This window comes from Lutjanus erythropterus, chromosome 1, assembly GCF_056507025.1.
Source record: "Lutjanus erythropterus isolate fLutEry1 chromosome 1, fLutEry1.hap2, whole genome shotgun sequence".
In the NCBI taxonomy this organism is placed as follows: Eukaryota; Metazoa; Chordata; class Actinopteri; order Lutjaniformes; family Lutjanidae; genus Lutjanus; species Lutjanus erythropterus.
Window position 1 is genome coordinate 49,666,094 of NC_139317.1, and position 72,089 is coordinate 49,738,182.

Sequence of the window (72,089 nt, forward strand, 5' to 3'; positions counted from 1 at the left end):
TGTTCAGAGTTTCAAATTAAATCGTCTGTAAAACGCGCTATTCTTTAACAAATTTTTGTCCTTAGCTTTTAAACTGAGGGAGGACGTTAACATTGAAAAATTACTGAGCTGTATGCTCGTAATATCACCGAACGAATCCATATAATGTAAAAATGTAACAGCAGCACAAACTGTCTGCATCGCGCTGTCATGATGGTAACCTCCGTTTGGTGATGCAGAGTCATTTTTCCCGTTTGCTCCAGATCATATTAACACTTTAAATTGACATCGTATATAATCCACACACTAAAATAATGATGAAGCAACTACAGACACTTTGAATACGTTTTACTGTTATCTGTTTTGTCTCTGTGATTTTGCAGCTCAGATCACTGATTAGAAAATTCATCATCATTTATCACAGCCAATCTTAAATCAGTTACACTCATTTTACGTTGGTTTGGTCATAAACTTCAGTGATGTCCATGTCTCTGTCATCATAGGACAGTGTCAGACAGACTTAATCATAAATAATAAATAATAAATAATAATAATAAACGGCAGCATTAAGACCGCATTTAGTCCATCAGTTATTTTCTGACATCATTCTTCTTCTCCTGCTTTATTTGCAGCAACAATGTTGCTTTTGCCGTAATGTATTTTGTATATTTTCCACAGCTCATAATTATAACAACTTGATGATTTTGACTTAAGTAAGGCTCGCGATCGCTTCATTTCATGTGGAAGAAGAGTCAAATGACACAACAAACGCCCCTTTTATATGAACGCGCACAGAGTCTGAAGACGAAAGCCTGGATTAACAAAGTGAGTTGATAACCACCATCATGATACCCGTTATCTCTGATTGCAGTTTTAGGCTTTGTCATGCAGAGAAAGCCTGGCTGTGTTGAGCTTCCTTCGTAGCACAGCCCCCTGCTGTCTACAATGATTTCAGTGTTAGTACGTTGAGCAATGGCTTCCAAAAATGATTGTTCGGGTGTGAGGGAAAGTTAACTTTGTTTAGCTTTCCTAAAGAGGCGAGCACCAGGCAGAAGTGGATAGAGTTGCTTTTTCCCGGCCAGCAATGGAAAAATACCTCCGTGTTTGTCTGTCTATGGCACTTCACAGGGGACTGTTTTGTCAACATGGGCCAATACGAAGCTGGGTTAGTCGGTAGCCGAGCTCGGCAGCGCTTGTCAGCCCTTCGGAAATCCTCGGGAGTGTGACCAATCACAGCAGAGTGGGCTCAGCGGGAGGCGTACATGGAGGAGGGCCGGGGGGTGGAGTAAAGTACACAGACCGTTTTCGCGGGATGCAGAAAATACAAGGAAGAGATGCAGCGAGAGACACAGCGTCCTGAAGATCTACAAAGCTTTCTGTGCGGGCGATCGTGTGTAGCTGCTCTATAGGAGTCCAAAATCAAATACAAAGGCCCGAAATTGAGTATAGTAGGTCCCCTTTAAACACTGGAAAACTCTGAAAGCCTTACCGTTTAAAGAATGGGTAAATATGATGATAAAGACTGCTTCATATGAATGTATGTTTTATAAGTTGAATAATAGAGATGGTACCACAGCGCCAGAATGACGACAGCTGATTTCCTTCCCTCTGATATTTATTTTATTTATTTATTTATTTTTTTGTTTTTCTTTCTAGGAACTTCCACACCTTGTAATATCATTGATACTTTCATTTATGTTTATGTATAAGAGCCCTGTTCTTTAATGTTAAAGAGCACTGTACGATTGTCATTTACCAAGTAAAAACTCAAATAAAAACCTGAATTATAAAAAAAAAAGAAAGAAATGAAAATATGAATGAATTAATAAAGAATGGGCCTGGTTTTTCTTCACTGAAACTTACCACATGATACACAGGAAGGCCAAGGAGAACAGCAGTACACCTTGTGTTTGATGTCATGAAGTTCCTAAGAGGATAAAAATAGTGTAAATTCTGTGACAAATTTATTCATCAAGCCCAATGCCAAACCGTTCCAACCAACTGGCCACTACAGCATCAGAAAATAAGTCCAGATGTCTTGTGCTGATTTATCTGGTGCAATCAGAGACAGAGCATGGACATGCAAAAACGTGGACTATGCAGTGGAGCAATTGTGGAATTAAAGTTCATTTAAACCATCAAATTAAACATTCCAAAAATTTAACCTGTGAAATGCATAATCACCTGCTGGTCGTGCACTTGAATATATCACCCATAGCACCTGAAATCTTGTTTTTGTCTAGTTTTGGAAGCCCTTTGTCTGAATAAGATCATCAGTTGAGGGGTGTGGCAATCAAACTCGGTGTTCAAGGGCAGGTTCTTGTGACCATTAGAACGCTGCATACATACATCTACATTTCAGAAAAGAAGAAGTACATTAAGTTCTAGGTTTGTGAATCACTAAGATAAATTATTGTTTTATTTAAAAAAGAATAATAAAATCAGAACAGGATTAGAACAGCATTTTCTTATTATGGCTAAATGTTTGTAAAGCAGTATTAGTAATGATTGCAACATAAAAGTCACTACATAAACTCAATATCTCATTGCAAACAAATCTATAAAGTCAAAATAAATAAATTCACAGTAAAACCAATGATTTCAAGATTAATTAAATTAGATAAAACTATGCATAATGTGACATACATTACTGACAAAGGAAAAACAGGTGAGAGAGATCAACCATATTACCTCAGACTGCATATGAAGAGTGGGCCAGAGGTCCCTGAGCTGTTTCACAGAAAGTTGATTCTGCATGTTTGAGTCACTGGAGTGTGAAGATGTGGAGTTGTCTTGGTTTCTTGGGCTTCTTGTTTCAGCTCAAGGCATCAACCCAAAGTATCCGTATTTGATGACCAAGGAATGAGACTTAACAGGGGCACTGCCAAAAATCTTGGGCCCCCTCAAAGATTACATAGATAATACTATTAAAATAATATTGATAGCCCTCAAAGGGCCCCCTGTTAGGCCCGGGCCCTTAGAATCGTCCTAACTCCGCCCCCCCCCCGGCGGTGCCCCTGAGACTTAACAATCAAATGTCTTCCTCCAGAATTACTTACTGCTCCTTGAAAACTGGGACTCGTCTGACTCCTGATCATCATCAAAATCGTGGTACTGGCGTCACAGTTCGGTACACAGCATGTGAATGATGAATACAACAAATACATCTGTTTTTCTGACCGATTCAGTCACACTATTGTCATTCTGTCAAGTGAAGTAACACTCCAATCCAGCGGGTGGCATTAAATCACCAAAATGCTGTTTGCCAACTGCCATTTAAAACAAAGAACAGCCAAAGAAGACGGTGCAGCAAAACAAGAACACTGGATGCTTTTCATTCTGTAAATTCATCTCCTCCACTTGCTCCCTCTCCTCACATCTTTGCTCCACCTAGCGAGGTCATGACAGAGATGTGAGGACAGAGAAGACAGAGCTGTAAGATGAAAAATCCTTGGTTCCTTTTTTGGCATTAGTCTGAAGCGGCGTCAGTTTCTGATGACGAGCTGATGACGAGCTGATAACAGCTGTATCAGCGGTCAAACTGACTGGTACGAATGTTCACAGAAACAAATCTAAGAAAGATTTCGATACCTAACAGCATTCAGTTAGATCTGTAAATTGAAATGGCTGATTATTGGTAGTATTCTTTCTGATGCTGATTTCAATCATCATTTAATATTCCTTTTTCCATCTTCTAATTAATATAGGCAACTGATCAGTGTTATTTGTTTACTTAGGCTATTTATTGGCTTGCATTATGGTCATCTGCACAATAATACACACACCACACTTTCTACTTGCTTGTGTCATTATTCACAACATGCAGGTGCAAGTGCTGCAGAAACTTCTGTCAGTCCCTTTGTGGGTCTTGATGACGCAGGATGAAAATTGCCAAAACTGCCCAATTAAGGGATACACCAGTGTATCCTCGGTCTGAGCACCTCCCAGTAAATTGCACTACTCTCTGCTCAAAGTAAATGAAAAGAAACTAAACTTTGGATTTTTGATGTCATTGTTGTTGTTGCTTTGTCTGCATTTTACTGTGACACGCCTAGTTTTCATACTGAACATTATTCAGCTCTTGCAGTGAGTAAGGTGAACGAAAATTCAGAGTTGCTTAATGATCATTCATCTGACCCTTAACTCAGAAGCGGTTGTTATCTTTGGCAGCCATGGCTGCTAAAATGTTGGTTGCTGTAAGATAGTTATTTTCTAATAAATAATCAATCCATCAGTTGTACCATTCTTTAAAGTGATAGTTCACCCAAAAATGAAATTTCATTCAATATCTATTGACCAATTTGCTGATGTGAGGATGAGTGAAGATCTCCAGTTCACAAAACACTCCTGGGGTTTCAGTGGAAAACAGCCGAATCCATGAAGTGACCGGTGACCAGTTTTGAAATTAAATAAATAAATAAAATAAAACACAACAAAACACAAAAAATGTCTCCATACTGCTTGTGTGGTGTAATCCAAGTGTCCATAAGCTGCAACATTAAAATCTGACCCAAAAGGATGCCATTTACGCCATGTTTTTACCCTAAATGTCAACTGTAGCTTCTCAGACCAGAGCCACATGTACACCTGAAACATAAGTCGGGCCTTTCTCAATCTGGAAAGGATTTTGTACACTACACCACCAGGTTTCTGTTGCTCTCGCTCTGTAGTCCATGGCTGCAGCAACAAAATGATGTTCCTCCTCTATGTCGAAGGCCTTGTACATTTTCTTCTTTGTTGAAAGTTTGTGAAGTCAACTGTATGCATAACAAGTCACTATTTCTGAGCAGATCTCTCTCTGTTGTCTGAGTCACTTCCAGGTAGCATGTAAACACAGATGTGAAGGTATTGCAAGATCTCATATATCTCGTGTCGTGCAGCTTAGGCGAGAGCTTATGTACCCACTTCAGGCGTGTGCATGTAGCTCTGTTGTGAGAGGTTACAGCTGAGATTTAGGCTAAAAACATGATGTAAAGGGTGTCTTTTTGGGTCAAATTTTAATGTCCCATCTTACAGACACTTGGATTACACCACACAAGCAGTATGAAGACATCTTGTGGTTTTTGTTCTTTTTTTTTTTACATTTTAAAATTTTCACTTCAGTTGTACTGGATTTGGCTGCAAGGCTGTTTTCTGCTGAAACCCGGGAGTGTTTTGTGAACTGGAGGTCCTCACCCATCATCACATCAGCACAGGGGTGAGTAGATTGATTGAGTGAATTTTCATGTTTGGCTGAACTATCACTTTTTAATAGAGTATGTGCTTATAGAACTGTCCAGAGCAAAGGTGAACTATTATAGCCAAAACAATCTTGAGAAGTGAATGGAAGCACTGAGCTCAACAAAGCATATAACAAGTTGAAGGGAGGAAGAAGAGAGATCAGAAAAATTCTTAGTATGAAAACTTGTATCAGTGGCGTACCATGATGATTAGAACTGGGACTTCAGTTTAGCCAAAACTTTGCTAGACACACAAAAAAAAAGGATTTTGGTGGAATAAAAGGCAGGCAGCAGTTACCTTGATAGCTGTATTAAAATTTGTATTAAACAGTAGATGACTACCATTTACTCTGTTACTATTGTTTGGTTAAGTTATAATGAAGTTTGTGTTTGATATTAAGAGCTGTAATAATCAATAAGGGTCATTGATCTCCAGTTCTATTATTTCTGTCTACCAACACAGCTCTGTCTGCTGTGCTGTGCTGTTGGAAGAAGTTTTAATAAAGAAGATTCAAGTGTCTGAAAATTGTTTTCTAACAGACTCGGAGACGAGGGCAATTTCAGTCCCTGAAATGCAGATCCTCCACAACACCATGGAAGTCTGCCTTAAAAAAGTCAGCACTATCAAGTCAGCCACCTAGCGACAGCATTGGTCTCCACTGCTTAGTCATCAGCAAGAAGGCACTGACCTTCAAGAAGGCCTAAGGGGATGATTTTGGTCCCACTCACTGTAAATCAAAATGTCATTGGTCAATTCACTTGTCACTGTTCTAAACAAACACACAGGCTGCAGCCTTCTGTCACCTACATCATGTTACCTTCATCCATCACATCAGGAAAAACAAAATAATCTTGGTAGAAAAAAATGAAGTGAGCAAATTTAGTTTTCCATCCACATGTTGATGGACTAGTAAAATGTGTCAAATATATCCCTACCTGGGAAGCTGGGCGAAATAGGCTATTTCCAAGTAAGTAGAAAAAAAAATATCTTCTCCAAACAAATCCAAATTTCCAGAGCTGTCTTATTTACACACAGGGTCATTTTGGTGAGCAAGGTAGTTGCAGCATTATTCAAGTAGTGTCCAAAATCCTCTATGAAGACGGTCTACTTTATGCAGCTTGTGTGCCCAGCATTTTTTATCATGCTTTAAAAAACTGCTGCTTACACAACAATTTCTTGTTTGGTAAAAGTGCATTCATCCATATTAGTCAATTATCACAAAGAATCATCACCAACACGTTTTAACCTTCTTTAATCATTTGGTCTGATTTTCTAGATGGAAAATTCAGATCTCACTCTCAACATCATCAACCCAGGTTCCAGCAACAGCAGGCAGCTGTTCAGTCTGTGGTAAATTCACTGTACAGTACCTACCCAGCACCAAACAGCAGAAAATCTGGTCCAGACCTGAACAGAAATAAAGTGAATATTGATCTTTGTCAGGTGGACACAAATCTGACTTCAAATGAATGCTTAAGTTTCTCTGTAAATGGGCAACTGTTTGTTCATGTTCACCACTTACAGCTTCACTTACAACTTTATAAAGTGGTGATAGGCCAATGTTCTGTTAAAGCTGTAAAGCCTGTTTTCCTTTCCCCTAAAGTGGTCAAAAAATCAATAATCCAATAACATAACAACATCTAACGAGATCACTTGTGACAGAGCTTTGTCAGAAGTTTCCCCCTGCTTGCAGTCATTGCACTCATTCAGCATAAATATCTCTGTTAATATGCAATTAAAAGTTCACACTTTTTTTTTTTTATTTAGGCTTTATATTTAATAGTTCCTGCAACTGCCAATTCACCTGTCTTTGATTTCAGAGCCAACAGTAGACATCATCCATCTAACTGGAGACAGCAATGGGCATGTGCAGTTTGGTCAAGACGCACACAGTCTACCAAAAGATCAAGCATATCCCCAATCACTTCAACTTCCTGTCAAGCAGAGTCCATTGTGAGACCAGACAGAGATCTCACAGGCACAGAGATCTGGTCACACCATTCTGCACCTTCAGCACTGGATGTTCCATGAACATTCTAGTTTGACTTTTTTTTTGGGGGGGGGGCTTTTAGCCTTTATTGGACAGGACACCTGTTGCCATTCACAGTAGTTATTTTTAAGGACTTGTCCCACAATGATACCATTCAGAAATAACACTGAAATTACTTTCTGATGACCCTCTGCTTCAGATTGGTATTTGCAAAGTGTTATATCATGACAGAATTTAAGTACAAGCAATTGGTGACTCTAAGTTTTCTGTAGGTGTGAGTGTGCGTCTGTCTCTATGTTGGCTGTGGTGTACCCCACCTCTCGCCCAATGTCAGCTGGGATAGGCTCCAGCCCCCATGACCCTTCCAGAATAAACGGTTACAGAAAATGAATGAATAATCATATCATATGAGTTGTCAGACATTTGAGAAAATACTCATCAGATCATATGTTTATATTTGTTGTATGTGGATGTAGCATGGATGAAGTCTCATTTTGTTGCCCAACCCTGTTTTGATGAATGATAAAAAAAAAAACAACAAAAAAAAAAAAAACCTGACATTGATATATTATGACATTGCACTGAAAATAATTAAAATGCAATTTTTGTCATGACAAAGAGACAGAAAAGGCAGGGGAAGACAAATTTCCTCTTGGGACAAGAAACCGAAGTAGGAACTATGAAGTCCTACGTTTGAATTAGAAAATCCTTAATATTAAACTTCTTTACTTCTTTTCTTCTTTCTTCATAGAGATACCGTTTTCTCTTTTTATTTAAGTAAATTTGCGTATTTTAAAATACTGAGCAGGGTCTTTAGACTGACAGTATTTGTTGTTTGATCTTCTAGCTGCCTTGTGTTATATTCATAAATTGTAGCGTTCCCATTTCCGGGGCCCTCTGAATGTAGCATACCGGGTTGACGACAACAGGCAGTAATTAAATCAGGGGACTGACCGACCGACCACGAACTCGAGGTGGAAAACTCCGCACAATAAAGTGAAGTAAGTTTAAAATTAGTTAAATGATAAATAAGTCTTTGTGCTGGTGATTGGTGTATTGTTAGCTAGCTAACATTAATGTAGAGTCATGTCAGCTAGTAACAGTTTGCTATTTGAAGAGAAATTATTTTGACAGTTCAAGGGCAACTGTGGCATTTTAGGCTGGATGGTAGCTAACGTTAGCTAATTTAACCATAACACTAACCCTGCTTAGTAGTTCTCATTATAAATTGTGCTGAGGCTCAACGCTACGTTCCTCTTTTCACACATTATTTCACCCTGTTTGTCAGTGAATCTCAAAGTCTAAAGTTGAGGCGCAGGGAGGGTAAGTGTCCGTGATACCCAGTTAACACCCAGAAATTATGGACAAGGGCATGCCTGATATTAGTGTATGTGGATCCGAAGTGAAGAAAGTGAGGGGACGGAGGTACCGGTGTTACAATTCTCAATTCGAGTAAGGGAGTAATAATGTTGATTTAATGACTCACTGGATGAAAATGCGTTTTGCAAGAGACTCGGGCTGGTATCAGAACATCCTTGTTTCCTTCTCTTCCTCGTCATGCTACCACTGCTTGCGCTGGTGCCGCACCTGCTTTTAATTTCTGATTAGTTTATTGCATGATTGGCTTAAAAAAGTTAAAAGTTAAAGTACTTATCTCATCATATAAATATAGCGCAATGCTGCACAAATATTTTTATTCCTTTGTGAAGGCATAAAAAACAATAACATAACATTTTTCACTTTTATTTCATTTATTATTGTGCAGGAACAAATTGAAAATGAAGTAATAAAATCAGTTCAAATTAAACAGCCCTGACTCACTTAACTCTGCTTTACAGTTAATTCCTGTTCTGTATCACATAAAAGACAAGCTCACATGACAAAACAGCCAACAAAATATACATTCAAATTACTATACTATACTATACTATACTATACTTTTCTGTATCAATTCAAAGATTTCATGACGTCATCACAAAGTAACGATGGGTTTGTCCTTTGCCAGAACTCGTTACATTCGTGCCAAATTCGTGTCAGTGGGACTAAAGCATCAAGTTATTTCTCTGTGGTTTTTGATTTTTTTTTTTGTTTTGTTTAATCCCAGAGGAATTATACAAGTGCTCACCCTATATTATGTTTTTGCCACACAATGTTTTGTGTCACCATGTTTTTGACTATAACACTCACTGTGCATACTTATGTTCCAGGAGTTTGCTGCTGCGTGTAAAATGCAGAGTGGCAAGTGTGTTATCACCATTAAGGTAAGCTGCTTCCATGTGATGTAGCTTAAGTATGAGTATAAAAATACTGGTTCTTTCTGTCATTTTTTTTTCTTTTTTTTGAAGTCATTTTTAGGAGAAGTCACTTTGGCCTATGATGAATTCAAATTTATTGGGGCTTTCTGGCCAAATTGTAGGGTACAAAAGTGCACAAACAGTAGGTGATAATTAGACTATTATTAGAATGAGAAGATAAAACAGGCTTAGCTGATAATAAGACAGATGAGCTACTGTAAACCATTAATCAAACCAATAAATAAATGCAGTATATCAGACAACCTAAAAGCTCATTTAATATCTCTTTATTATAAAATATAATTTCTTTTAAATTGTGTTCTGTACTTTCAGCAGTGAGTGACAGGTCAACACACGCAAAGGACAACCATTTATTGCATACTGCAGTTAGAACCTGACTATAATTAGCTGGCAATTAACCTGATCAGCTACAAAGTAATTGATACACAAATTATTAAACCATTAACCAACCAGTATCTAACAGTCAATGTCAAAGAACTGTATGCTTAGAATTGTATAGATTGCAATGTCCATGGCCAATTCCATTCTATTTAAAGTCTGACCTTTGCAAATTCTGCTTTTCTGTCTTTGTAAGACCGACAGTATATAGAAATGTTTTTGTAACTATGGAAAATTAAATTGTACATTCACACATACATTCATAATAAAACACTGGCTATGAAATAACTTTTACATTTTCTCCAAAAGTGCTCTGGGTCACTCTTAGCCTTAGTCTTATTAAGTTAATGTACCAGAGGAAGCACAATCTCTTGTGAAGTCATGGGTAGGCAGATGTAAACAAAACAGAGGCTGACTTGGTGCAACAGTTTGCTGTAGTACTGCTTAGCAGTGAGGAAAAAACAAAAGAAGAGACCTAAACAAGTCTGGATGATGTGTGGGGAGACATGAGGGGTATACTACGAAGTAAGCTCAACACAGCCAGGCTTTCTTTGCATGATCTGGATCAACAAAGCCTAAAACCGCAATCAGAGATAATGGGTATCACGATGGTGGTTATGAACTCACTTTGTTAATCCAGGCTTTCATCTTCAGACTCAGTGCCCGCTCACATAAAAGGGGCGTTTGTTGCATCATTTGACTCTTCTTCCACCTGAAATGAAGCAATCGCAAGCCACTTAAGTCAAAATGATCAAGTTGTTATAATTATGAGCTGTGGAAAATATACAAAATACATTACGGCAAAAAGCAACATTGTTGCTGCAAATAAAGCAGGAGAAGAAGTATGCTGTCAGAAAATTACCGATCGACTAAATGCGGTCTTAATGCTGCTGTTTATTCTAACATGAAAACTGCACATTAAACAATAAAACTCCATACAGCAGATTTAAACATGATGAAATCTGTCTGACACTGTCCTATGATGACAGAGACGTGGAGATCACTTAAGTTTTTGACAAAACCAACGTAAAATGAGTGTAACTGATTTAAGATTGTCTGTGATAAATGATGATGAATTTTCTAATCAGTAATCTGAGCTGCCATATCACCAAGACAAAACAGATAATAGTAAAAAGTATTCAAAGTGTCTGTAGTTGTTTCATCATTATTTTAGTATGTGGATTATATGCCATGTCAATTTAAAGTGTTAATATGATCTGGAGCAAACGGGAAAAATGACTCTGCATCACCAAACGGAGGTTACCATCATTTGTGCTGCTTCGTTCGGTGATATTACGAACATACAGCTCAACAACTTTTCATTTTTATTGTCTTTCCTCAGTTTAAAAGCTATATTGCTTTGTTAGGACAATTATAAGTGAAAGAGCAGTGCTTTTTACAGATGATTTAATCTGAAACTCTGAACATAACCTACTCCTGACCAGGTTATGAGTTTAGTATAAGTTACCATGGTGATCTAGCCAGGTTAAAAGAGAGCCACTTTCGTGACACTGAAAATCCTGGCTTTAGACTCAACATAGCTCGCTAACCCATTAATCTCGCTTCGTAGTACACCCCTCACGAATGTGGCTCTCTTTTAACCTGGCTAGATCACCATGGTAACTTATGCTAAACTCATAACCTGGTCGGGAACAGGTTATGTTCAGAGTTTATGATTAAATCGTCTGTAAAAAGTGCCTTTCTTTAACTAACTATTGTCCTAACAAGGTTGTTTATGAGCGATATAGCTTTTAAACTGAGGGAGGAGGTTAACAATGAAAAACTGCTTAGCTGTATGTTTGTAATATCACCGAACGAATTCATCTAATGTAAAAATGTAACAGCAGCACAAACGGTATACATCGTGCTGTCATGATGGTAACCTCCGTTTGGTGATGCAGAGTCATTTTTCCCGTTTGCTCCAGATCATATTAACACTTTAAATTGACATCGTATATAATCCACACAGTAAAATAATGATGAAGCAACTACAGATACTTTGAATACTTTTTACTGTTATCTGTTTTGTCTCTGTGATATTGCAGCTCAGATCACTGATTAGAAAATTCATCATCATTTATCACAGACAATCTTAAATCAGTTGCACTCATTTTACGTTGGTTTGGTCATAAACTTCAGTGATGTCCACGTCTCTGTCATCATAGGACAGTGTCAGACAGACTTCATCATGTTTAAATCTGCTGTATGGAGTTTTATTGTTTAATGTGCAGTTTTCATGTTAGAATAAACAGCAGCATTAAAACCACATTTAGTCCATCAGTAATTTTCTAACAGCAAACTTCTTCTCCTGCTTTATTTGCAGCAACAGTGTTGCTTTTTGCCGTAATGTATTTGTATGTTTTCCACAGCTCATAATTATAACAACTTCATGATTTTGACTTAAGTGGCTCGCGATCGCTTCATTTCATGCGGAAGAAGAGTCAAATGACGCAACAAACGCCCCTTTTATGTGAGCGCGCACAGAGTCTGAAGACGAAAGCCTGGATTAACAAAGTGAGTTGATAACCACCATTGTGATACCTGTTATCTCTGATTGAGGTTTTAGGCTTTGTCGATCCAGATCATGCAAAGAAAGCCTGGCTGTGTTGAGCTTACTTCGTAGTATACCCCCCTGGTCAGCACAGATTGTTTATTCTTAAGTCAGAACAGGAAATGAGTTTTTAACTGCCACTGTGTGAACAGTAATTTGCTGCCAGCTACACAGCAAAATCTATATACTCAGATTAACACTGTTGGAATTGATTTCAACACTTTTGAAATGTCTATATGGGTCCACACCACAGATAGTTAATTTTATTGTTTTGGAGAGTTGGTACCTTAACACTAATTTAGTGTAATAATTGACTCTTTTTGAGTTAAAATTCAACACTTTTTAACACTAACCATTGTTAGTTTTTCTAACTCTCGTATGCAGTGTTGATATTAATTCTCTCAAGGGTTACCACTAACACTGTAAGATGTTGGTTAATATAGCTTTTCTTAATTACTAAAAATGAACTTGAAAAGAACAATTTTCTGTTTTTATTAGGGAGGTCATTCACAGTCCAGGTTTGCAAGACATTCAGTACATGAAGACAGTACATAAATCACATTTACATAAGTACATAATAGTAAAGACATAACTCAAATAATGGCATTAAACTTAGTCAAAATAAGCTTGTCTATTTTTCTCCCTTACATTTTAGTGTCAGCAACTATATACATTTGAACAAACAATGTCACACACATTCATTTATCTATGAAAGTCTGCTCCTCATAGTTCATTGAAAATGGCAATTTCCTTTAAAGTAGGTCAGGTCTCTGTGAATTAATGTATCCAATCCATTTTGACCACAATGTCCTACATTTTTCTCTTTGCATTTTTATAGTAAAGGTTAGTCTCTCCATTGTGTAGATTTCCTGAATAATTTTTAACCAGTCCTCTAATGTTGGAGCATCTGGTTGTAACCACTTCCTCGTCACAGCTTTTTTGCCTCCAATAAGTAATATTCTCATTAAATATTTGTCTGTTTTAGTTTGAAGATTCAGTGTTACAGTGCCCATATACATTGTCAAAGCATCAAATGGAATAGTGATCTGAATTACTGTTTCCAAACATTTATGAATTTCCCTCCAATAGAATGTAATTTTGGGGCAATCCCAAAATAAATGATAATGGTTACCTACATCTGTTCCACATAGCCCCCAACAATTCATTCCAACACCTTGATATCTCTTCTGGGCAGGAGTAATGAAAATCTCATGATATTTTTCCATCCAAATTGCCTCCAACAGTGTGATGATGTAGTTATCCACTGTGATTTGCATATATCCCCCCACTCATCTTCAGATAAGACCATTCCTCCCTCTCTTTCTCATTGATTTTTTACATGTTGGGTGGTTGTCTTTGAGGAGTCCTGAAAGCTTTTATATAGAGCTGCACAATATATCGTTTGAGCATCGTCATTGCAATGTATGTGTGCGCAATAGTCACATTGCGATGTAGGAGACAAATGAACTAAACGTGTTCTCATCTAATTTCAAGGGTACCTGACACACACTGCGTGCAGCGATCCACCAATCACAATCTTTCTTAATCAGTTTGCCAAAACAGACCACGCCCCCGTATATGGAGTGAGTCACAAGATCAGTGCAGGTTAATTGTCCACAAGATGGCAGCAGTGCAGCATAACATAAAGTGCTATTCAAGTCATCTGGTGAAAATTCCTGTATTTTTTCATATCGCAATATATATCGCAGGGTTAAAAAAAAAATTGCAATGTCAGTTTTTTCCAATATCGTGCAGCCCTACTTTTATATAATCTGGATATTATTTTGCATCCATTTCCTGATTTGTAAATTGACACAAAAATATTCAATATATCATTGTCTACTTTCTCCAAGCCCTCAGCTATAATTCCATTCACTCTGTCTCACTTTTAGATATCTGAAAAAATCCTGATCCTCCAATCCATAATCTTTTTTAAGTGTCTAAAGCTTTTCAGTGTTTTGTTATGGATACATCAGCAATATTGTTAGCCCTTTACCCATCCATATTTTAAATCTGGTATCCGTCTCGTTTGGGATGAAGTCAGTATCATATGCGCACCATCTTAATTTCTCCCCACCCTTCAGGTTATATTTTTTAACTACCCTCTGCCAGGTGTTAAGAGCCACTTGTATCCAAGGATTGTTTTTATCTGTAAAGGTGTCCATCAATCTACTGTCGACAATCATAGCTTGTGTTGATGATCCAATAGATTTCCCAACTTCTATTTCCTTCCACCTTGCTCTGAACTATGAATTACAAAGACACACCAAGGGCCTTAAGTGAGCTGCATAATAGTAGTCTTTTAAGTCTGGTAATGCTAGACCTCCATTCTCTTTAGATAATTGCATTACTTTGTATTTTACTCTTGGTTTCTTACCCATCCAGATGTACCAGGAAATTAATTTGTCCCATTCAATGAATTGCTGTTTAGTTATATTTATTGGCAGGGATTGGAAAAGGTATAACAGGCGAGGCAAAATAACCATCTTGACTCCTGGAGGATAAACTGAGGAATGGTAGGTGATTCCGCCTAAAAATATCACATTTAATTTTAGACTTTATAGGGATGTAATTGGCTTCAAATAATTTTGTGATATCCTGAGTAAGATTAACCCCTAAATACTTCATTGACTTCTTATCGCACTTCAAATCATACTTTTCTAGGAGGTGATTTGGTGGATCATAGTTGAGATTCAAAATTTGGGTTTTTTGGATATTTAGTTTATATCCTGACAACTGACCAAATCTCTTCAAAGATGACATCAAAGTTGGTAGTGATACTAGAGGCCGGGTTAAAAAGATCAATACGTCATCCGCAAATAACGATAATTATGTTCCCCTCCCGCTATATGCATACCCCTGATTTCTTCATTTTGTCTAATATACTGGCTGAGAGGCTCTAATAAAGAGAGCAAAGAGGAGAGGGGAACAGGGGCAGCCCTGCCTGCAGGAACGTTCCGGTGTAAATGATTTTGAGATGCTGCCATTGATTTTAACTCTTGCTGTGGGATTATTGTATATTGCTTGGAGAGTTCAAATAAAGGTTTTGTGGAAGCCAAACTTCTCCAAAACTTTATACAGGAAGGTCCATCTGACTGAATCGAATGCCTTCTCTGCGTCTAATCCTATAAGCATTGCTTCCATCTTATTTTGATGAATATGCCACATAATGTGCAGTGTTCTCCTTAGGCTATCATTAGTTTGTCTCTGATGGATAAATCCTGTCTGGTCCAGGTGGATAAGGGATGATAGGATTTTTTCTCTTCTTCTAGCTAATATTGAGATGTAAATTTTATAGTCCACGTTTAATACTGAAATGGGTTGATATTGTTTACAATCTAATTTATCTTTACCATCTTTTGGTATTGTTGAGATTACCGCTTCCCTCGATGAAGGGGGGATCTCTCCCTTTTTGAGTGCCCAATTGCAAGTCTGTCACAAGCTTGGAGTTATCTGTTCGCTAAAAGTTTTATACCATTCAGTCGTAAAGCCATCCGAGCCTGGGCTTTTATGCGGTTTAAGTCTTGTTATTGCTGCCTTAACTTCTTTATCAGTAATTTCAGTAACCGGTGCTTTATTTTGTTCCTGTGTAACTAGAGGTAGATTCAGAAGTTTAAGGAAAATATTTATTTAATTTTTCCATCTAGTCTTGGTTGTGAATATAATTCTTTATAGTACTCCTCAAACCTACTTTGAATCTCCTCCATTTTATACTGTATTTTCTTTGTTTTGGGACATTTGTTTATAGACATTATTTATTAATAGTATTGTCTGCCTGCTGTTTCCTTAATTTGTATGCCAGTAGTTTCATAGCTTTACTTCCTGCCTCATAATAAGCCTGTTTCAGAAATATCCTTTTTTTTTTTTTATTTTGTCAGAATATATCTCATCTATCTCATTTTGCAGTTTCTTAATTGCTACTGCCTTATCTGATTCTGCTCTACTCTTATGGTTTTTTTTGTAATTCCTTAAGTTTACTGTACAAATTGTTGAGCCTCTCTTGTTTGAGTTTCTTTAGTGATGAGGAACGGGAAATTATTTTCCCCCTTAATACTGCTTTATATGTATCCCACACAATAGGTGGGGACACCTCTCCATTACTGTTTTCTTTGAAATAGGTTTCTATTTCCTTTTCCATTTCTTCTTTTACCTGGGGGTTATTTAATATGTTTGAATTTAATTTCCACAGTGTGGATTTTGGATTATTACTGATGTTAATTATAGAGATGCACCAATTGCAATTTTCTTAGCCGATTCCGATCTCCGGTTTTTATAAGGGTCTGACCTGCCGATTCCGATTTTGACCGATTCCGATTTTCAGTCTTTCTAAGAACTGGAATTGACAGCATTCACAAACATTTTTGCAACTTTTCTTGTAAAAATTAAATTAGATGTTCATAATTAGACTTGCACCGATTAATCGGCAATGCTCGGAATCGGGCCGGTTTTCACGTGACTGGCCTTGACCAGTGACCGGCCGGTCAGCGTCACAAATCCGGTTCTGTGCCCGTCATTGTCACACACATGTTCTGCACGATGGTCACGTCATGCGCGCAGCAGACAAACTGACCGTGACGTCAACACAGCGCTGATAACAGCTACACACACTCAGACACACGTCTGCTTGAAGATGGTGTCCAAGAACAAGATAAAGAGAAGACAGACAGTCTACAACGAGACAGAGCAGCTGACAATGTCGCAAAACAGCCGTAAACTCTCTCGCACTTCAGGCTAATGCTAGCAAGCTAGCAGCAGACTGCTGTTCACAGAGGGACAGTTAAAATCTCACCTCCTGTTCTGGCTGAAGAATAAACAACCTGTGTTGATGCGTCTCCTCAAACATTTTCTCATCCAGACACGTTTAACTTCTGTGTTTGTTTTTCTCACGGCAAAGTTTTACTTCAAACTGTTGCACCGCGTTAGCCTCCGGTTTGTTTACATCTGCTTCCACAAAAGATCACGTGAAATCGCGTCCCACGAAATCCCGCGATATTGATATTGATATTGATATCGCGAGATCACGTTCACCCAATTCATAATCTTAATATAAAATTATAACAAGGCCTGGTTGTAATCCGGATGATTTTGGAGAAAGTATTAAATGAATATTTAATAGTCAGTGTCTTATTATGAACATATTTACAAGAAAAGTTGCAAAAATGTTTGTGAATGCTGTCAATTACAGTTCTTAGAAAGACTGAAAATCGGAACCGGCCAAAATCGGAATCGGTAGGTCAGACCCCTCAAAAATCGGAAATCAGAATCGGCTAAGAAAGTTGAAATCGGTGCAAGTCTATTCATAATATGACACTGACTATTAAATATTCATTAACCCTCATATTGTCTTCCCATTTACTACACACCTTTTATCTTCCTGGGTCAAAATTGACCCGGTCTGGTTTGACTGCTTATAAAGCATGTAGTATAAAATGATCATCAAATTCTGTGTTGCACCTTTTTAGTTAACTTGTTTCCAACACATCAACATATATTTTACACTTTTGTTTTGTAATATATGGTATAATGGATGTAATTTATATAAAATTATGCTCAATTTTTGAGTAAAAAAAAGCAGAAATATTGAACTATTTTGAATATAGTTATGATCTGAGGTACATAAGTTGATGTATTATCACAGACTGGTACATGTCAAAGTTTAGTCAGGATACTGTTTTGAAACAATGTAAAAAAAAATGTAATGGCAGCAAATAGTCACACCTGTTGTCTTCCCAGTTCAAAATTGACCCGGTGTGGTTTGACTGTTTATAAAGCATAAAGTATAAAATAATCAAACAATTCTGTGTTCCATATTTTTAGCCAACTTCAGTCTAACTCATTACCACAAATTTTAGACTTATTTGTTTTACACTTATTCTTTTTATTATACTTTACTATACTTTTAATTTATGGCCAATATACCTCATTTACCTGAAATTATACCATGTTTTCAAGAAAAAAAAAAAAAAAAAGAAGTTATTTTGGATAATTACTCACTGGTATATGTCAAACATTAGCCAGGATATTCCCAGGTCAAAACCGACTGATACAAATAACAAAAAAATGTGATTTACAAAGTATAACATTTATTTCCAAAACTATTTTGAAATTCATATAAACACAGAACAGTGTGTGTGTGTCAGTTGTGTGTGTCAGTCAGTGTGTGTCAGTCTGTGTGTGTGTGTGTGTGTGTTTATTGTACTGGAAACCACAATAGTATGACCCATTATACCACAAATTGTGGCCGGGTCAAATTTGAGCCGGGAAGACCACAGATGCTATAAATTTTAATAAAACACACGATGAATATAGTCATAATTAATTTTACTTGCAAAGACCATAGTATGGAACCATCCATGTCATTGTCAAGCAATTATAAGGAAGAATGCCATAGTTGTGAAACCAGGAACTTGAAAACGGGTCAAAAATGACCCGAAGACAGCAGGAGGGTTAAATGCTATTTACATTTTCTCCAAAGTCCTCCAGGTTACAGCCAGGCCTTATTATAGTTTTACATTAAGATTATGAATCAGCTGAATGGGATGACTCACGAAAACCCACGATATCATGGATTCTTGCGGGATTTCGCGGGACGAGATTTCACGTGATCTCCTGTGGAAGCAGATGTAAACAAACCGGAGATGGATGTGATGCAACAGTTTGCTGCCGTAAAACTTTGCCGTGAGAAAAACAGAAGCAGAAGTTAAAGGAGTCTGGATGAGAAAATGTTTGAGGAGACACATCAACACAGGTTGTTTATTCTTCAGCCAGAACAGGAGGTGAGATTTTAACTGTCCCTCTGTGAACAGCAGTCTGCTGCTGGCTAACATTAGCCTGAAGAGCTACATAGTTTACGGCTGTTTTGCGACATTGTCAGCTGCTCTGTCTCATTGTAGACTTTCTGTCTTCTCTTTATCTTGTTCTTGGAATCTGTCGCTGACACCAGCTTCAAGCAGACATGTATCAGAGTGTGTAGCTGTTATCAGTGCTGCATTGACATCATGGTCAGTTTGTCTGCTGCGCGCATGATGTGACCATCGTGCAGAACACGTGTGTGACAATGACGGGCACAGAATCGGATATGTGACGCTGACCGGCCGGTCACACGGTCGATCGGTTCATCTCTAGTTAATTATAAATCTATCGGTGAATGATCTGACATATCAATAGTTCCAATATCACATGATTGTATTTTTGGCCCAAACCTACTGCTACATAGCCTTTCTCTACAATGTTGAACACAAATTGAAGAATTGCCATTACTTCTTAAGCGAATATTAAGAAATGGTAAAATAAAGCAGTGACCTAAACGTATAAACAGCATCACAGGAGAGAAACTAAACGTTAATCCACAGTCATTCATTTAGAGGTTAGAAAGTACTGAGAGCCTAAGGTGATAGTTTACCCACAAATTAAATTTCTCTCGATATCTACTCATCCCTGTGCTGATGTGAGGATGGGTGAAGATCTCCAGTTCACAAAACACTGGAGCTTCAGTGGAAAACAGCGTTGCGGCCAATTGTAGTGAATGGTGACCAGTTTTAAGATGTAAAAAAGAACACAAAAAACCCACAAAATGTCTCCATACTCTTTGTGTGGTGTAACCCAAGTGTCCGTGAGCTGAGACATTAAAATTTGACCCAAAAAGACGCCATATTTTTAGACTAAATACCAACTGTAACCTCTCAGACCGGAGTTGCTTGCACACGCCTGAAGTGGGTACACAAGCTCTTGCCCAAGCGGTGCAACATGAGATATACAAGGTCTTGCGATACTTTCACACCTGTGTTTACATGCTACCTGGAAGCAACTCAGACAGAGCGAGATCTTCTCAGAAATAGTGACTTGTTATGCGTACAGTTGACTTTGCAAACTTTCAACCAAGAAGAAAATGTTCGAGGACTGATATAGAAGAGGAACATCATTTCTTTGCTGCAGCTACACCACTTGGGCGAGAGCTTGTTGTTGAACTCGGGCTCATTCTAGTCCATTAAAATCATCATATGTGTGAGCGAGTTCTGCATGTTGGTTAATGAAGCAATAGGAGAAGATATCCGGTTTCGATCAGTATTTATTCCAGCAATCAAAGTGCAGTTTACAGAGCTCTGGGTCGAGATCTTCTATTCCCTGACAGCAACAGAGTATTTGTCAGTTCACGAAGTCTGACTGCCTATTCTATCCTGACCCAGTTGTTTTATACTATACAGAGTCAAACTAGAGAATGTAGGTAGATCTCTCTTCCAATTGGCTGTCGGCCCGCTGGTGGAGTGTGTTGATTGGTTACTTCCTCTCAGCAACCGGGTGCACGCGCCTCGCTCAGCTGTGTTGGCGCCCTGTTTCGAGGAAGTCAAGTTGGAAACATATGCAGAAACAGCTCCTATCTGATATCCTTTCACCTACGTCTGACCCCGAAATGATAGACATATTTTTCTCGTGTGGTTTTAACACAGTTCCTATTTTTATCTGTTAAAGCAGTACATTTTGTGCTTACATCCTGTCGTTCTACTTGGTGTACGTGACTTTCTGCAAATTGCATGCAACTACTACACTTTGTCCTACTTAGCATGATTATTCTTAATGCAACATTGTCGATATTGAATAGCACACTCATAACTGTCTAAAAACTGTAATCAATGTATCAATGTATAAAACCTGTAAAAAAAGAAATATTAAAGGAACATATATTCACATTGTGTACCTGCTTCAGGCGTGTGCACACAGATCCGGTCTGAGAGGCTACAGATGACATTTAGGCTAAAAACATGGTGTAAATGGCATGAGTGAAATTTCATTTTTGGGTGAACTATCACTTTAACACACACACACTTCTTCAGACCACTGTCTCTGCTCTCCTGCACAGACAGGAGCTCAGTCTGACAACACACGCTAGCTTGAGGGCAAAGATGGGGTTCAGAGATGCTGAGGTCGAGATATATTCCAAGCACAGTGTCTTGGACGAGGGTAATGCAGTGTGGCACGGTGTGTTTTAGCCTTTAGTGATAATGGCCATAGAATGGTCAGTAAATTTCATAGAATATTGTCTCCATCTAGATATGGTGTAATTACGAGTGAGTATTAAAGGACAACTTTGGAAATTTTAAACCATGGCCTTAATGGAGACAGCTCGTTTTGAAATTGTTTCCAGTGTTGAGGGAGGCAGATGCAGCTGGCAGCTGCAAAATAAGTACGACAGTATACATTGGACAGATGCGTCCTGTTGCATTGAAAGTGCTTTTTTCACCACAGACCCGCTCAGATCGCCTGTTTTATCTCTGTCAACAGCATGCGAAGCGTCTGTCTTACCCTTCACTTGCTCTGGGCTGTGTGTGACAAAATCTCACGGGATCTTTGCTTGTTACTGGAAAAAAACAGAGGAGCCATGACTTGTAAAAGTCAGTTGGTTGTCCCATAGTACAGGTGAGAGTTTACTAGGCCGATTGAAGTGTCATGGCTAAATATTTACCTGATTTGGAGAATGTAGATGAGATCTTTGATTTCAGTGGCTGCCAGTATTTATTTGAGCCCGAGTATACGGATGAGGAGTTTGAGTTCCTACAAACAAAGAGTGGATGAGGATAGAGAGAAAGGGGCAACGGGCAGACGAGGATGAAGCAGCTGCTGCATGTCTGTGAATCTGTGAAGACTGATTGTGCTCCTTGAATGCTGTGACTCTATGTCCACAGAGGAAGAATGTCTGTGTTGTAACGAGTGGGACCTGTTGCCCAGTATTTATGGTCTTGATGTGTCCAGGGATGATAGAGAAACTACCCAACGCTGTGTAACCACTGTGGTGGGAAAATTATTCACCAAACTGGTCACTGTTGTTCCTCTTAGTTATTTCTCATGTTCTGTCAGGCACTAACTGGTTACTGGTCCTTGAACACACAGCTGTTTTCCCTTTGGAAGAACAACTTCTGATAACACAATCACATCCCCACTCTCCCGATAAGCACTTCAGGTCCATCCTGACCCAACCTCCTTCATCTCCTAACCCTGTAAGACAGATTTACATTCTTGACTTGATTATCAGTTCCTTTTACACTTTGAGTGTGACTGTGTACTGATCCTTTGCAAAGCTCTATTAAAACACCACAAAGACAATCTTGGTCATGGGGTCTGTCTTAATTTTCAGATTTTCCACCACACCACCTTACAGGATTTCCGCCCTCTGACCAGCAGAGCAGTGCTGGATACCTTCTTTCATGTGCCCAAAATAAATTGGAGGAGGCAACCAAAACCACAGGGACCAAATGGTCAACTATCCATTGAGTAAGTATAAATAATATGTCTTCATGCATGTAATATCTGTACCTAGAATTGTTTGACAGATGCACCTTTTCTGTTGCATGCATTAGTTTGCCCTCAGACATTTCTAAATCATCTTAACCATTTCCTTTCATCCAGCCAGGACAGACTTGCAGCCTATCATGTGGTGCTGGAGTGGGCTGTCAGAGAATGTCTTGTTTGTGGTAACAGAAGAGTGCTGCCAAGCTGGATCATCACTGCTATCAGAAGCAAGTACCTGTCCCCCACTGGCACTTACAGCAGGTTCAAGGAGGCACATGTTCAGAACACATCTACCGATGAATGACTTTTCAATAATTGTACTCTTGACTGCACTGCTGAGCAGTCTACAAACCGTTCCAGTCTTTAGAGACACTAGCAGAGCCTGCATAAATCTTGCACACTGTAAGTATTTACAGTACAAAATCATCCACTCCAAATATGCAGGGGTGGACAGCAAGAAAGTACATTTACTTGAGTACTGTACTTTACTTGAGTATTTGTTTTTCTGGAAACAAATATTGTACTCTTGTATGATTGTACCACATTTCTAGAAAGGTTGTCATTACTTTGAAGTCAGCTGTTGTTGTTTCTTATTTTCTAAAATGCGACTGGCCCCATGCTGTGTTCCTCACAGAAGGAAACCAAGTACAGTACCCACTCTTAACTGGGATTGATGCAAAAGCAGAAATGCGTCATCCAGGCACTCTGTAACAAGCCCTAGCAAGCACTCCCTCTTTCATTCCAACAAAACTCAGTAATGATGACGGCAGGAGAAAGACTAAATTAAATCTCAAGATGTTGTTAGAATTAGAAAAAGAGAAATAAGAGACAGGAATCGTCATTTAGAAGATGTACAGCAGGATGTACAGCATTGGTAATACCACCCCAATTAGTCCTGCCAGGGTATTAACAACTTTTGCCCAGAAATCTAGAATCCCTGGACATTTTCATACAACATGAATAAAGGAGCCAACAGTTCTGTGAGAACAGAAAGAACAGTATGGGTCAGGGGCTAGTCCTATTTGATGCCTAATTCTCGGTTTAAAGGGGAACTATTATGCTTTTCCTCTTTTTTGACCTATAAATGTTGTCACAATGTCGGATACTCGTGTTAAACGATTCCAAAGCGTCAAATAATGAGGTTCATGCATTTGGAAGTGAGCCCTGCAAGCTGTTTTGGATGGCTCTGCATGCTGTGTTTTACTGTCTTTTTTAACGGTGTAGTAACATTGATGTTAATGCGTGCCAGACTTACTTATATGGTCATACCCAGGCATATGCTCTAGGCCTGCCCGCTCCCCCGCTCTGCTTCAGAAGTTACATCGCTGTGCGCTGCTCTGCTGTCTACAACGATTTCACAGTGTTAGCACGTTGAGCAATGGCTCCCAGAAAATGTTTGTTCGGGTGTGAGGGAAAGTTACCTTTGTTTAGCTTTCCTAAAGAGGCAAGCACCAGGCAGAAGTGGATAGAGTTGCTTTTTCCCGGCCAGCAAAAGAAAAATACCTCCGTGTTTGTCTGTCTACGGTACGTCACAGGGGACTGTTTTGTCAACATGGGCCAGTACGAAGCTGGATTAGCCAGTAGCCGGGTTCGGCAGCGCTCGCCAGCCCTTCGGAAGTCCTCGGGAGTGCGACCAATCACAATGGAGTGGGCTCGGCGGGAGGCGTACATAGAGCAGGGCCGGGGGGGTGGAGTAAATTACACAGACCGTTTTCGCGGGACGTAGAAAATACAAGGAAGAGATGCAGCGAGAGGCACAGCGTCCTGAAGATCTACAAAGCTTTCTGTGCGGGCGATCGTGTGTAGCTGCTCTATAGGAGTCCAGAAATCAAATACAAAGGCCCGAAAATGAATATAATAGGTCCCCTTTAAGGTATGCTCTACGACAAAATTTCAAATGTATATATACTGATGGTTTGGGTTTTAGGAGGCATCAGCAACGTTATTCCAAATTACAACCCATTTCAGTTCTTGTTCCACCTCAGCTATGTCTCTCCCCCAAGCCAAGCAAGTTTAATTTGTCATATATATAAGCCACTATTCATCTGGAGCACACTGTATCCAACTTAAAATAGGATGTTCTTGTAAGGCTGATTCCCACTGAACTTTATAGGCTTAACAAACTGACCCTAAAAGAGAATGTTTGTCAATATTGTATGGAACTTAAGGATTGTGCTTGCCCCATTAATATCTTGTTGTAATACCTTTATCTTCCCAGGCTTTGTTAGTAAAAGGTTTCCCCTGTTGCAGATTCAACTTATTACTAAAAAATGACGAAGCGAGACTCTTGATTCAAATTAGACGTTCTTTAGTGAATAAAAAAAAAAGGAAACATACATTTAGCGTGCGCTACACGAGAGGCACAGCATGGCTGCCTAGCAACAACAACAATGATGTCATCACGTCGCGTCCACACTTTTTCCTAGAGCATCCTGGGTACTGAAGTCCATTACATCTAAGTCTAAATCAAATGAACTGAAAAAATGCAGTCCCTTATTAAACTACATTCTAACTGTTTATGAATATTAACAGTAACTTATATTTTAATTTATTAATCCTTACAAATAATATATTCCCTCAAAATAAATTCTCAACATCCTCCCCCCCGATAAACTATAGTTTATCTAAATTTCCAAAGGATACAACAGCTGGATAGGTCTCCGCAGAACAGTCCCTGAACTTGTGCGAACTGCACATGACCTCACGAGGCCATCACGACCTGGAAACAGTTCCTCAATTCTTCCTAGCCTCCAGCTCTGCCTTGGTGTGTTATCCTCTCCGATGAGCGCAACATCCCCCACCTTCAGCAGAGAAGGCTGTGGGGTGTCACAGCGTTGTGCTGACTTCAAATCCAGCAGATATTCTCTCCGCCATCTGTTCCAGAAGTTGGTCATAAGTCTCTGTCTGTATCGCCACCTACGTGTCATCTCCTCCTTGCTTCCTGTTGGATGGTTAATGTCAGCTGGAAATGGCTTAGGGGGCAGGGAGGTCAGTCTCTGACCCACCAGGAAGTGTGCAGGTGACAGTGGCTGTGGCTCATCCACATCATTGTGCACGTAAGTAAGTGGCCTTGAGTTTATTATGGCCTCAGCTTCAGTTAGAATGGTACACATTTCTTCAAAGTTGAGTTTAGCTCTGCCAAGCACCTTTCTGAGAATAATTTTGACTGACCTTACAAGCCTTTCCCAGAATCCGCCCCACCAGGATGCTCTTTCAGCGATGAACCGCCAGGTGATGCCCTTCTCTGAGAAGAACTCCTGTAGCTGAGGGTCTTTGATGCCTTTCCAGAGCTCCTTCAAATCCTGATCAGCTCTCTTGAAAGTCTTGGCGTTATCTGAGTAGATCACCTTGCATAATCCTCTTCTTGAGATGAATCTTAGCTATCTGAGCTAGCAGAAAATTCTCAGTGGATAGATCTGAGACCAGCTCTAAGTGCACTGCTCTGGTTACAGCACAAGTGAACAGTGCTATGTATGTACACATCTTGACACAACTCTCTTGACTACCTGCCGTGCCCTCAAAATCCAATATTTCTCTCTAGTTCGCACTAAAGTGTCTCGTACCCCTGCATGCATTATGTTCTCATGTTGATACTGCACCAACATTTCTGTATATCTGTGGTCGTTGGGCAGAATCCATGGGTGCTTTTCTCTGTAAGAAAGGTCAGAATGCTGGAGCCTTCCTCCCACACTGAGCAACTCATCTTCATCCAGAAATGGTTTTAGCTCTCTTATTCTGGAGTCAGTGTCGGGGCATTTTCCTGCCTTCAGCAGATCAATTTCTGAGCTGAAACGTTGGATCTGAATCACCTTTATCCAATGCTTCCCTGCTTCATTCAGCTCTTCTGCTGTCAGTTCACCCCTTAATTTTGTGCTTGAGCGGGTGTTGGTAATAAACCTCTTCACCCAGGCCGTCACTCTGAGCACTGTTTTTAGTTTACTGTACTTCTCTAGACATAACACAGGTTTTAAGAAATCTGTGTCTTGATTAACAACCTGTACAGCAATCTGGTATTTTGATCTGAGTTCAGAGTTTGCCTCATCTTCTTGAACATCGTCCTGATTGCTTTCCAACTGATCAGGTGACATCAGAACACAAGGTCCATTCCACCACAATACGCTCTGCTTTAGCTCCTGCACTGTTAGGCCTCTGGTGGGAAGGTCAGCTGGGTTCATTTTCCCTTTGCAGTGGGACCATGACTGTGGGTCAGTTAAAGGCTGGATGTCCGTCACTCTGTTTGCGACAAACTGTTTCCACTTGTGAGCAGAACTGTGAATCCAGTGTAGCACTATCATTGAGTCTGTCCATAGTCTGAGCTGTGTCTTGTCTAGTTGCAGTGCTTTCATGAGGGTGCTCCCCAGCCTGGCCGCTATTACAGCTCCTATCAGCTCCAGACGTGGCAGTGTCATCCTTTTGAGTGGAGCCACTCTGGACTTGGATGCAACCAAGCTTATGGTCATTTCTCCATCCTTTGTTTCTCCCTGCAGATAAGCAACTGCACTGTAAGCCCTTTCACTTGAGTCACAGAATACATGTAGTTTTAAATCATGACCATTCTGATGCATGTGTGTTTTGTACCACCGTGGGATTGACAGCTGGTGCAATTGAGGGAGCTCTGAACACCACTGTTGCCACTTTTTTGTCAAATCGGGTGGCAATTCCTCGTCCCACTTGAGCCCTCTCTCCCACATCTCCTGGAACAAGCACTTTATTCTGATGGTGAAGGGGGTCAAGAATCCCAGAGGGTCAAAAATGCGAGCAGACGACTGCAGAACACTTCGTTTTGTATTCTGTCTTTTTTTCAGAATATCAAGCAGCCTGCTGAGGTCGAACACAAAATCATCAGTGACTGGTCTCCACACCAAGCCCAAAACCTTCAGCACTGACCCGCATGTTTCTGGTTGTGCAGTGCAATCCATCAAGCTTTCCTGCCATTTTTCTTTGAGCTCAGGAGAGTTTGTCATCCATTTACATAACTCCATGCCTGCGGCAGACATAATGTTCTTAGCTGTAGTTGTCACTGCATGGGCCTCTGTCACCTCACTTGCACTTGAAATAAAGTCATCCACATACAAGGAGGAGCTAATGATTTCCACCACTTGTGGGTGTTCTAACTCATATTGTCTCAAATGCTTCCTTATGGTAGCTGCCAGTAGGAATGGGCTTGATGAAGCTCCAAACACCACTCTTGTCATTCTGAGTATGCGCAGCTTCTCATCCTTGTCCTCTGTGGGTGGGCCTGTGAACCACAGAAATCTTACAGCATCCCGGTCTCTTTGTGAGAGTGAGATCTGCAGAAATGCTTTCTTGATGTCTGCCATGTATGCAATTTCATGTAGTCTGAACTTGATCAAAACACTCAACAGATCTGGATTCAGGTTAGGACCTGTTAAGAGACAATCATTTAGGTAGGGACTTCCATCTTCGTGGGATGAAGCATCAAACACAACCCGCAGTTTTGTTGTCACTTTGTCCTCCCTCAGTACAGCGTGATGAGGTAAGTAATATGTCTCACTGCTTGGTGGTGATGTATGCTCCATTGGCACATCCTCAGCCATTCCTTGTTTTAAGTAGTCCTCCACTACTTCATTGTATCTGCTGTAGAGCGTGACATCCTTCCTTAGTTTCCCTTTCAAGCTCTCCAGCCTCCTTTTTGCAATGCGATAATTGTCTCGAAGTGGAGGATGGTTCTGTCGCCATGGCATCTCCACTTGGTAACGCCCATCCTTGAATATGGAGGTTTCCTCAAACAGCTGCAATGCTTCTGCATCCTCTGGGCTCTCAGACTTCTCACTTGTGATGCCCAGAGACTCAAGCTCCCAGAATGCATGCAGCTGTTTGTCAAGCTGCACATTCTCACTGAGCTGAAGGTGCATACATGTTGTCTCTGTCATGCTGGACACTGCTACTGGGCCCTGTACTGCCCATCCGAAGGTGCTTTCTAGTGCCACCAGGCTCTCTGTCAGTCTTTCTACTCGGCCGGATACTATCTGCCAGTAGTAGTCTGAGCCAATTAGCACAGAAAGTTCAGGTTTGTCATCTCCAGTGAAGTCTGCGAGTTGGAGACCCCTCCTTTTCATCTCCCTCTGAATATGTTCACCAGGGACTTTCATCAATGCTGTACACACTTTAGGGGTCACAACTGCTTCTATTTCAATGCTCTGCTGTTTATCCCAGACATTCTCCAAGCTGAGCTTCACTATATTGCGCTTCACCGTCGTTGGAGCAGAGGAGCCAAATGTGTGAAAGGTGATTGTTCCTTGTTTGACGACAGGTAGCTGCAGTGCCTTCACCACATTCTCATGCACAAAACTCCCCTGGCTGCCTCCATCTAGCAAGCAGCGGACCATCTTCCTGCTTGTGGGCCCTACAACCCATGCCTTGACGGTTTGCAGCAACACAGTGTTCTCATTATCAGGCTTGCCCTTTTCTGCTTGGGGAATTACAGAAGAAATAACAGTGTCCATGTTGGCAGAAACAGCAGGTGGGGGTGCCTCATTTTTCTCACAAATGGCTGCATGATGTCTGCCTCCACATGTGGCACATGACATGCCCTTTAACCTGCAGAACCTTGCGATGTGTTTGGGTGCCAAACACACATAGCACCTGCCAAGCTTCTTTAGCCTTTCTTTACATGCTGACACCTGGTGGTCTGGACAGTTTTCAGATTTGTGTTCAGTACTATCACAGAACAGGCAGTTTTGTGTCTTCTGGCTGGCAGTGTGTAGTGCAGCTGTGGATGTCATGCTTGGTTTCTTTAGTTTCATGTCACTGGCTGAGTATGATTGGCTGCATGTTTTGTTAGTAGAATGGTTCCCTCTCTGGTTATATGATCTCATCATCTGCAACGCTCTCTCTTGGCTCTGAACCTCCTTCTGCAGGAACTTGAGCACATTAGGCACCTTCCACTCATTATCATCCCCCCTCTGACGGCTGTACTCAAGAGCCATTTCCTCTGGCATCATCTGGAGCAGTATTGGGCATAACATACCTCCATAGGTGTCTGATACCACTCCCAGCGACTCTAGGCTTCTGATCTGAATTTCACAGTCATCATATAACTGCCTCAATGCACTGACATCAGATGCTTTCTTCACAGGAGTGAGATTCAGTAGCTTTGACATGTGTGCGTTTACAATGAGATCCTTCCTTCCAAATCTGCTTTGGAGTATATCAACTGCAGCATCATAGTTACTGTCTGTCAGTGTGAATCCTGCTACTGCCCTTGCAGCTGTTCCAGTGAGGTAGGTTTTCAGGTAGGTAAACTTCTCTCTTTTGCAAAGGGCATCATTGCTATGAATAGCAGTCTCAAACTGGTTCCAAAACTCCTGCCATAAACTTACATCTCCATTGAATTTCTTGATCATCAGTTTCAGCAGTCTCACAGTCGGGTTGCTGTGCTGTGAGCCGGCGGCGTTTGTGCTAGCATCACTTAGCCGAGCGGGCCGGGGGTTGTCATTGCTCACAGTCTCATGTGCTCTGATCACTCGGTGAGCCCGCGTCTTCATGCCGATGATGCGGTCTCTGTATTCCTCCCCGAGTTCGACCTCTGCCTCCACGTCTTCCAGCGAAGTGTTTTCCTCCACTACGCGGTCAAACTCATGCAAGCTGTCCTCCTTTGCTGACAACACGGCTCTTCCAGGTCTTCCTTTGATAATTCAACATCAATCTGATTCAGCAGTCTCGTGGTGGAACTCCGTATTGTCCAACGCTTTCTTTTTAACCTTTCAGTACGGTGTTCCCCACTGTCCAGTTGCTCCTCGTGGTCTCTATCTTCGTCAGCCATAGTCTCCTGCTTCCCGGGTTTCACCAAAAAATGTTGCAGATTCAACTTATTACTAAAAAATGACGAAGCGAGACTCTTGATTCAAATTAGACGTTCTTTAGTGAATAAAAAAAAAGGAAACATACATTTAGCGTGTCGCGTCCACACTTTTTCCTAGAGCATCCTGGGTACTGAAGTCCATTACATCTAAGTCTAAATCAAATGAACTGAAAAAATGCAGTCCCTTATTAAACTACATTCTAACTGCTTATGAATATTAACAGTAACTTATATTTTAACTTATTTATCCTTACAAATAATATGTTCCCTCAAAATAAATTCTCAACATCCCCCTAGATAAAAGGTCACCATTATTCCATAGTGGGGATGATTTACACCAAACACTTTTAGCTTTGAGGAATTTTTCTGCCGCTTTAAACACTTGTAGCATATGAGTTAAAATCGGATGTATTCTCTTCTTGGGCTGGCAGTAGTGATCTTGGGGCACTGCAGACCCGATGGTCTGCAAGATGCAGTGTCTGGACAGGAATGTTAGCATCAATTTGTAGCACAATTAGCCACAACTTCAGCATCTTTTTTTTTTTTTTTTTTTTTTTTTTTAATCGATATAGTGAAACTCTCAACTGCACTCAGGGACAACCAACTCCACTCTGACCGGCTCTCAGTCATGGTTCCTTTGTTTTCTTCTGGCAACACACTAAGATCCCATGAGATTTTGTCACACACAGCCTGGAGCAAGTGAAGGTTAAGAGATGTGCTTTGCATGCTGTTAACCGAGTTTACACTGGTGATCTGAGCTGGTCTGTGGTGGAAAAAAAGCACTTTCAATGCATGAACTTTTACAGGAGGCATTTACCCCCATATATACTGTTGTAACTTGTTTCGTGACTGCTGGCTGCATCTGCATCCCTCAATACTGGACCAATTTCAAAATGAGTTGTCCCCATCAATCATACACACACATACACATGGGTAAATTAGACCCAGGCTGAAAAATACTGAAGTTATCCTTTAAGAACTGAATACTTTGTAAGCCTAATTGTACTTCCTGTGTCCATGAATGCCATTTTGTGAGCCTGGCAGATGTGGGCATCCAGTGGAAATGAAATCAACTGTATCACCATGTAAGACTGTGAAAGCACTGTAATTGTGTGATCACTCTGCTGATGGAAAGTTGTAACAGACCAAAGTCTCCCTGTTATGATCACTTTAATTTCTGGCATCATAGTGTTATTGTTATTGTTGTTAAGGAAGATTTATCAGCCTTGTCTAGTTTTATTTTATCTTGTAAAGTACTTGGTAACATTAAAAAAGTGGTACATAAAAAAAAAAGTTGATCATTATTATTGTTACATGAGCATGTCTCTCATGAGATCGACCACAAATGTTATCCCTGCACAGTCCAATCCATAGCGTTTTACTAACTCACTGTCACTCATCAGTTCTTTGTCATGTTCTCCTCTGCTTAAGAAACAGTTAAGCCTCCTCCCTACTCTGACTGGAATCAAACCAGGGCCGCTGCAGTAAGGATGCAGTGTTTGCATATGTAACATGTGTAATTACAGTTGAGCTAATGAGGAATCCGAACATAGATTGACTTGAGATTCTTTTCAAATCTATTCTGGACATGCAAAATTTAAAATATATCTCCTAACAGTGAGATAAGCTGGTATAAAGCACTTCATTTTCCACTCAGGGGTTAGAAGCTAGTTTCCACATTACAGACATTAAAAATCATGTCTTATGTATTGAATAACATTACAGCTTGATTTTTTTGGCTTTAATAACAGGGCAGACTGAAGAATGTGATAGGAAAGGTGGCAGAGAGAGAACAGATGACATGCAGGGCAGACTGAAGAATGTCATAGGACAGGTGGCAAAGAGAGAACAGATGACATGCAGCACATGTCCAAGGGCTGGAATGAAACCCTCTGCAGCAAGGAGTCCGCCTTTGCAAATAAGGCATGTGTTCTACCAGGTGAGCAACCAGATCTTGATCTTGAAGAGGGGTCTATGTATCATCCCTCCCAAACTGTATTTAACTTTGATAATTAGGATAAACAAATATACAATATATCATTATATATCGATATGTCAAACAAACAACCAACCAACCAAACAAAAAATAATAACAATGAAAAATCCACTTGCTTTTTTGGTCCATGTCCTCAAATCAGCAATTGAAATAGAAGTTAAACCAAAACCAGAAATGACTTTATTGTCACTTTAATTGTGTTATCTCTATTTTCTGATATGTTCAGGCATTGCTTATTCTGTTTCATTTCATTATAGCTAAAGGCACTGCTAAGATTAAACATATATCATTTGTTGAATTATGAATAAAACTATAGGCTAGATATTTATTTACATATTTTTTTTAAATTAATGAGTCTAAAAACTTTTCACCACTCCACTTGTGCCACAGACCCCTGTTTGAGAACCACTGCCCCAGAATATCTATACGAATGAAAAAAAAAAATCAATTCCTCTAAAACTTTGTAGGTGGCAGGAAATGGTAGCTGTATCTGTCTGACCCTTGAATAAAGAATTCTTATTTTTTTTTCTTTTCATGGTTGGTATTCTGCAAAAAAGCCAGAGTTTGCAGTGTTTTTATACATTTCTGCCCAGCCTTTCTTTTATAGCACCACATCATAAGGTGTGTGATGTATGTAATTCCTTGAGCTCATTAAACATATACTCCCTCTTGTGGCATAAAGGGACAACAACTTCTGTCTTAAGATGTGCTGTGCCTCAGGTTATTTATGTATTTACTGGGTAAAAATTACAGATTTATTTTTTAACTTATTTTTAATTTATTCTAGTTAACTCAGCTACACTGTAAGAAAACAATCTGTAGAGTAATGAATGATGTCCTGGCAAAAAATTATCAGTACATATTCTGTTAGGTTTGTGGACATTTCTTTCAACCCTAAAATGGAAAATTCTGTAGATTTACAGTATATCCCCTGGGCCGTTCATGGACACTTCTGTTAATCCTTAAGTAGACATTTCTGTAAAATAAAAGCACATCTAGAGCAGCATTTGCTGAAAATTTCTTCACCGCTTTAAAGTTCTAATCAAATATCAAATCTGTACAATTTTTATGGGCAGTTTCTTTGAAAGTGAAACGTAAATGGTGACTTACAACCACTTACATTTTCTGGTAAATACAATTGTATTTTCTTCCACGGTTTAGACCAACATCATGTTCTAATAATCTAAAATGAAAGACACCAGATTCGACCACCACAACAGAGTTCAAGGTCACTTGCTAGACTCTTCCATTCTGGTGGAACGATTGTCAGAGTCTCTCAGTCAGACTTGAACTTTGCTTCATGGGACTTATTCGTGTTGTTCTCTCATGACTAGATCCTTGCTTGTGTGTTGTATCAGCTCTCAGATGTACGTGACTTTAGATAAAAATGTCTGCTAAATTAAATTGTAAATTGTAAGTTGTGATGAAATAAATCTTTACACAGCGAATACAGCATCATGGTCCAATAAATCCACCACAATATAAAAATATTTTATGTCTACATCTGCTAGTGGGCCATCACAACGACATGAGGAAAGATAATATATTAGTTCAGTCCAAGAGAATCTTGATATTGCCAACAAACTGCCAACTATTTTGATAATCTGTTAATTGCTTTGAGTAATTTTTTAAGAGAAAAAAAGTCAAAATTCTCTGATGCACTTTCTCAAATGTGAGAGTTGTTGTTGTGGTTTCTTTAACCCTTTATTACAGTTTACTAAATATCTTTGGGTTGTGGACAAAATAAAACATATGAGAGCATAACTGTGCACTTCGGGAGACACTAAACAAAAACCTTTTTTTTCACCATTTTCTGGCATTTCACAGACAAAACAACTACTTGATTAATTGAGAAGATATAATCAGCATTAATCAACAGTGGAAATAAGCGTTAGTTGCAACCCTAGTTTTAAACTTTGAAACAAGTGGAACTGTCTAAATGGAAAGAAAAACAACCGTGCAAGCATGAGACTATTTACACCATCACTACAGAACATTTCAGTGTTAGTGCCATTTTCTTGAACAGGACATGTAATGTTCTTTGAGTTGGGTCATCTTATTCATTCAAGTGCTAAGTAATGGTTGTGGGACAAACTTAAATTGGCATGTTTCTGCAGCAATCCTTTCTTGTATCTTGCATTCATACATGACAACAATATTTCATGTAAAACTACAAAGAAAATGGCATAATCAGAGTTTGAGGGAAGAAGAAGGTGAAGAGGCAGAGCTCTATGCATGCTTGTGTGTGTGCTCCTGATACCTCTCTCGGTGTGAGCAAGGTACTGAGTACAGCCTTCTGTCTAACAGTCATGGAGGAATGTATTGTTGTTTCATCCCCTTATCACAGCTCTGTTGCATGTTTGGAAGATGGATGTATGGATGTATGGATGTATGGATGTATGTATGTATGTATAATATATATATTTGTAGTGGAGCCCCAGTATAAAGTGTTTGCAGGCCAAGATGATGTCTAAATTGAATCCATATTTTAATACTGGAGGACACTATCATAGTATAACAGTCAGTATAACAAGAAATAGAAGAATACAAGGGTGAGTACAGGAAGGGTTTCAATGATACCAGGTGAAAAGAATTTGACTCCAAAATCAACCATGACGGAGGGCCCTCAATATCCCCATATTTGACCCAATAGTTCAAATTTCTTATGTTTGTTGCCTAATAATAGTACAGAAAGTTTGGTAACACCATTCCGCCCTGAGCTTTGGGCCTCTGTAAAACTTGTCGACGTAACCTTGGAGACTTCTTATTCCAAACAAAACCGAGAATAAGACTGTCCACTTTATGGAAAAATGAAAGAGGAAGAAATATCGGAATACATTGGAATAAGTATAAAAAGTGCGGGAAAACATTCATTTTAATTGCATTGATTCTGGCAGCTACAGAAAGATTTAGTAGGGAGCACCGCTCAAAATCCTGTTTAATTTGTGTGAGCAGCAAGAACTTATATATATGCAACATTCTATATACTGTCTATTTGTCTGAGCCAGGAAAATATAACTCATAGCACATAAATTAAGCACATATGAAGACAAAGAGTTGTTGTCCGTTTATGACACGTTTATGAAATATACCCTTAAGTGTGCCCTTTCTATATTTTAAACCAAAATTGAAAAAAGGTCATTTTTACATCTAAATTACTTGAAAGATTACATTCTAATTAAATCTGAATCTGAATCTGAAATAATTTATATGAAAATTCTTACTACTAGTCCAACACGCATAAACCATTATAAACCAGCATAAGCGAGTATTTTGTTTCGATATAATGTAAATATCTTTAATACATGTGTTTGTAATCTCCAAACATTAACTCTGTGTTTACCTTCATAGTTCAAAAAATAGTATTTTGTCTCTTATAATGTGTCCTGAAAACTGAAGAAACTCAGCAACTCATGTCTTCATATATGCTATGCCTGAGTTCAATTCTCCTGGCTCTTATTTTGATAGAGCTTATTTAACTTCCGGGTCAACTGTCTGCCTTTCTGCTGTTTTCAAGTCAACAAGTAAGAAATAAAATTACACTGAAACTGATCCCTTTTTTTAGTATCATTATTTAGATTTTTACTCTTGTTTTTATGTCTGCTGGCAAAAAAAAAAAGAAAATTAGCTCTCTTTACCCATTTTTGTTTTCTGGTTCAAAGCACTAACTTGAGGGTATACTCCCTCTTGTGGCAAAAACAGGCAATAACTCAGGGTTTCATCTGTACAATGTGTGAGTATACCTATGAATTGCTGGCTAAAAATTACACATTTATTTTTCAGAGAGGAAACTGGTGCCCAGTGACTGTTTAGCTATCTCTGTTACATCTGAACATAAAACAATAAGTCCCTGAGTAAATGGGACAACACAACCTTCAAATACTATTTCTGTATTTGCTTTTAACTAATATCTTGCCTTTAACTTATAATATTTGTGCCTTTAGTGATGCTTTGCCTAACTGACACAAGCGATATATATATTATATATATTGATATCTTGTTTATTTAATGTAATTTCACTGTAGTTGAAGGCAAACACAGAATTAATGTTTGAAGGTTGCAATGTCCTGTTTGCTAAAACATACATGTATTGTTTTACATTGTGATATGACTGACGGGAAGACTTGACACAGAAGTTAAAGTAACTTTATGAAAAAAAAATATATTTATATATATATATATATATATATATATATATATATATATATATATATATATATATATATATATATAAATATAATAAATATTCATTGGATATTGGTTAAAGGCAAATACAAAATTAATATTTGAAGGTTGTAATGTCCTAAAGCAGTAGTTCCCCCAAAAATGAAAATTCACTGAGTGAAGATCTCCAGTTCACAAAACACTCCCGGGGTTTCTGTGGAAAACAGTGTTGCAGCCAAATCCAGTACAATTGAAGTGACCAATTTTAAAATGTTAAAAGAGTACACACAAAACCCCCCACAAAATGTCTCATACTGCTCATGTGGTGTAATCCAAGTGTCCGTAAGTCGCGACATTAAAATTTGACCCAAAAAGACGCCATTTACACCATGTTTTTAGCCTAAATGTCAAGTGTAGCCTCTCAGACTGTAGCTGCTTGCACAGAGATAACTGAACAGTCATTGGATACCAGATTCCTCCTTGAAAAATAAATATGTAATTTTTAACCAGTAATTCATAGGTATACTCACACAATGTACAGATGAAACCCCAAATTGTTGCCTATTTCTGCCACAAGAGGTAGTATACCCTCAAGTTAGTGCTTTTAAGCCAACAAAGAAAAATTGGTAAAGGGAGCTAATTTTCTATTTTTACTGGCAGAAATAAAAACAAAAACAAATCCAAATAATTATTGTAAATCATACTGGTGTTATCTTATTTCTTACTTGTTGACTTGAAAACCGTTGAAAGGCAAACATCTGACCTGGAAGTTAAATTAGTTCTATCAAAATAAGAGCCAGGAGAATCGAGCTTATGAAGAGAAGAATGTTGCTCCTCAATACTACAGGAGGGAATATATGCTTCAAAGTGTGCCCTTTTTGGGTTTTAGCTTTAAACCTATGGAGCTATATTGGGGCCAAATGTTTTGAACTTGAAAAATAAAATTTGAAACTGTTTTGATCTTGAATTTTGAAAAATACATCAGTGTATTCAAAATAAGTGTTCAAAAAGTTTTTTTCAGGTTAAATATAATTATGATTCAATCTGGTAATTATTTTGAATAAATTATTTTTATTTTTCACTTTCATATATTTAGATATTTGAGATCCTATTTCTTTCAGTTACAAATTTTATCTTTTCAGATTCGAATCTTATTTTTTATAGTTTCAAATCTTTTTTTCACTTTCGGATCTTTCTGTTTCAGTTTCAGATCTTTTCTTTTCAGTTTCAGAATTTGGTATGTACTCCTTACAGCAGTGGTTCCCAACCTTGGGTCAGGACCTCAAAATGGGTTTGACAGATACTTAAATAAATAATTGCTAAATTAAAATTAAGGAGGAACTGATGCTCTGTGTTACCTGTTCTCACAGTGACATGACGTCTCTGTGGGTCAGACTTGTGGCTCTGTGCTTTTTCACTCACAAAAACAAGCCCTCCCTCCTCCCTCTCCTGTGTCTCCTCTTCATTTGCTCATAACAGACGGTGCTGAAAACAGTGACAGAATTGACATTGTACCGCGTTGCATCACCAAACTTTCATAAGACTCAAGTGTAGAATAAGTTTGGGTTTTATAAGAAAGATGAGAAATGCTGCTGCAAATCATTTATGCAAAACATGAAAGTAACCGTATATTAAAAAATAAAGCCAGTAGGACATAGTATTCATTGGATTTTAGTCAAAAGCAAATACAGAATTAATGTTTTAAGGTTGTAATATCCCGTTAACTCAAAAACGTATTGCTTTACTCCCTGAAAAATCAATAATTAATTTTCTACCAGTAATGCATAGGTATACTCAGACATTACACACATGAAACCCTGAGTTGTTGCCAAACCATGCCACAAGAGGGAGTATGCCTTTAAGTGAGTGCTTTTTTTTTTTTTTTTTTTTTTGTGGTTTAAACCAAAAAAGAAAAATGGGTAAAGAGAGCAGTTTTTATTTTTTGCTGGCAGAAATAAAAACAAGACAGGTTTGTAAGTTTACATTCATGAATATGGAATTTACACAGTAGTAATATTAGATTAATAAAAAAAAAAAGCATCTTTTTCTCTATACTCAACACTTCCTAATATAATATTCCTCTCCTCAAGAGCAAAACCTCATCTTGTCTACTATATAGTCATACCAGAAAGATGTGAGTTTTGGACAAGACCAGAAAAGATGGCCTAGAGTACCATCACCTGACTTACACTTATCACAAGTAGAAGAGACAGAATGAATGACTTTAAACTGAATGAGTTGAAGTCTAACATTGATAGAACATGCTTTAATCCTGCCCAGCCCTTTTGCCCATAACTTGTTTGAAATGTCTACAACAGTGTCCTTAATCCATGCCTCTTTAATGTGGAGAGAGGAGGTTGCCGATGAGAAAAGACCTACAAATTGTGAAATTAAATGTTTGGAGGTAGGGGTTTTAGTTGTAAGCTCATAAAAAATGTGTTATTTGGGGATCATATCAAAGTGAGGGAGTGACTGTCTGACAAAATTTCTAATTTGCAAATAGCGAAAGAAGTGACCAGGAGGCAGATTAAATTTCACCTGAAGTTACGCAAAAGAAGCAAGATAGTTGTTAATATAGAGATCCTTAATAGTGGACAGTCCCTTATCTGACCAGTGTGAAAAAACAACATCCATCTGGCCTGGCTTAAAAGGGGTTCTGACATATAGAAGCATAGATGGACAAATCTGGGAGGCTCAGCACACCTTTGATTTGTTTTAGGATCTTAAATGAGTTACGCAAAATAAAGTAATCCTTTAGCCATTTGATAATTGGATTTGGCTTCGAAAATAAAAAGGCCATTAAAGAGGCTCCAGTGAGTAAGACTGCATTACAAGACTCAATCTCAGGCCATCTGAGACAGGTACTGCTCTCCTGTCTAGCAGCAGAATGATGAGAAAACCCATGATCTGGCATTGCAGGCCCAGTAATAATGTTGGAAGACAAGAAAGCCCTGGCCACCTTCGTTAGCCCAAATGAAGGGCATATTTTAAAGAACGAAGATGTAAGAAAAATCGGGACATGTTGAAAGAGAGAAATAAATTTGGGGAGTACTAGCATCTTAATAATATTAACGCATCCGATTAAAGAAAGAGAGAGAAATTTCCTTACTTAAACAAAACTTTACTTAAAAAAAATATGCAAACTTGCTGCCTCACAAAAAGTAATTTATGTTGACTTAGATAAATTACATTGGATTTACTTAATTATTATGACTGTGCAGTACTTAAATTAACCTAAATAAGTGGATTATAGTAACTTGTTTATTTAGAGTTTGCAGTTCTCAAATTATTCTAAATAATTGGATTATAGTAACTTGCTTATTTTGAGTTTGCAGTACTCAAATTATCCTAAATAATTGGATTATAGTAACTTGCTTATTTTGAGTTTGCAGTACTCAAATTGGATTATAGTAACTTGTTTATTTTTAGTATGGAGTACTCAAATTAACTTGAATGAATTAGATTACAGTAACTTATTTATTGTGAGCTTCCAGTACTCAAGTGATAGCTTAATTCGCTTTAGTGTTGCTCATCCATCATATTCAGGTCAACTTAATGTAATCTAACTTTGTGAGAGCCACACTTGGCCACTGTACTCAGGTTCAACTCAAGGAGCGAGGGAAGGATTAGTGTAAAAAGTAAACACATGGGCCTGGTTTTGGTGTTGACGAGGCTAGTTCAGCTAGTTGGCTGAGGTCATAAAAATAAAGCGTTTAGCTTCTCAAAACAGTATGCGTTCAAGAGTGAAACATTGGCATCACAAAACCATTGTCCATGAAAAAGTCTGACCTCACAATCGCTTGGCACTATTTTCTCTGAGAGAGAGGGAGAGAGAGAGAGAGAGAGAGAGAGAGAGAGAGGTGATCCAAGCTGAAGTTGGACCCACAACTGTCTCTCATGGCTACAGCTGTGGGTCCAACTTCAGCTTGGACCACTTCTCTGTCCTTCCTCTCTCTCTGCCCGTTCCAACTCCGTCTGATGAAGTTCGGCATCTGTTTATTCAGGTTCATAAAGGTATCCCTGGCTCTGTGCTAAAAGTTTCTTGACCTAAAAGAATTACAACAGCACATGTTAATTTCATTAAAAAAAAACACACACAATGAAGGGAGAACACTTAATGGATTAACTCAGTGGAATTAAAATTTATTTTAAAATGCTCAACAATGCATTTAACAGAAGACATTGGCTCTTGACAGGCTGAAGAGTGTTTTGTTAATGCTCAGTATAAACGTGAACAATCAATAGTTTGATTACAAACCTACTTAACATTCTTTTATGAATTTTTATTCATCAAACTATTCAATCCAGGTGTGCCTTGCTGCAACAGCCAACAGATGTCAACATACGAGGCAGTATAATCGAAAACGACAACTTCTCAGCCGAACAAGTCAGTTTTGAGTCTCCACTACATTTTTTGAATAAACATTAGCTCAAACAATCGAACTACCTGGGAACATGTTCCAGTTTTAGACAAGAAAAATATCAAAGAAATAGCCTCTCAACAAAAATGCACAACATATAAAAAAATTATGTTCCTGAAATAATTGCAAGAGAGAATATTCTTATTAAGAACTAAACCCTTTCAGAGAATCTTTCTGAACTAATCATTTTTAGTTCTGTAGCTTAGGGTTATCTTGGGTGCCTATACTTTTTGAAGACCAAAGTAACAACCTGAAACATGACGAATGCACATTAACAACAAATATTTCCTGTTCTTCCTCTCTTCAAAATAAGAGTCCTGGATGTGTTGGCATTACTTGTACAAAATCACATACATTTATTTAAAAAAAGGTTACAATTCTTTCTTGGTATGAGACACAGGAAACTATTGATATTACTAAAACAATAATATTGGTGCATTTTAAATTATTGGGATTATTATCTTGCAGGAGCTGTAAGTGAAGCGAGATGCCTGTGCAGTGTGGACATACTAATATTGCTGATATTTCCGTGTCTCCTATTGAGAATGAAATATAATCTTTTTGTTAAGTTGCTCACACCAAATGGGTTTGGGTAAATTTAAGTCAATTTTCTTTTATACAGGTAATGCTGGGACATCTGGGACTCTATTTTGAAGAGGGGAAAAAGTTTTTGCACTGTATCAACTTGCCTACCCCAGTAGTTTGTTTTTCAAACTAAGCAGTTTTGGAGGGAGTGTTTTGCTTCCCAATCCAAGCATGACTGCTTGAATGAATCTTGAGTGTGTTCGCCATGCATTTTGGGTAATCTAAGTGAAGAGCATACATAAGTCCAAACATGAGGCAGACTGCCTGGGGAAAGTCTCTAACATTGTCCATGACAGTACTTCCCTCAAGTATGATGGCAGTGGAAATGGGCTGGAGGTGCACTGCATTTAGACCCTGCTGCTGAGCATCTTCGTTGACCACGGTCAGCACCCCAACTGTCACTGAGGCAAGTGCTTCTTCCTTCGCTGTATCCTGCAAAAGAAGCACACACAACTACCTTTTGAATCTGGTCTTCTTTTGGGAAATTCTGTAGACTGGAAGTGTGAGATTGGGGAATTCACATCCTTAATTTAATTACATTATGTACTAATTTAGGGATTCTGATCATTTATGAGTGAGATTAGAATCCACCTGATTCTGATCAACTGAAAATAAGTGTATTTTAAATAGGGCTGTCAAACGATTAAAAATTTTAATCGAGTTAATTACAGTTTAAAAATTAATTAATCGTAATTAATCACAATTCAAATTATCCCCAAAATATGTCATATTTTTCTGTAAATTATTGTTAGAATGGAAAGAAATGACACAAGGCGGATATATACTGTACAGCAACATACTGTATTTGTTCATTACAACCATAAATCCACACTGAATGGCATTAATATTGTTCAAGAACATTATTTATTTCTTAGACAGTATTCTTTTTTTCTCTTCAAAATCAACAAGACTTTTTCTTTCTTTCTTTCAGTAACAGGACAGTATTTTCCCCCTCTTCAAACTAGCACAACAGGGCCACTCTTTTTTTTTTCTAATTAAAAATTCAAAACCAGAACATCAGGCTAAATCTACCTGCTTTGAGCTTCACCATATAAATCAAATGTTTCTTCTGCTGTGTCTCTCTCTCTGTGTGTGTGTGTGTGTGTGTGTGTGTGTGTGTGTGTGTGTGTGTGTGTGTGTGTGTGTGTGTGTGTGTGTGTGTGTGTGTGTGTACATTTGAATGTGGCCCTCTTCTCTACTCATCCTCTAGCCCAGGGGTGTCAAACTCAATCACAGAAGGGGCCAAAGTTTAAAACACAGTCTAAGTCGCGGGCCAAACAAGATTAACATTTATTAAACTGTCTAAAACTGATTATGTTTAATTCAGAAATATGAATTTGAACAGCCAGACTGCAACAACTTTTTCCTCAATAAAATAAATAAGATTTAAAATATTTTTTTTTTCTTCAACAATAACAAAGGAAAACGAGAATATTTCAGCTCAGAATATTTCAACTCACATATCCAGGTGGGGGTTACATTTGAAAATGCTTGCTTTTTGTCTGCACACAAGATATCGCACACTTTAATCATGCAACCCCTCAATGGCACTGCATTTGGCATAAAAGTCTGCTCATATAATAATATTACAAACCCATCAGTCCATCAGGTACAGATGAACATATTGACCTGCTCAATTTAACATTAAGGCCAAAACGCACTGAGAACTTCAACAGAAAAGTCAACTGTAGCTTCTATGGTGCACTGCAGGCTTCAGATTTAAAATGTAACACCACAGAACCAGCAGTATTTTAGGAAAAGGTTAAACTGCACACTGACAAGACAGAGTCTGTCCTCTTCATCATGACTTACAATAATGCAGCAATTAAGTATTTAAAAGTACACAAATCAGACTTGGAGTAAAAAAAAAAAAAATCGCGCACCACATAAGTGTACATTAATATTATGATTCATGATCATAAAAAGTTTTTTTTTATCTCTCTCCCTCTCCCTCTCTCTGCTGTGGGTCAGTCTTATTTTTATTTTTACCTGGTTTCAGGTGGAGCTGCAGCTCATCTCCCTCCTCATATACTTGTGTTTCTTTGCACTGAGTCAGTTGCCTAAACAGACAAACCTGTTTACATTGTCGTACTATCTGCTTATTTATTGTTCCATCTGTATTCTTTTTAAACTGAAATTCCCCATCCAGAGGGCCAACCTGCTCTTCCTCCATGTTTACATTCACCGCACGCATGCATCCGCTCTGCTCACTGCGCGTCACTGCACTTCTGAGTGGTATTATGGGATGTATGAGGCGGGTCATTCTGCGCATGCGTCAAATTCGTGAAAATTTTTAACGGCACTAATTCTAAAAATTAATTATCGCCCGCTAACGCGATAATTTTGACAGCAGTAATTTTAAATATTTGACAACACTATCAAACGTATCAAATATGATTTGTCAGTAACTTGAGATCAATATGTTTCTTTCTTCTTTCAATATGTTACTTACAAAGCAAGTCTTGTAGACCTCACTGGAGTCATCACCAAGCACAATAGGAGGGCCTCTGAGGACAACAGAGCGAAGTGCCGTCACATCTGGCGACTAAAAATACAGAGAGAGAATAGATACAAGTTAAGAACTTCATAGCATTTTGAGGGATGGGGTGGGGGGTATGTGTTGATATACTTTTCTATATTTTCTCTAATAGTTCATAGCCTCATAATAGAGACAGGGCTTTAAGTTTTATTAGTATAATTGGTAACATTTAAATACCTAATTTTACACATCCCAATTTCCCTGTAAACATTTTCTTTGTTTTTATACAAACTCAACATTTCAATTAAATTTAAAATAAAATGCCCTTGTGCATGCATTTCATTGAGCACTCACTTGAAATGTGCAAACTACCATACTGTTGGATTTCTTGTTACGAAGAATGACAGACTGAGAGACACATAAAAACCTGTTGAAATTGAACAAAAACATGTTGAGATGAGTAGTCCACAACAACTGGTATCGGTGTTGTGAAAGGATTTTAAAAAACATGATTTAATTGTTGAAGTGATTTAGTTAGTGTATTTATGGGTACACATCACTGGTACGGTCACCAAGGGTACATCTGTCTCGCTTGCTCTCCACAGCAGCATGCAGCAACACAGCAGAGAGGAAGGCAGTGTGAATGGTATGTGAAACAGGCCTCAGGTGCATTGCCACCACCCGTTATTACTGGAGTGTAAATTACAAAATCCTTACCAGGCAGTTGATGTGCTGGATCAAGTCTGTCAGTTTTTGTCCTGTAGTTCCTTTTTTGGACTTGAAAAGCTCGATGAAGCGTGGGGTGTGTTGGTCTAGGGCTTCATAAAGGTCTCCTTCAAGGTTCCTACTGGCGACGCGATTAAACTCAGCAAAGACCTGAAAAAATGGAGAGTGGAAGGAGGGAGAGGGATAGCAACATTAAACTGACTGTCATTCAATTAATACTGTAGAAAATTAAAGAGCTTAACATATGAAACTATGGTGAATAATACATTACTACTTATATTATTAAACAAATAACATTAGTACACATACTGACATTGAAAACATTTTACTGATTTGTATATAGTACAAGAGTAATTTTTTGAGGATGATGTGTTTTAATATTCCACCTCACAGCATTGATATGTTCTGACTGACATTTAATCTGCTGGAAACTTAATGGGGGAAGGCAGGCCAAAACGAACAAGTAGCTTACCTGTCTCTCAGTGAAAAGTGCTGGCCAACGTTCAACCGTGCTCTGCACAGCAGGCTCCTGTGTCACTATCTCCCTTCTGCACAGTGGGAATGTTTGGTCCATCATTTGCGAGACTAGAGTGGCATTGGGTTTTTTTTTCTTCATTTCCTCGATGACAATCTTCCTGGCATTTTCAAGGCTTCTTTCATCATGTCCGTCAGGTAAATTAAGCAAATAATTGGCTTCACCTCTTTTTGGTCGCTTGACATTCTTGCTGGATGATTCTCCATCTGGATTAAGTTTACTTCTTTTACCCCCATTTATCATTACATCATCACATCCTGCTTTTCGTAGCTTTGTACGATAGTTTGCCATCTTGAATTTTATGCTATTTTTCCAGCCATACCACCCTGGCTGGGGACCAGGTTCAGTGAGACTGGGGTGCTTACTTATCAGTGATTTTGCGACACTGCTGAAGTCGTCATCGTTCGGGTACGCCTTGAAACTGTACATTGTTTTGGCGAGCTTCTCAAGTATGTCATGTTTCATGTCTTGTGATGGAGTAATTGGGAGACGGTCTTTCATGAATGAAAGGTCTGCCTGTCTCAGCCTGTACTCTACATCCACTGAGAAATTGGGTATGTCGAAGAACTCTGGCCACTGTTTTCTAAGCGAAGGTGACAATTCAGCAGGGGACAAGATCTCAGTGTCTACTGTGCTGCAGTCTGATTCTTCGGTGGGTGAAAACAGGGCGGTCAACTCGAGAGTCACAAGAGGAATTACTTTCAGCGTAGCTCTTGCAGGCAAATCTGTTACTTCAGTCAAATTGCATAGCGCATTACTGAAATCTGGATCTTCATATTGGAGTTTGAAGTCATACTGCAGTGACAGCTTATCCCGCAGCTGTGTTTTTAGTTCTTCAATGGAATCCGGTCTATCATTTAGGGTCAGCTTCCTTATATCATCTTCATCAATGACAACTCGGAGCATCAATCTTTGGTCCATCTCGATGTCACCTCCTCCCAAATGTACCGTTTGAGTGTAACAAGCTGTTTGCCATGAACTCTGTAAAGTGACAGAGGAAACACATCATTCAAATCTGACAACTGGGTGACTGAGAAGATGGGCAAATGGCTGCTGCAGAGGTCATACAATCTAAGATGCTCATCATACCATGAGGTCATCAGTCTGCAGACAAATGCTACATCTGTGTTTATAACAACAATCTTTGAGATTTGTCTGAACTCTGGGAGCCCTGCGCAAGATCCAACAGAAATGACCATGTCAGAACTGTACTTGATGCCATCAATGATGACAGAGGAAGCTACAAAGACTGTGTTCAGCTGGTTGTTTCTTTGATTGAGCCAGTTCTGCACATTTTCTGGAAATGAGGAAACCATCACAGACTTCACTTTGTGAATTTCAATAGATGGCTTAAAAAAAGTTGTGGCAGCTAGATGGAAGGCCATCATTTTCTGATGTCTGTTTGCTAAAGTCAGGGGAATGTTTTTAAAGTTGTGAGAGTGATGCACAACTTTCTTGAAGAACTTGTGTTTCCCCTCAAAACGCATTGTCCACACATCAGATAGAGGACCAAAGGTTTGAATGAGCTGAGGGTAATGCTCAACGTAGTGGTCCTTTGGTCGTAGCTTTTCACCCGGGAAAACCTTCTGAAACAAGTGTCTATTGTCAGAGATTTTGCTATCAAGAAAGCACAAAGACTCTTCTGTAAAGCTTGTGGACATTGCCAATTCCACCACATCTTTTAAGGTTATTAAAACCTCCCAGGTTTCATCACCGTCTGGAATGTGTTGACCAATTTATAATGGTAGAAGTCGGAGAAGAGTCCAATTTTCGTGACCATTTCCTCCAATTGTTGACTTTGAGGAGAAGGTCTTTGGAATGAGTTGGGGTTGATTTGCTCTGTCTGCAAATGTGTATGGGAACTGTTTAATAGCATCATTCAGGGCCTCAAGGGAGATAGTTCCCTTCGATATCAGTGCCTTTAAGCACAGAGCCAACTCTACTGGAACCATACCCTCCAGAAGATCATGTAGAATGTCTGGAAGGTAACCATCAACGACATGAAAATGTTGCAAGCTTTCAGTAAGTGGACAGCTTCCTTTCACACCGTATTGTTGAGCCTTGGATCCTGTGACACCTCTTGCACATGTTTGTCATGGTTTTCTTTTGTTCTTTGTTGAAATAAGCCTGTCCGTACTTCTTTGTCCTGCATTTCCTCCCGCTTGGCCATACAGAATCGACAAACTTGGGTAACTCTGAAGCTTTCAAAGAACCCTCCCAAAGAGTGGGCAGCCAGATTGTCTGCTGCAACAAATAACACTGTGCCCTTAACAGTGGCTCCCAACTGTTCAACATATATGCCTTGTTGCTCAAGAAAAACAAGGTCCTGAATAAGAGGGTGAAGAATTTTGGCATAACCCTGGTCTTTGATGTCATTGGCCTTGCAAAGCAGAGCAAGCTGAATGGAATGAAGAGACGAGCGATATTTAGGGTGTAAATTGCCAAGTGTCCAGTAGATGGCAGTTTGTTTGTGCTTTTTTCTGGAGGTTCTCAAGGGGTTAGCCACCTCAAAATCATCAATATACAGTCGGAGAGTGATCCTGAATTCTTCCTCATTCAAGAAAGCACTGTCTTTGAAGCGGGCACCATCTCTGTAAGATTGGTATTTCTCTGACAAAGTTGCCTCATGTGACATGGTCTTTTCCAGAATTTCTCTATTGCTCAGTAATGTTTGCAGCATTTTTAGTATGGGGACATACACAACATTCTGCTTGTTTTCTAGGACAAATTCAACTGGCATAACCAAAGAGAATTCCCTTGAAATGTATGATTTTCGCCTGTTAGCAGTTGACAACGATCCCTCATCAGAAGTGAATTTGAGGAATACATTATTCTCAATGACCACTTGAGCTATCTTATTCACTAAAGCATCATCAACATTTGCACAATGCGTATGTAGAATTTTTCGAATAGAAGAATGTAGCAATGGCTGTGATAACAAATAAATTTGGTTGATCTGATCTATGACCTCTTGCAGGGCAGTTTCAGAGATGTTAAGAATTGATGACATTTTCAGGAAAAGAGCAGCTACATTGCGTTCCAACTGATTCTCTAAGTCCTCCACATCTTCATTTTGCTCAGCAACTTCACAGTCAATATCATCAACTTCAGGGTCACTCTCCTCTAGCTGAACACTCGTATTTTTTGGAAGTTCTTCAACTACATTTTTTGAAACAATTTCCTGTTTTAATGGTGTCTTGTTGTGCATCTGATGCTCTTTGCTTTTGTGTGCAGTAAAGGTAGAATAAACACTACTCTGAAAGTTACAGTCCTGATATGGGCAGGCAACCATTTGCCTCAGCTTAAGATGTCTTCGCAAATGGGTAAAGAAGTCTGCTTCTGTGCAAGGCTCCACAAAGTCGCACAACTGACAGTGAAATGCAGTTTCTCCACTTTTGCCTGCATCCTTTTGAGTGTGCCATGTTGAAAGGTGTACTTTGAGTGCATTAAAAGATTTAAATGTGCAGAGGCATTCCTTATGAAGGCATGGGAGTGGGGATGTCCGAGTGTGAAATCCATGTTTTAAGCGGTAATGCTTAAGCAAGTAGCCTCTCTTTTCAGCAAAAAATGTGCAGTACTTACAAGTCCACTGCATTAGGGAGCACTGCTCTGGTTGACCTGAAAAGACATGATAATTTCAGCATTAAGCACTTATTTTAAAAAAAAAGTTTCATTTTTTTCCTAAATAGTCACAAATTAAAATGTACAATTAATTGTTTTAAACACAAATTAAAAATCTGCAATGAATCATTTTAACATTGACAAACTAAAATGTGCAATAAATTATTTTTAAATGAAATGAAAGATTTTTTAAATAGTGAAATTGAAATATACAATGAATTTTTTAGTCACAAACCAAAAATGTGCTTTGAATTATTTTTTTAAACAGTCATAAATAAAGATGTACAATTAATTATTTTTTAACAGTCAAGTCGAAGTGTGCGATGAACAGTCACAAACTGCCATGTACAATGATTTATTTTAAACAGTCCAAAATTGGAATAAATTAACTTGATCCGTTTAACAATGGAATTGGTTTTATCATAATCCCACTGTAGTAACATTAATGTATTTCTGTTACCCAAACCCATGGAACTAATACAAATATTGAATGATTATTGTATTGTATGAAGCATTAGGTAAATACCTTTAATTGCTGAGAGCGGAGTAAGTGTGGACAGTTGACCATCTGCTTCAGCCTGAATGGAGGACAGTGAAAAAACACACAATTAAGGCAACAATTTCAAAATATAGACACATAAATCAACACACCAGGTTGTTATAATATCACTCTTGTTAACTGTATTCCTATATTGAGCTTTAAATTCAGTGGCAAAGGAGAAATCCTTTAGAAAATACAGAGATAAGGACCCCGACTCTCGTTACATTGTCAAAATAAATTAAATCTGTGTGGATCCTTAGGTGTAGTTCACATCAGTGGCGCCGGGATCGCTCGCGCTCTGCAGCGATCGTTTCGGCGTATGGTCTGTTTTGGGCGCGAGCCGCGAGCGATCGCGTCAATCTTGGCAGGAAGTCACACATGAAACAACGAGAGAATCCAGTCAATTTTCTAAATTAAATCAATTTTCAAAATAAAACACAGAGATTGACAAATACCATAGCCCTCTCCGTGTGCGTTTGTTGCCTATTTGTGTTTATTTATCTAAACAGAACGCGACAGAGATGAAAACACACACACATCGACACACATATATACACAAAGGGTACCCACACACACACCGACACACCTTAGGTGTATATAGATGACCTATATACGTTCAGGGTACACATAGCCTACACCGACAGACACACACACACACACACCGACACAGGCTACACATACACAGCTGAGGGGCAGAGGCCTTGTCAACCGGCGCAGAGAAATGAGCATCTGGTGTGAACTGGAAGGCTGCGGCTAGCGCGCGATTTTTGAGGGCGAGCCGCTTTGCACGCTTCGGCGTCCGGTGTGAACCGGCTGAAACTAACTTCCCTGTGCAGGTCGGAACACCGTGGTCCCGGTACCGAAGCTCCGCCACACCCACAACAACGCCAAATGGCCGACCTTCTCTCCCACACTACATAAACTGTAGTCTACATTTGTTTAAAAAATGGTAATGTTACTGTGCTAGTGGTGATATTTGAATTTGATTTTGTTTACTCCTCCCTGGCAAGCACACAGCACTACACTACAACAAGACAACGCGACGGTTTACAAAAGAGTAAAATATTTACTTACCAAATCAATGTGCTAAACACAAGTAGGCTAGGTTAAGGTGTTGAAGGGAGCTCCTGGTTGACCATGCGGTTGACGTGGACATGTGTAGGAAAGTTCTGGTTGCGCGAAGTAGATGAGGCAGGTCTGAGCATGTCCAATAAAATGCCCAAAGCACACTGGGTACAATAAATTATTCTTTCTAATTTGACTTAACTGGGATAAATCAAGTTAAGCATGTTTTCCAACCCCAAAGTACTACTTACTTATTTAAAATTAGTGTTCATAACAGGTTGATGAAAACTGAGTTTGGTTCACTTATCATATTTAATTAATTTGTATTTGCATTTGCAGTGTAGTGATATTAATCCCGAGATACACAAGGTGTTCAGTGGAAAGTCTGAAGGGTAGATTACCAAGAAAGCCAGCGTCGAGACCATGAGAGAAGGGCATGAACAAACTTTTTCCCCAGTTAACACTAAAAGATCTAAGAACATCCCTGTCTTCCCTTTTTGATATAATAAACAGCTTTGGGCAGCTTTCTGGGTTTAGAGACAAGATTATATCATCTGTGTACAGACCAATGGTACAATGAGATGTGCCGCAACCAGAGGCTCGAGAGTCAGCGCAAAGAGCATTGGGGAGAGGCAGCAACCCTGCCTGGTTTCATGGTGCAGTGAGAAAGGGGGAGACCTGTCATGATTAGTCAAAACGGAGGATTTGGGGCAAGAATAGTAGCAAACATGTACTTCCATTCAATTTGATCAAATGCCTGTTGGGCATCCAGGGAGATAACTGCCAAGTAAGGCAATTTAGTAGAGTAAATTATATTCAATGAACGCTGGGTGGTTAGAAAAGGAAAATCTATTTGGAATAAACTCTGTTTCAGTACCGTTGGAATTACTGTTGGTGACTGAAAACAGCCACTAACAAAAACCGCTGTAAAAATATATCAGATAAATATTTTTTCAACTTTTTTTGCATAAATATGTTAATTAGCCTCACTTCTGGTCAAAACTACTAAATATTTAAATATTTTTAGAATTTTAAGATTTTAAATGCCAATTTTATAAGCACTGTCACCGACACCAACAAAATGAAACAGAAAACCAACCATGCACCCTCAATATGCATTTGGTTTTCTGAGTTTTGTTTTTTCAGGGAAAATGAAAACTAGTATTACTGAAGCATTTAGAATTTTTTTCATACTTGCTTTATGACCAGCATTTCATTCATAGGCCTATAGTGGGTAAATTGTGTCATGAGGTGGTCAACAATTAAAAATGACTAATTTGACCTCTTCCCTACAGACCAGAATGCATCTTTTTATACTGTAATGGCTGTGCGATCAAAACATGTGGTTATAATGGAAGTCGATGGGGAAATTTCATCCACCAACAGTATGAAAGGGAGAAAAAGTTCAAATCTGATGGTGCACAAAAACTAATAATGCATCAAAGTCAATGTTGTACTTATTCATGTACATTATGCATGATGCTGGACAAATAGTTTTATTACTTTGTGAAAGCATTAAAACTTACAATAACACACAACATTTTTCACTTTTATTTCATTTATTATTTTGCAGGAAAAGATTAAAAATAACGTAATAAAATCAGAATTAAACAGCTCTGACTCACTTAAAACTGGTTTACAGCTAATTTCTGTTCTGCATTACATAAAAGACAAAATCATATAACAAAACAGAACAAACAAAAGATCCAGTACCACAGAAATGACTACGTACTTTGTTGAATCAATTCAAAGATTTCATGAGATGATCACAAAGTAACGATGGGTTCGTCCTTTGCCAGTGGTTATTTCTCTGTGTTTTTTGAATGTTTTTTTTTTATTCCAAAGGAATTATAAAATTGCTTGTCCTATATTATGTTTTTGGCATGCAGTGTTTTGTGTCACCATGTTTTTCACTTTAACACTCAGTGTGTATACTTGTGTTACAGGACTTTGCTGCTGGATGTAAAATACAGAGTGGCAAGTGCGTTGTCACTATTAAGGTAAGTATTGGTTCTTTCTTTGTCAGACCTGGCTATTGGCAATGTATGCTCAGGCCTGGAATGAAGTCATTTTTAGGAGAAGTCACTTTGGCCTATGATGAATTCGCATTTATTTGAGCTTTCTGGACAAACTGTATGGCACAAAAGTGCACAAACAATAGGTAATAATTACACTGTATGAAGAAAGGAAACAGAAACAGTTTTAGCTGATAATTAGCCAGATGAGCTCCTGTAAGTAATCAATACAAACACACATCATTAGACTGTAAACCATTATTCAAACCAATAAATAAATGCAGTCAATCAGACAACGTAAAAGCTCATTTTATATTTCACTATTATAAAAATACTGGGTTTTTATTGTGTTGTGTACTTTCAGTAGTGAGTGACAGATAAACACACACAAAGGGCAACCATTTATTGCATACTACAGTTAGAAACTGACAATAATTAGCTGATAATTAACCTGATCAGCCACAAAGTAATTGATACACAAATTATTAAACCATTAACCAACCAACATTATTAGACCAACTGTATGATTAGAATTGTATAGATTGCAGTGTCCATGGCCAATTCCATTCTATTTAAAGTCTGACCTTTGCTAATTCAAATTTTCTTTCTTTGTAAGACCTGTAAACGGCAGTATACAAAAACATTTTTGGAAAATTGAATTGTACATTAACATTAACATCTTCAAATGGCTCTTAATAAACACAATATTTTTTTCGGACAGTGTTTAACATTATAAATCAATAAATTCTACTACATTTTAGCAGCTTTCTGAGTGTTTTCTTAGTGTTAGACCAGTCAATTAATCTAAATTCAATTTTGCCTTAATCGACAGGGAAATTAGTCACCAGGAACATCCCTAATGGTGACTAGGGATGTAACAATACATTCAACTCAAGATTCGATACAATTTCTGATACTGGCTTAATGATACTATTTTTTTTTTTAACATAATGAGATTGCAGACAAATTATGACTAAAAAATATTCTTGTAATTATTTGTCAGATAAAAAACACAACATTTCTGAGGTAGGGTGTAGCTGCAAAACACAAACTATGCGATGAATGTATATTTAATAGGGCTGTCAAAGTTAACACGTTAATGCTTTAATGTAAATTCCTTTTAACAGCACAATTTTTTTTTAAAACTTTATTTTTATTATTTTCTTTTAAACAAAAACAGAACTTAAAACAGACAAGGTCATCACAGGTGTAGAGAAATGCTAAACATACAGAATGAGGATTGAATGAACCTGCGTTACATTCATTGTCGAAAAAGTCCTTTATGTCCATGAGTGTTATTTGAGGTCCAAAAAGTTTTTATGATCCTTGGCTCCATTTAATGCTAGTTGTCAGTGTTTCCTTCAAAGTGAGATGTCTCCCATTCTTTCTTAACTTAAAAGTCTACTCTGTTTGTGCAAAGGAAAAATACATTACATTGTTTCTCCAACCAAACACGTATAAAGAAATCACTACAGTTTCAAATAGGACAAATAGGACATTTTTTCCAGTATTTTTCACATTTCTTGGTAGCATGTCTCAGGGAAAAGGTCAATCGTTCCATAGTATAAATGGCATTAATTATTTCTATCCACTCAAGGATTGTAGGAGGTTCTATGCTCAACCATTTTCTGGTTATTGCTTTTTTTTACTACCTGCTAGTAGTATTTGTAACAGGTATCTGTCCTGTTTTTTCAGGACAGTTGATACATTTCCCAAATATATAACACTGAAATTAAAATCAAGCTCTGAGCTGATTATAGATCTGATCTCTGTCACCACATCTGTCCAGTAAGAAAAGATTTTAGGGCACTCCCAAAAAATGTGAAAATGACCAGCAGACATTTTACCACACATTCTCCAGCACCGACCTTGTTCGGGGTTGTGACTTTGTGATTTTTTAACCTTTGGAGTTATAGGTGTCCAGGTGTATTCCCTCCATAAATCTGAACTTGAAGTTGTAGACATTGTCCTACAAATATTTAACCAGTCATCTTCAGTCAGTGTTATGTTAGCTTCTTTCTCCCACCTTGATTTAACATACAGAGTGGAAAAACCCCTGTCCAGTTGTAAAGATGAGTAAGTCTTTGAGATCAATTTCCTATTAGAGTTACCTTTGTATGCATCAGTGAATATCTTAATCAATCTCAGTCCCTTCTCTCCAATAGTTTTAATATTTGTGTCAAAATAATGTCTCAGTTGAAGGTACCTGTTACAGTGATGATTATTGTGGGAATAAGAAGAAAGAAGAGATGACACAGGTGTACCCAAAAAAAATGTTCAATACGAGCTCGGGTTCTTCCACATCATACAGCATACAGAGTAAGAAGGAATGAACCAAGAACACTCCAACAGTTACAGCTTATATAGGGTTGTCTGACTATACATAACCGGTTTATTTTTGGACCATGCAAATATGCCAACAATGGACAGAGTCTTGTCCACCAGACTTTCTGGCACCCTGCCAGCCATATATCTGTCACCATACATGTCATGTCGGAGTGTAAAACATACCACACCGGTCACAGAAATACATCCTGACAGTACTTAAAGAAATTGCATTTCTCTACATTATATGTTTTTGAAAGACTGCATTTGTCCAGGATTTCAATCTGTTGTTAAATTTAGGCGGTGTTGCCAGCGTAATATTCGTGCATTCCTCTCGAAGTTCAGGTCTTTAAATTCTTTATGCCAAATGTTTAAGGGGACTGCAGTCCATTTAGATAATTTGTCTAAATATTTCTTCTGAAGGGATTTTTCCCCAAGTACAGATTGAAGAGGTATGTTTGTTTGAGTTTGTTCTATGTCTTTCCATTTCGCATCATATGTAGGATCACACCAGCAAACCAGAAAACGTAACTGTGCTGCTTTGTAATAATCTTCTAAGCAGAGTGAAGCCCTTCCTCTTCTGTCCTTGGGCAATTGTAATGTCTGAAATCGAATCCTAGGTCTTTGCTTTCCCCAAATGAAGGATGAAATCATTCAGCTCCACTCACTGAATTGCTTGGGAGGGACATCAACAGGCAATGACTGAAAAAGGTAGAGCAGCCTGGGTAATATATTTATCTTTATAACGTCTATTCGATTATACATGTTCATTGGTAATAATGACCAGCGATTTAAATCGGCCTTAATATCCGCTGTTATATGAGTATAGTTATGTTCATAGATGGCAGTTAGATCTCTAGGTATTTGTACTCCCAGGTATTTAATTATGTCACCCTTCCATTTAAAATGACATAATCTGTAAACTTTTTCTTGTGGTTCATAGTTAAAAGTAAGAGTTTGGGTTTTCTGTAAGTTCAATTTGTACCCGGAGTATGAACCAAATACTTTAAGAAGAGACAGTAATTTAGGCAAGCTTTCATTAGGGTTGGTAAGCGTCACAAGAATGTCATCTGCGTACAGACAGGTCTTGTGTTGTGTGTCTCCAATCAATATGCCTGTTATGTCATTATCTTCTCTGATTGCCTGTGCTAGTGGCTCAATAAAGAGGGCGAAAAGTGTAGGGCTGAGGGGGCATCCCTGACGACATCCCCTCTCAAGAGACACTGTTTTAGATAAATTCCCTTTTATTTTAATTCTGGCTGTGGGAGAGCAATGAAGGTAAAGATTTCAGGCATCCAACTACCTGGCTGTTAAAACCAAATCGTCTAAGAACCAACCAGTTTGGTTTGTATCTATCAAATCCAGGATTATATTTTCCATTCGTTTTGTGAGTATTAATGCAAATAATCTGTAGTCCATATTTAAAACAGATATGGGTCTGTAAGAACTAGACTCTGTCCTATCTTTACCCGTGTTAGGAATGACTAAAATTACTGCTTGTGTCCAGGACGATGGAGTCTCCCCCCCTCGAAGAACATAATTAAAACATTCCTCAAGAACTGGTATTGTAATCTCTCTAAAGGTTTTATACCATTCCGATGGGTAGCCATCTGCACCTGGCATTTTATTCGTTTTTAATCTTGATATAGCCCTTTTTATTTCTTCTTCTGTTATCTCCTGAGTTATTATTTTATTCTGCTCTGTTCCTACAGATGGTGAGTCTAAAGACATTAGAAAATTTGATATGGCCGTTGACTCAGCTGCCTGAGGCTGAGCAAAATAATATAATTTTGTGTAGTATTTTTCAAAGGAAATTTGTATGTCATCCAGTGTATGATACATCTTATTGGTTTGCGGGTCTCACTTTATGTATAAATCTCTCGGCCTGCTGTTTGTGTATTCTCCAAGCAAGTAGTTTTTTTTTATTTAGAACCATTCTCATAAAAAATTTGTTTAATTAATTTAGCTCTCTTCTCTATTTGATTTTCATATACTTTGTTTAAAGTCTGTTTTATATCCTGAATCTGGTTTAGAACATCAATGTCATTATATTCCATATGTTTATTCTCCAAAGACTTCAAGTTTTCAGTCAAATCCTTGTTTCTCTTTTTCCTTCTTCTTCTGAGCTGACCACATGATAAGTTTACCTCCTGATCTGTGAGGAGAGCTGGAAGTTTACCTTGTTTGAAATTAGTATCGCTACAGTGCAGTGCGCCATAGAAGCTTCAATTGACTTAACTATTGAAGTTTCTAGTGCATTTTGGCCTTAATGTTAAATTGAGCAGGTCAGTGCTCATCTGTGCCTGATGGACTTTGTCATGTAATTATTTGAGCATGTATTTTTATGCCAAATGCAGTGCCTCTGAGGGTTTCTGGGCATATTTGTCATTTAGGTTAATGTATTTGATTTAATAAAGTTACATTTGAATTACACTTTAAACACTTGAAAAATATCCCTTTAACCCTTGAGGCAGCCTTAAAAAAAACTATATACTTTTTTCCCAAAGGCCAAAACACATTGCAGGGTTCAGAAAAATGCAGTGAAGTGACAAACATTTCATGGAGGAGCCGAGCATCGGTCTGTTTCAGACAGATATTTTAATCTGATTTAATCTGATGCTGTGGATGTGGGCCCTCAATTCTGCAGTGTCTCTTGACTGGTCCTGCCATATGATAGCCAGAATACTTTTGACTGCGGTCTGGTGTTTGCTGAGTGTCCTGTATCTCAATGCAGTTGTCTGGATGCGGGCCCTCAATTCCAGTGGTGGACAAAGTACTCAACCCCAGTACTTGAGTCAAAGTATAGATACTCCTGGTCAAATATTACTCAACTACAAGTGAAAGTTGCTCAGTCAAAATTTTACTTGAGTTAAAGTACTAGAGTACTTGGTTTTGAAAATACTTAAGTATTCAGAAGTACACGTTTATAAAAATACTTAAGTATTTAAAAGTACAAATTACAAAGTACATTTTCTAATATCAATACATGCTGTATTGTTTTCATGATGCATTTACAGAAGCTTGTAACTCTCTGAAACCATCTAATGATGCACTGACCTGCTTGTAGAACCACTCTGCTACACAAAGCCTATAGAAACACCTATAAACACTTCAGCATAGAAATACAATCAAAACCAAAAAGGACAGCTGTTGTCATGTTCTGATGTAACTGTATTAAAATCACCACATAAAATTAGATTGAAGCTAACTGTAAGGAGTTCTCCAAGTCTGTTAAATAACTGAGATTTCTTTCTGTCTTCAGAGGCAGTATATATACATGAATTATGTGGTATTTTTCACCCCGATTAAAACAATCCAACTTTAAAAGCTACCTGGAACAATTAATAATTATAATAACATCTTGAGATTTCATTTTGTCTTTCTCCTGCTGTCACCATTACTGCTTTTTGTTTGAATGACAGAGGGACAACTTGCTTGTTCTGGGTTATGGGTCCTGGATGATGTATTTCCACTTTTACATCAATCCAGAGGAGCTACTGTGATTGGTTTTCTTTTGTGAGGAGAGCACAGCATCTGACCAACTGCATTTTAGAAAAGAAAAACACCAACAGCTGACTTCAAAGCTCAGTCAAAAAGTAACAACAACCTTCCTAGAAATGTAGTGGAGTCAAAAGTACAATATTTGTTTTTGAAATGTAGTGGAATGAAAGTAATACGTTTCCAAAAAAACAAATACTCAAGTAAAGTACAGATACTCAAAAATGTACTTAAGTACAGTACTCAAGTAAATGTACTTTGTTACTGTCCACCACTGTTTAGGTGTAAATCTGGAACAAATAAGTAATGCGAGTTTAATATTTAAGAAATTGAGTGACTCGAACTTAAACTAACATCATTTAAACAATTTTTGATTTAAGAGCTAAGTTGATTCCAAGTTTTAGAAAACTAAATCTGGTAAATTCCCTAAGGATTCTCTAGGAGAGAGGAGGCACCATGGTAGGTTTGTGAGGCTCGTGCAAACTGCTTCTTGTAACCGGCGCCAAAAGTAAAAGACTGTGCGCCTTAGGGAGCCTTCAACGAGCTTCATGGTCAGGCCAATGGGTAGAATAAGAGGGCCCACCTTCATCCCTCTCCCCTTTCCCATAGCTTTAATGCCTTGGGGTTCATACGTTGTCTCAAGCCAGAAACGAGGCCAGTGAACAGAGGTCAAGTTGTGCAGGGGACCCACGGTGGCAACCCGACAAAGGACGGAGCCATAGCCGTAATTTTTCTGGGGGCTAAGACCCGCTAGTACAGTCCACTGATCCATGAGTGCTGCAGGCAGCAGATTAATGAACATGCTGTCGCCTGCAGGAAAGTCTCAGTTTGTGGGTCTTGATGACACAAGATGAAAATCGCCAAAACTGCCCAATCAAGGGATACACCAGTGTATCCTCAGTCTGAGCTCCTCCCAGTAAATTGCACTGCTCTCTGTTCAGCGTAAATGAAAAGAAACTAAACTTAATTGATATGTTTTTTTTTGTTGTTGTTGCTTTTTCTGCATTTTACTGTGACACACCTAGTTTTCATACTGAAAATTATTCAGCTCTTGCAGTGAGCAAGGTGAACGAAAATTTAGAGTTGCATGTGTTGAAAATATCTGTTTGCTTAATCAATTTTAATTTTCACTGTAATCAAAGAGTACATCTAACACTTATTCCAAAATTTTAAGCACTGATAACCCTGAACTTTTGAGTTTATTGGCTCAAAAAAAAGTTAGCTTTACTCTAGTACTTGCCTAACTTACTCAGGTTTACAGTGAATAAATATTAAATAATAACAACAACAACAACAACAACAACAATAATAATAATAATAATAATAAATAATAAATAATAAACAACCAGCCAAAAAGCTGGTATTTCTTTTTCCTTTTTTTGTAATTTTTTTTCATAGCACCTGTTCATAGAAGCAAAAAAGAAAAGACATTTGAGGAAAGTATCTTTATCCCTGAATTGCACCTCAGTGGCGAACCGTGACAATTAGAGCTGGGACTTCAGTTCAGCCAAAACTTTGCCAGACACCAAAAATGCAGCAAAATGGAAAAGGATTTTGCTGGAATAAGGGGGAGGCCGCAGTTAGCTCATGACATGTTTGTACTATATACAAACCATGCCATACGTGTCATATACGTGCCATATATAAACTCCACTTGAGGGCAGCAAACACCGCACAATAATAGCTGAACAAGAGTTTTCTGTACTAAAACTTTACTGCTGTTACTGTTACTATTGTTTGGGTAAGTTATAATTAAGTTTTTGTTTAATATTAAGAGGTGTACTAATGGATAAGGATCATGAGTCTCCAGTTTTATTTTTTCTGTCTACTAACACAGCTCTGTCTGCTGTCCTGTGCTGTGCTGTTAGGAGAAACTTTAATGAAGAAAATTCAAGTGTCTGAAAATTCTTTTCTAACAGACACCGGGATGAGCGCAATTTCAGTCCCGGACATGCAGATCCTCCACTACACCACGAAAGTCTGCCTTAAACAAGTCAGTACTATCAAGTCAGCCACCGAGCAACAGCGTTGGTCTCGATGGCTTAGTCACCAGCAAGATATCACTGACCTTCAAGAAGGCCTAAGGCAGGGGTCAGCAAACCCATGGCTCTGGAGCTGCAAGCAGCTCTTCAGCCTCCTTGTAGTGGCTCCCTCTGGCTTTGACAGAAAAAAAAGAAAAGAAAGCAAATGAATAACAGTTATTTCTTAATTTAACTTTGATTTATTTCATTTTTATTTATTTTGTTGCACAGTTATCTTGGAGTTTGAGGTGATACTAATTTTAAAAAGTTTTAATAATCTGTCAACTAAAATATGCATCACATCCACGTCTATCCACGCCTTTACCTGCAGGGGGCTTCTTGAGTGTGCGATCCCCGCCCTCGGTAAGCCAACCATGAATAAATCCAAAAAAAGAAAAGTCTCAGAGGAAAATAGAGAGTTTAATTCTGCGTGGACATATTCCTTTGCCTTAACTGCCAGCGATGCTGGCTTACCTGTGTGCTTGATATGTGGCGAGAAATTAGCAAACCAAAAAAAATGTAACGTTGAAAGACATTTTCAGAGCAAGCATTTGCTGAAAAGTACAAAACAGGAAATTGTTCAGAAAATTAAAGAAGTGCCTCTCTCTGCGAAGACCGTCAAGGACAGGGCCATTAAAATGGCATCAAACATCACCAGTAAGCAAATTAATGACATCAATTCAGCTCAAGCATATTCAATTGCCTGTGATGAGTCAAGTGATGTAACAGCACTGTTATGCAGATGTGTAAACTCTGATGGGTTGCAGGAAGAACTGATTGAACTTATAACGCTAAAAGGCCAAACATGGGGGGAGGACATTTGTGAGGCTGTTGTGAGTTGCCTAAAAGCCAAAGGAAAAAAAAAACACTCACCTAGTGTCAGTGGCAACTGACAGTAGTATGAGAGGAGCACAGAAGGGCTTTGTGAATTTACTTCAGAAGTCACTGGATCGAAAGCTGCTGACGTTTCACTGCATCTTGCACCCAGAAGCACTGTGTGCTCAAACAGCATTTGGGGAAAGATTCAGCGAGTTCAGAAAGGGAAAAAAACACTCTGTCCTTCCCTGTCACACCCCTGGACATGGACCCATCCCTGCTGAACATTTCTGCATTCGCAAGAGTAATTCAGCCCGATCTTGAAATTGAACTGGCCGACATAGCGGATAAAGACTTATGGGTGTCCAAGTTCAAAAGCCTGACAGCGGATCTTGAAAAAGTCATCTGTCAGAAGGCCGTTCTCGCTAAAGAGCACTAATGGAGTGATATTGAAACCCCCCCCAAACCCGACAAACTTGTTTTTGAAACATGAAATGCCATTCCTGACACTTATATGAACATGAAAAACAATTTGAAGTCCTGTCCATCTTTGGCTCAACATACTTATGTGAGCATGAAGCATGAACTTCATAAATTCCAAATATCGCTCCCACCTCACAGATGAAAATCAAGTCACATTAAATAGGTGAGAACACTAGCATTTAATAGGTTATTGCTTTTCAGAAAAACATTTATTTTAGACCCGGAGCTGATGTAGTTTTGTTTGTATGTTCAGGTGCTTTGGTGCTGATTGCTGTACGTGGCTGAGGAAAACAAAAACAGAAAAGGATGACAGCACACTGAAATGGACTTCACTATGTTTTATTTATATTAAAGTGGGCTAGTTTTTATTTTATTAATTTTACACAAATAGGCACGCATAGTTCAGTGTTTAATTCATTTCAAAGTAGGCCTACACATGCACACTAAACTTCTGTTTGGGGTTTTCCTTCATTATAACAGGTAAAAATAGAAAAAGAATAAAATTTATAAAATTTTATAAGCTGTGTATATATATATATATATATATATATATATATATATAATCACTCTTTAAAAAACTGCCGCTTACACAACAATTTCTCGTTTGTTAAAAGTGCAGTAATCCATATTAGTGAATTATTACAAAGTAAAAAATTATCACCACTTAATTAATCAACACTTTTTAACCTTCTTTTAACTGATTGTTCTGATTTTCTAGATGGCAAACTCAGATCTCACCCTCAGTGTCATCAACCCAGGTTCTAGCAACAGCAGGCAACTATTCAGTTTTCAGTGAAAAGGCTGTGATAAATTCACTGTACACTACCTACCTAGCACCAAACAGCAGAAATTTGGTGCAGACCAAAACACAAATAAAGTGAATACAAAGTGATATTTGTCAGGTGGACCCCACCACCACCACCACCTGTCAGGACAAGCGGTTGTGGATGGATGGAATACTTTTTCTGAATCTAACTACTTCAAATTGGTATTTCTAAAGTGTTATATCATGACAGAATTTAAGTACAGGCCCTCACACTAAGAGCTGAAATGATTTGGTTAATCATATATGAAATGTCAGACATTTGTGAAAATACTCCTTAGATTATATTTCTTTATATTTGTGTATATATGCTGTATGTGTGTGTAGCCCTGTGTTGTTCAATCATAAAAAATGGCATTGATACTTTTTAAATATTTTGTTGATCTTATTTTATCACACTGAAAATAATTAAAATGCTATTACTGGTGTTACGGTTCTCAATTCCTTTTGTCAGACAGTTACTTGATGTTGGGCAGTTGCCTATTTACGTCACAGGGTGGTACTGTTGCGCTGCCTGTTCTGCAGTTGATCTGGTGATTCGCTCTGTTTATCCCTTCCAGGGCACCGTAGTGTTGGGATTTGCTCCGTGTAGGACGCCATGTTTTTCAAAGTTTATTTTCGCTTGCTCCGCAAGGTAAGCATTGGATCAGTATCCTACATTATGTCTAAACGTTAGCACTAAAACCACCCATCCTGTTCACTGGTTCATGTGTACATGTTGGGTGAAAGTCCGCCATGTGTTTCAGTGATAATTGGCCGTGTTTTTAACAGTTTGTGAGTGAGTTTGTGACACAGTGAGGTGTGGCTATGAACGTGGCTAGCATGCTGTATATGAGTAGACAATTGACTGTAATCTAGACAGGATGGAGCATTCATTTTTTGTGTCTACCTAGTTAATAATTTGAGAATGTAATGTTATGTTGATCATTTGTTCTTTTCAGAATGCTGTATGTAATTAAATTAGACTGATATTTATTTTCATGTGACGTATAATTTTTTCTATTTTTTGCTGGGTAAGAAATTGTAAAATAAAACCACTTGATGATATGGTAAAGACTGGCTTTGTAGACAGGGGATACATATTTTGGCAGACTGAAAATACAGCCTGACAGAATGTGTGTCCCCACATAATGGGGGATACATATTTTGACAGACTGACTGAACAAGTCTTCATAATGAAAACATGTCCTTAACGAAGAAAGGAAAACATATTATTGCATTCGTGCAATAAACCTTGACAACAAGCACTGAAGAATAAAAACATTTATTTTGATACATGAACCATGTAAAACTTTTTAAAGTCTCCTTGAGAGAACAGCAGTAATCACACGACAAATTATACAATCCACATATTGCTATATTTCATTATTTCATTGAGCATAGTAATGTCCATCTTTACTGTACTCTACTGTTCACCTTTACTGTTTACAGTTCAAATTAAACAGCCCTGACTCATTTAAAACTGGTTTACAGCTAAATCCTGTTCTGTATCACATAAAAGACAGAAGCACGTGACAAAACAGAACAAACAGAAGATACAGTAACACACAAATTACTACGTACTTTGCTGTATCAATTCAAAGATTTCATGAGATGATCACAAAGTAACGATGGGCTTGTCCTTTGCCACAACTCGTTGCATTCATGCCAAATTTGCCAGTGAGACTAAACTATCAGGTTATTTCTGTGTTTTTGGAATGTTTCTTTTTTTTCATCCCAGAGGAATTATACATTTGCTTGTCCTATATTATGTTTTTGCCACGCAATGTTTTGTGTCACCGTGTTTTTCACTTTAACACTTTGTGTGCATACTTATGTTCCAGGAGTTTGCTGCTGCGTATAAAATACAGAGTGGCAAGTGTGTTACCACCATTAAGGTAAGCTGCTTCCATGTGATGTAGCTTAAGTATGACTATAAAAATATTGGTTCTTTCTTTGTCAGAACAGGCTATTGGCAACATATACTCAGGCCTAGAATGAGGTCATTTTTAGGAGAAGTCACTTTGGCCTATGATGAATTCAAATTTATTGGGGCTTTCTGGCCACATTGTAGGGCACAAAAGTGCACAAACAGTAGGTGGTAATTACACTGTATATAGATGAAACAGTTTTAGCTGATAATTAGCTAGATGGGCTACTGTAAATAACCAACACAAACACCCATTATTAGACTGTAAACCATTAATCAAACCAATGAATAAATGCAGTCAATCAGACAATTTAAAAGCTAATTTTATGTTTCACTAGTATAAAAGTATCAGTTCTTTTTGTTGTGTTGTGTACCTTCAGTAGTGAGTGACAGGTAAACACACACAAAGGGCAACCATTTATTGCATACTGCAGTTAGAAACTGACAATAATTAGCTGATAATTAACCTGATCAGCCACAAAGTAATTGATACACAAATTATTAAACCATTAACCAACCAACATGATTAGACCAACTGTATGATTAGAATTGTGTCGATTGCAGTGTCCATGGCCAATTCCACTCTATTTAAAGTCTGACCTTTGCAACATCTCAGTGAAAGCCATGTATCTCTCCTCTGAATATCTGGAGCGGTACTCACAAACATTCTAAAAAATGAAAAAAAAAGGATGAGGGACAGAAATTTTTATCTTGGTGAGGAGGTGTGGTTGACGCTGTTGCTGGGTATGACTTATTCTTTTAAAAGGTGTGATTGGTTGATCCAAAAAATAGGGCAGATAGAATTTAGTCTCTATTAGGGCTGAACAATTAATAATAATTGTAAAAAATGTAAAAAATATCCTTTCCTCCAATATTACAAATCCTATTGCAATAGCAAAATCAATCAAAATAATTGCAACTAGATATTTCTTAAAATTTGTTCAGCCCTAGCCCCTATTAAGACATGGTGTAATTATGAACACTATTTAACCCTCAATAACACCCATGGACATTTTTGTCCTTTTGGATTATAATTTTTCCATCATTTTGGCTGTGTTAAAGCATATTGCATACACTTTGGTCATGTTGTGTATTTTTGTGTTAATTTAGACACTTAAACTTCATATGCTATGATATCTCTAAAATAAACTGTGTAATGAAAATGCTCCCCAATTTACATCCAGAAGATATTTTTGTCCCCTTGACTAGTGGCAAAACTGCAATTTTTGATCCCATTGCCATTGGAGCATAAAAGCATGTTTGGGGGTTTTTTTGGCTCTCATCCTGCAGTCTTCAAAGTTGTTTTTGTATGTCTGCTGTAAACTATACTTGATGTGAATGTGGACTTAGAGAAATTAAATGTGAGCTTTGAGCTTTACTTGTAGTAAAGTTCAAAGTCCCTCAATAATCCACAGTCAAACATTCACTCATTCATCTCATTCATGTAAACAGACAGCTGCATGAAGGACACAGGTGCAAGAAAAACAGAAAAACACAAAGTCTGAGAGTCCATGAGTTTACACACACACACAAAGTCTCTCTCTCTCTCTCTCTCTCTCTCTCTCTCTCTCTCTCTCTCTCTCTCTCTGACTCTCTCTGTGTGTGTAGCTGTTATCAGCGGTCAGTTTGTCTGCTGCGCACATGACGTGACCATCGTGCAGAACTCGTGTGTGACAATGACGGGCACAGAATCAGATATGTGACGCTGACCGGCCGGTCACCGGTCAGGGCAGGTCATGCTGAAAACCGGCCAGTTCTGGTCGATCGGTGCATCCCTAATATGTGCTGTACTTATTAAGGAATGCACAAGGGTTAAGATAATATCTTTTGAATAAATTGTAAGCCGTACTGTAAAAGTAGCTTAGAAAATATAGCAGTAGCTGTTAGGGATGGGCATCAAGACCTGGTTTTACTTTAGAACCAGTTCCAAAATTACGATTACTCCAGAATCATTAAGAATTGAGATTTCCAATTCCACTATTGATTCCCATGTGCAAATTTAATGCGTCTGAAGTCACAGACTCAAACTTTTCCCGACTTGGTTTTTGTTTTCTCTGCACCTGGGTCCTTGATACACATGTATGCATTACACGGAGTGCACGTGTGATTGATGTTATGGAGTGGCTTTGAACTTACCTACATCAGCATTAAGCTCACATTGTATTTCTGTGGTTCACATCCACATGAAGCAGAGTGAATGCAAACATGCAATGAGGACCACTAACTCATATAGTTTTACCCCTACAAAGATGCACACATGTACACACACTCACGCACACACACCACATAGCGGGTGAGGGAGGTACCCATCACCTGTTCAGGCCCAGATTCTTTAACTTGCTGATGAGCCTGAAGGGCCCTATGGTGTTACACCCTGAACTGTAGTCCACAAACAGCACTCTCACATATGTAATATGATAATTTTCTTTTTTTTCAATAACAGGACAAGCTGTGGCATGTAGCAAGAACAAAGCACAGAAGAGGGGGCTATGCACCAGGGGCTATGCAGTAAGGACTTTAGTGTTGCATATGGGGCATGTGCACTACCAGGTAAGCAACTCGAGAGCCCCAAGATAAGGGATGGGCCTTGACACCCTGTTAACCCACTTAAGAACCAATTCCAAAAGTACAATTCCATCAATGGCTTTACACATATGCGTGTATTTTTGGCCCAAACCTACTGCTACATAGCCTTTCTCTACAATGTTGAACACAAATTGAAGCATTGCCATTACTTCTTAAGCGAATATAAAGAAATGGTAAAATAAAGCAGTGACCTAAAAGTATAAACAGCATCACAGGTGAGAAACTAAACTTGAATCCACAGTCATTCATTTAGAGGTTAGAAAGTATTGAGAGCCTAAGGTGATAGTTTACCCACAAATTAAATTTCTCCTGATATCTACTCATCCCTGTGCTGATGTGAGGATGGGTGAAGATCTCCAGTTCACAAAACACTCCTGGAGCTTCAGTGGAAAACAGTGTTGCGGCCAAACTTAGTACAATTGTAGTGAATGGTGACCAGTTTTAAAATGTAGAAAAAGTACACAAAAAACCCCACAAAATGTCTCCATACTCTTTGTGTGGTGTAACCCAAGTGTCCGTAAGCTGCAACCTTAAAATTTGACCCAAAAAGACGCCATATTTTTAGACTAAATGTCAACTGTAACCTCTCAGACCGGAGTTGCTTGCACACGCCTAAAGTGGGTACACAAGCTCTTGCCCAAGCGGCGCAACATGAGATATACAAGGTCTTGCGATACTTTCATACCTGTGTTTACATGCTACCTGGAAGCAACTCAGACAGAGTGAGATCTTCTCAGAAATAGTTACTTGTTATGCGTACAGTTGACTTTGCAAACTCTCAACCAAGAAGAAAATGTCCAAGGACTGATATAGAAGAGGAACATCATTTCTTTGCTGCAGCTACACCACTTGGGCAAGAGCTTGTGTACCTGCTTCAGGTGTGTGCACAGTTCCGGGCTGAGAGGCTACAGATGACATTTAGGCTAAAAACATGGTGTAAATGGCATGAGTGAAATTTCATTTTTGGGTGAACTATCACTTTAACACACACACTTCTTCAGACCACTGTCTCTGCTCTCCTGCACAGACAGGAGCTCAGTCTGACAACACACGCTAGCTTGAGGGCAAAGATGGGGGGTCAGAGATGCTGAGGTCGAGATATATTCCAAGCACATTGTCTTGGACGAGAGTGATGCAGCGTGGCCCGGTGTGTTTTAGCCTTTAGTGATAATGGCCATAGAATGGTCAGTAAATTTCATAGAATGTTGTCTCCATCTAGATATGGTGTAATTACAAGTGAGTATTAAAGGACAACTTTTCCAGTATTCCAGTATTGAGGGAGGCAGATGCAGCTGGCAGCTGCAAAATAAGTACAACAGTATACATTGGACAAATGCGCCCCGTTGCATTGAAAGTGCTGTTTTTCACCACAGACCTGCTCAGATCGCCAGTTTTATCTCTGTCAACAGCATGCGAAGCGTCTGTCTTACCCTTCACTTGCTCCGGGCTGTGTGTAACAAAATCTCACGGGATCTTTGCTTGTTACTGGAAAAAAACAGAGGAGCCATGACTTGTAAAAGTCAGTTGGTTGTCCCATAGTACAGGTGAGAGTTTACTAGGCCGATTGAAGTGTCATGGCTAAATATTTACCTGATTTGGAGAATGTAGATGAGACCTTTGATTTGCCAGTACTTATTTGAGCCCGAGTATACGGATGAGGAGTTTGAGTTCCTACAAAGAAAGAGCGGATGAGGATAGAGAGAGAGGGGCAACGGGCAGACGAGGGTGAAGCAGCTGCTGCATGTCTGTGAATCTGTGAAGACTGGTTGTGCTCCTGTGAATGCTGTGACTCTATGCCCACAGAGGAAGAATGTCTGTGTTGTAACGAGTGGGACCTGTTGCCCAGTATTTATTGTCTTGATGTGTCCAGGGATGATAGAGAAATTAGTCAACGCTGTGTAATCACTGTGGTGGGAAAATTATTCACCAAACTGGTCACTGTTGTTCCTCTTAGTTATTTCTGATGTTCTGTCAGGCACTAACTGGTTACTGGTCCTTGAACACACAGTTGTTCTCTCTTTGGAAGAACAACTTCTGATAACACAATCACATCCCGACTCTCCCGATAAGCACTTCAGGTCCATCCTGACCCAACCTCCTTCATCTCCTAACCCTGTAAAACAGATTTACATTCTTGACTCATTATCAGTTCCTTTTTCACTTTGTGTGTGACTGTGTACTGATCCTTTGCAAAGCTCGATTAAAACACCAGAAAGACAATCTTGGTCATGGGGTCATGGTCTTAATTTTCAGATTTTCAATTTACAATTTGGTGTCAGAAGTGGGATCGCCTGTGTGAGGGTTTCTGGACTCAGGGTCGACGGTGGTAGTGCACACCCTGAGGAGATATTCCCTTCAACCTCAACCTCCCCACAAAGATGGGTGAGAAGGAGGGCCTTAGACCCGAGACCAGACTCACTCAGCGCTGCGATTCAACAATTCTGATTGGTGAGAATCTGAAAATTTATTTAATTGATTTTTAGAAAAATAAAAAACGGGGAAAAACCAGGTTACTAAAGATGTCAAGATATAAGAGTTGAGATGGGAAAGAGTCCCGACAGTTTTTAACCAAGGTTTAGTAGAAACCTGGAGGTGCACTGACGAGTCCAACTTAAAAGAGTTTACTAAGACCACAATACTGTATGGGAAAAATTATCACTGGTTAATTGTCGTATTGTGCAAAGTAAGACTCAGTGTTTACTAAATCCACAATAGTGTATGGAAAAATCATTACTGGGTAATAATTATATTGTGTGAAGTAAGACTCCAAAAAGCATGCGTAGAAGAGTAGAGAATTCCTCTGTACTAATTAATTTTGATTATCTTGTGAGAAAAAGAAAAAAAAGGGGTGAGAGAATTTAATAAGAAACAGCAATGCATTGAAATCAATTATATTATTATGAGCATACTAATATTGATCAGTTCTGATACTTTTGTATTGAATCGTGGAAATAAGTTGAGGACACAACTATCTTCTAATTTTTTTTTTTTTTTTTTTTGTGTCGTTATTCTTCAGTTTACCAAAAATGGGTATTTGTAACAGCAAAAATCAAACCAAAAAAAATAAATAAATAAATAAACAGGATAATGTGGATTTGTCTGCTCCAAACATAAATTACATGAACGTGAACTATGGTGATTCATTTGTGAAACAGATACATTTTTGGGTGACTGAATGTAACTTTTTGAGCACATAAGCAATTGAGTCCATGTCTTTCCCTATTTGTCTCAGAGATCATCCAGCATCATGAAGTGTTTTAATATGTACTCTTTGATTTTCACTGCACTCTCGACGTTTTACCATTGTGAACAGGAATGAGGAATTTCAAACTGAATTCACCTTTTTGTACCCAAATTTGAGCTGGCTCACTGGGCTTCTCTGAGAAGTCAGAAATTAATCAAGCATAGCATTCAACCACTAAAACATTTTTTTCTGTTCAGGAATGCAAGTAAATAACTATAATTTGACATCTTAATCAAGAAATAATAATGTGCTTTACTATGTTTTCTGGGTTTTTTTTTTTGTAAACAGTAAATTTGAAAATTCATGGATAACAATAATAATTACATTTTAGCATTAGAAATATTTCGGTTAAATTCCCTCTACATACTGGTGTATTAACCATTACAGAAACATAAAAAAATGATTTGGGTATTTCCCAATGCTGTTAATTTAGGATACCTGTGGCATAAACCTTACATTCCATCCTTACCAGAACCTGTTTGCCATACATTTAAAATATTTTCACACTGCCACTCTAAAAACAAATCCAGCCCCCACACTGGGGTACATTAGGTTTGAGGAGGCAGAAGATAATCCTCTGAATTATTTTTTATATTTGAATTCAATTTTAATTCAGAGGATGTTCTTGCCCTACTTGATTTTTGTTACTGTGCATTTTTATATATTGATACTGACATTCTAATATCCCATCATATACAATAATAGAAATAGTCATACTGATAACTGCATACTCATATCAATTATATTGTATACAAATATATGAGCTTTTTTCTTTAATTTCAGGCCGTCAAGTGATGGGCACCGAGCAATGGACCAACCTGAAGTTTCTGGTCCGGCTGAGGAAAAATCTGTCACAAACTGACACAACCCGCTAATCCCTACCCGACTCATAGCTCACACAGCACACTAAGTCCTGTTACTTTTTGACACACCTCCTAAATAACATACACATTAAACAGTCTATGAACTTTGATAATCATATATTGTAAAATTGTATATATTGTAAAATCTCCCTGTGTTGTGAGTGTTTGTTTGAAAATACCCCTCTGTTGTGATTGGCTGTCATGAACAACATCTGTGCTGTGATTAGCTGTTGCAAAATCCCCCTTTATTCAGATTGGCTGTTTGAAAATGACCTTGTATTGTGATTGGATGTCATGAAAAACATCTGTGCTGTGATTGGCTATTGTAAAATCACCCTGTATTGTGATTGGCTGTTGTAAAATCCCCCTGTAATGTTTTTGGCTGTTGAGAAGTACCTCTTCATTCTGATTGGTTGCTGGAAAATCCCCTGTATTGTGATTGGCTGTTGCAAAATCCCCCTGTATTCTGATTGGCCGTTGCAAAAACCCCTGCATTCTTGATTGGTTGTTTGAAAATGACCTTGTATTGTGATTGGCTGTCGTGAAAAACATCTGTGCTGTGATTGGCTATCGTAAAATCACCCTGTATTGTGATTGGGTGTTGTAAAATCCCACTGTAATGTGATTGGCTGTTGAGAAATACCTCTTTATTCTGATTGGTTACTGGAAAATCCCCCTGTATTGTGATTGGCTGTTGTAAAATCCCACTGTAATGTGATTGACTGTTGAGAAGTACCTCTTTATTCTGATTGGTTACTGGAAATTCCCCCTGTATTGTGATTGGCTGTTGTAAAATCCCACTGTAATGTGATTGGCTGTTGAGAAGTACCT